Source organism: Nicotiana tabacum, chromosome 9 (genome assembly GCF_000715075.1).
Source record: "Nicotiana tabacum cultivar K326 chromosome 9, ASM71507v2, whole genome shotgun sequence".
In the NCBI taxonomy this organism is placed as follows: Eukaryota; Viridiplantae; Streptophyta; class Magnoliopsida; order Solanales; family Solanaceae; genus Nicotiana; species Nicotiana tabacum.
The window spans coordinates 7,188,174-7,260,262 of NC_134088.1; the positions used below are offsets into that span (position 1 = coordinate 7,188,174).

At 38.1% G+C, this 72,089-nt stretch overlaps 3 protein-coding genes across 5 annotated transcripts in view; all 3 read right to left on the reverse strand.

Moving 5' to 3' along the window:
• Positions 1 to 13,928: 13,928 nt before the first annotated feature.
• On the reverse strand, positions 13,929 to 24,137 carry LOC107762758 (putative cyclic nucleotide-gated ion channel 5). The gene is made up of 8 exons (XM_016581141.2): positions 23,973 to 24,137; positions 22,475 to 22,561; positions 21,435 to 22,011; positions 19,857 to 20,069; positions 18,971 to 19,275; positions 15,623 to 15,734; positions 15,068 to 15,304; positions 13,929 to 14,875 (listed from the first exon to the last, which is right to left on the reverse strand). The coding sequence occupies exons 2-8, from the start codon at positions 22,531 to 22,533 to the stop codon at positions 14,180 to 14,182; spliced, it is 2,199 nt and encodes a 732-aa protein (XP_016436627.1). The 5' UTR covers positions 22,534 to 22,561; positions 23,973 to 24,137; the 3' UTR covers positions 13,929 to 14,179.
• Positions 24,138 to 28,236: 4,099 nt separating this feature from the next.
• On the reverse strand, positions 28,237 to 36,402 carry LOC107762757 (1-acyl-sn-glycerol-3-phosphate acyltransferase BAT2, chloroplastic-like). 3 transcript variants are annotated; one of them, XM_075221420.1, is made up of 8 exons: positions 36,197 to 36,402; positions 36,047 to 36,090; positions 32,895 to 32,970; positions 30,881 to 31,078; positions 30,400 to 30,806; positions 30,147 to 30,248; positions 29,523 to 29,822; positions 28,237 to 28,255 (listed from the first exon to the last, which is right to left on the reverse strand). In XM_075221420.1, exons 1-7 carry the CDS (start codon positions 36,252 to 36,254, stop codon positions 29,607 to 29,609), a joined length of 1,101 nt encoding a protein of 366 aa, XP_075077521.1. In that variant the 5' UTR covers positions 36,255 to 36,402; the 3' UTR covers positions 28,237 to 28,255; positions 29,523 to 29,606. The 3 variants fall into 3 exon arrangements, with proteins under 3 accessions (XP_075077521.1, XP_075077519.1, XP_075077520.1); XM_075221418.1 differs by lacking the exon at positions 28,237 to 28,255 and adding an exon at positions 28,461 to 28,887; XM_075221419.1 differs by lacking the exon at positions 28,237 to 28,255 and adding an exon at positions 28,461 to 28,890.
• Positions 36,403 to 69,892: 33,490 nt separating this feature from the next.
• The window catches only part of LOC107778945 (uncharacterized protein At1g24485-like), a 4,723-nt gene continuing 2,526 nt past the window's right edge, over positions 69,893 to 72,089 (reverse strand). Inside the window, exons 4-9 of the mRNA XM_016599272.2 lie at positions 71,824 to 71,956; positions 71,663 to 71,731; positions 71,497 to 71,568; positions 71,228 to 71,299; positions 70,876 to 71,129; positions 69,893 to 70,269 (exon numbers count right to left, since the gene is read on the reverse strand). Coding sequence (XP_016454758.1) covers positions 70,136 to 70,269; positions 70,876 to 71,129; positions 71,228 to 71,299; positions 71,497 to 71,568; positions 71,663 to 71,731; positions 71,824 to 71,956 — 734 coding nt within the window. The 3' untranslated portion in view covers positions 69,893 to 70,135. The remainder of the gene's footprint in view (positions 70,270 to 70,875; positions 71,130 to 71,227; positions 71,300 to 71,496; positions 71,569 to 71,662; positions 71,732 to 71,823; positions 71,957 to 72,089) is intronic.

Sequence of the window (72,089 nt, forward strand, 5' to 3'; positions counted from 1 at the left end):
GGGCAATAACCACTATTTTTCATGACATGATACACAAAGAAATTGAAGTGTACGTAGACGATGTAATCATAAAGTCCAAGCATCGGGATGACCACGTAGCAGACCTAAGGAAGTTCTTTCAAAGACTTCGAAGGTATGATATTAAGCTCAACCCGACCAAATACGCATTTGGTGTTCCATCTGGGAAGCTTTTGGGATTCATTGTCAGTCGGTGAGGTATTGAACTGGATCCATCAAAAATCAAATCTATCCAAGAGATGCCACCGCCGAAGAACAAGACAGAAGTAATGAGTCTGTTGGGAAGGTTGAATTACATCAGCAGATTTATTGCTCAACTCACAGCAACCTGTGAACCCATTTTTCAGCTGTTGAAGAAGGATGCTGCAATAGGATGGACGGCGGAATGCCAGGTGGCATTCGACCAGATCAAAGAATATTTATCAAATCCACCTGTATTGGTTCCCCCTGAGCTGGGAAGACCGTTAATTCTTTATCTGACGATCTTGGAGAATTCTTTTGGTTGCGTGTTGGGGCAACACGATATTACGGGAAGAAAAGAGCAAGCCATCTATTATCTCAACAAGAAGTTTACAGTATATGAGGTTAAGTACACTCAACTCGAGAAAACATGTTGCACCCTAACCTGGGTGGCCCAGAAGTTGAAACATTATTTATCCTCATATACTACTTATCTCATTTCCCGTTTGGATCCGTTACAGTATATTTTCCAAGAACCTATGCCCACAGGAAGGTTAGCAAAATGGCAAATATTACTCACGGAGTTCGATATCGTCTATGTGACGAGGACAGCCATGAAGGCCCAAGCGTTGGCAGATCACTTGGCCGAGAATCCTGTTGACGAGGAATACGAGCCGTTGAGGACATATTTTCCCGACGAGCAAGTAATGCAGATAGATGAGTTGGAGTTACCTGAGGAACCCTGTTGGAAGATCTTCTTCGATGGAGCCGCAAATGCGAAGGAAGTTGGAATAGGAGCAGTACTTATTTCTGAAATAGGACATCATTACCCTGTTATAGCTCAACTACGTTTCTATTGTACCAACAACATGGCTGAGTATGAGGCATGCATTTTGGGCTTGCGATTAGCGGCAGACATGGATGTCCAGAACGTCTTGGTCTTGGGAGACTCGGACCTCCTGGTGCATCAAATTCAGGGTGAATGGGAAATACGGGATTTGAAGCTCATACCATATCGACAATGTTTGCACGATCTGAGCAAGCGATTTCGATCAGTAGAGTTCAGACACATCCCGAGAGTTCACAATGAGGTTGCCGATGCATTGGCCACTTTAGCATCAATGTTGCACCACCCAGACAAAATTCATGTTGACCCATTGCACATCCAGGTTCGCGATCAGCATGCCTACTGCAACATGATAGAGGAAGAAGTGGATGGCGAGCCATGGTTTTATGACGTCAAAGAGTATCTCAGGATAGGGATATACCCGGAGCGGGCCACCAGAGACCAAAAAAGAGCCATTCGGCGATTGTCTAGTGGTTTCTTCCTCAGTGGAGGAGTGTTATACAAGAGAACCCCAGATTTGGGATTGCTGAGATGTATAGACGCCAGTCAAGCCACGACGGTTATGACAAAGGTACATGCTGGAGTTTGTGGGCCCCATATGAGCGGGTATGTATTGGCGAAGAAGATCCTTCGAGTAGGGTATTATTGGCTCACCATGGAGCATGATTGTATCAAATTCGTGCAAAAATGCCATCAGTGTCAGATACACGACGATTTGATTCATTCTCCACCAACGGAATTGCACACAATGTCAGCACCATGGCCATTTGTGGCATGGGGGATGGATGTCATTGGGCCTATTGAGCCGGCAGCTTCGAACCGTCACAGGTTCATTCTGGTAACCATTGATTATTTTACTAAGTGGGTTGAAGCCGAAACTTTCAAGTCAGTAACCAAGAAGACAGTGGTGGATTTTGTCCATTCCCATATCATCTATAGATTTGGGATCCCGAAAGTGATAATCACGGACAATGGTGCTAATCTTAACAACAGTTTGATGAGAGAAGTATGCGAACAGTTTAAGATTACACACCGTAATTCCACACCATATCGTCCCAAGGAAAATGGAGCTGTTGAAGCAACCAACAAGAACATCAAGAAGATACTGAGGAAGATGGTAGAAGGATCCAGGCAATGGCATGAAAAATTACCATTCGCATTGTTGGGTTATCGCACTACCGTACAGACTTCAGTAGGTGCAACCCCTTATTTGTTGGTGTATGGAACTGAAGCAGTGATACCGGCGGAAGTGGAAATTTCATCCCTTCAGATTGTCGCCGAGGCTGAGATTGATGATGATGAGTGGGTCAAAACCCGTTTGGAACAGTTGAGCTTAATTAATGAAAAGAGATTGGCAGCTGTATGTCATGGCCAGTTATATCAAAGGAGAATGGCAAGAGTCTACAACAAGAGGGTGCGCCCCAGAAAATTTGAAGTGGGGCAACAAGTGTTGAAACGAATTCTGTCACACCAAGCGAAAGCAAAGGGCAAGTTCGCCCCGAATTGGCAAGGACCGTTCATTGTAACCAGAGTATTGTCCAATGGCGCTCTATGTTTAACAAATATTGAAGGAAAATGCATCGACATGGCTATCAATTCCGACGCAGTTAAGAGATATTATGTGTGATCCCTTTGGTTTGTAATCGACATTTGTTTGTGATTGGCATTTATCGAAGAATGAAATGACGGAGGCAATTCTTTCTTCTATCAAAACACTTTAACCTTTGCTTACCCTTTTGAGCCTCATTTATTCTTTCATATCCCTCTTTTGGAATCAGTAATTAAAATAATAGATAAAAAGAGAGAAAAATAATGATAAAGACAAAAGAAAAATCACAAGAAAAAAAACAACAAAGAACGTGAAAAATCACAAGGAGGAACAAAGAACGTTGGAAACTACGTTTGACCTGATTCCTCAAAGAAGGATACGTAGGTGCCTCGCGGCTCGGTCATAGTGTAACAAAAATAAAAGTCCCCAAGCAAGAACATTGGGGCAGAAGTTGTGTTTATAATTTTTGAGAAAGAAAGTTTGATTCCGAGAGTTGTAATGATTCACCTGTCAAAATTATTTTGAGCCTTTTGATAACCTTTTTCTTAGCCTTACACAAAAACCCATATCGATGTCCAAAAAGACCTCCCGATCAATATTCGAGAAGTGCCAAGTTCAGGCACGTAGAAGTCCGGAACAACGCTCTAATCCCCAGAAGGTAAGAGGATCATGAACTGGAAATGAATTGATATCCGGGAGAATCCCCGACGAAGAGCGTCGCACCGACACGCTCCAATCCCCAGTTGAAAAATAAAATAAAATGAGAGAGTCTTACTGGTGAAAACCTTCACAGACACCATGAGGCGACGGGAGTTGAGAGAAATGAGAGAGTCTTACTGGTGAAAACCTTCACATACACCATGAGGCGACGGGAGTTGAGAGAAATGAGAGAGTCTTATTAGTGAAAACCCCTCGAAGGGCACTGTGAGGCGACAAGGCAAGGTTGGCGGAAAGGGTCCGCCTTTGGCAAAAGTCGAATATCCATTTATCGCCAGCAAGATGAGGCCATCCGAAAGATTGATCGATACAAATAGACCGGGTTGATCGATCCGGAATGCACGACATGATCGTTGGGATTGGTTATATCATTCAGATAAGTTCTTTTCTTTTCTTTTTCCCAAGCGTTTGTTTAGAAAGACTTCTTTTCTATCTTTAAAATTATCACTCCTTCATTTTGGATTTTTTTCCCCCCAGCAGTTTATTTTTTGAAAAAGATTTTCAGAGTGTACTATCAATAGCCAAAGAATAAGGCGACAAAACGAAAAGAAGTTTGTCGCAGGATCAAATATTGAAGGGATCTAGATTCTAAGAGGCCCAAAATTCCAAAGGAAGTTATGGATAAAATTCCGTGATGATCCACAGCAGAATTGCGAGATACAGGGACTGCTCCGGCAGATTCCCGATTAAGTTCCCTGATGATCGGACGACACAGAGTGGGGAAGGAAAAGAAACGGCAACCATCCCCCGCGGGAATATCAGCCCCAGCAATCAATATTCTCCCCCAGCAAGTTTGATAACAATGCAAGGGAAAGAAAGGGAAAAACCATCCTCAGCAGAAGTGGCACGACCACTCGCCCCATGTTAAACTAACAAATTTTTCTTTGATTTGAAACAGGGAAAAGAAATATCGTTGACCGCATGAAGACAGAGTCACGAAGCAGATTATCAAACTGGGGCAGAAAATTTTCTCTCAATACGAAAATTTTCTCTCAATAAGTTGTTGTTGAAGTCAGGAGCCCGCCTGGAGAATGGAGGTGTTAAAATTTAAGTTGTTGTTGAAGTCAGGAGCCCGCCTGGAGAATGGAGGTGTTAAAATTTAAGTTGTTGTTGAAGTCAGGAGCTCGCCTGGAGAATGGAGGCTGAATTATTTTTAAAATTGAAGAAGTCAGGAGCCTGCTTGAAGAATGGAGGTGTTAAAATTTAAATTGTTGTTGAAGTCAGGAGCCCGCCTGGAGAATGAAGGCTGAATTATTTTTAAAATTGAAGAAGTCAGGAGCCCGCCTGGAGAATGGAGGTGTTAAAATTTAAGTTGTTGTTGAAGTCAGGAGTCCGCCTGGAGAATGGAGGTATTAAAATTTAAGTTGTTGTTGTTGAAGTCAGGAGCCCGCCTGGAGAATGGAGGTGTTAAAATTTAAGAAGTTGTTGAAGTCAGGAGCCCGCCTGGAGAATGGAGGTGTTAAAATTTAAGAAGTTGAAGAAGTCAGGAGCCCGCCTGGAGAATGGAGGTGTTAAAATCTAAGTTGAAAAAGTCAGGAGCCCGCCTGGAGAATGGAGGTGTTAAAAGTTTAAGAAGTTGTTGAAGTCAGGAGCCCGCCTGGAGAATGGAGGTGTTAAAATTTAAGAAGTTGTTGAAGTCAGGAGCCCGCTTGGAGAATGGAGGTGTTAAAATCTAAGTTGAAGAAGTCAGAAGCCCGCATGGAGAATGGAGGTGTTAAAATTTAAGAAGTTGTTGAAGTCAGGAGCCCGCCTAGAGAATGGAGGTGTTAAAATTTAAGTTGAAGAAGTCAGGAGCCCGCCTGGAGAATGGAGGTGTTAAAATTTAAGTTGAAGAAGTCAGGAGCCCGCCTGGAGAATGAAGGCTGAATTATTTTTAAAATTGAAGAAGTCAGGAGCCCGCCAGGAGAATGGAGGTGTTAAAATTTAAGTTGTTGTTGAGGTCAGGAGTCCGCCTGGAGAATGGAGGTATTAAAATTTAAGTTGTTGTTGTTGAAGTCAGGAGCCCGCCTGAAGAATGGAGGCTGAATTATTTTTAAAATTGTTGAAGTCTGGAGCCCGCCTGGAGAATGGAGGTGTTAAAATTTAAGAAGTTGAAGAAGTCAGGAGCCCGCCTGGAGAATGGAGGTGTTAAAATCTAAGTTGAAAAAGTCAGGAGCCCGCCTGGAGAATGGAGGTGTTAAAATTTAAGAAGTTGTTGAAGTCAGGAGCCCGCCTGGAGAATGGAGGTGTTAAAATTTAAGAAGTTGTTGAAGTCAGGAGCCCGCCTGGAAAATGGAGGTGTTAAAATCTAAGTTGAAGAAGTCAGAAGCCCGCATGGAGAATGGAGGTGTTAAAATTTAAGAAGTTGTTGAAGTCAGGAGCCCGCCTGGAGAATGGATGTGTTAAAATTTAAGTTGAATAAGTCAGGAGCCCGCCTGGAGAATGGAGGTGTTAAAATTTAAGTTGAAGAAGTCAGGAGCCCGCCTGGAGAATGGAGGCTGAATTATTTTTAAAATTGTTGAAGTTAGGAGCCCGCCTGGAGAATGGAGGTGTTAAAATTTAAGAAGTTGAAGAAGTCAGGAGCCCGCCTGGAGAATGGAGGTGTTAAAATTTAAGAAGTTGTTGAAGTCAGGAGACCACCTGGAGAATGGAGGTGTTAAAATTTAAGTTGAAGAAGTCAGGAGCCCGCCTGGAGAATGGAGGTGTTAAAATTTAAGTTGAAGAAGTCAGGAGCCCGTCTGGAGAATGGAGGTGTTAAAATTTAAGTTGAAGAAGTCAGGAGCCCGCCTAGAGAAGGGAGGCTGATTTATTTTAAGAAATTGAAGAAGTCAGGAGCCCGCCTGGAGAATGGAGGTGTTAAAAGTTAAGTTGAAGAAGTCAGGAGCCCGCCTGTAGAACAGACGAATCCCTTTCGAGATCAAGCAGTAACCTACCGGAAGGCAGAAGGTTACAACAAAAATCCCCAGCAGAATGAAGAAAGCCGCACCTTTAGCGGACATAACAAAATGATGAATACTGGTATTCGGAAAAGCAAAAGGTCAGTGTCATCACCAATAATTGCCAGAAAAGAGAAGCACCGGAAGAAACACCAGCCAATAAGAAAGCAAGACAGCAAGAACAAGTTTGAAGATAGATAAGATCTTGTGATCCATAGCCTAGTCTAGCATCTTGTTTTCTTTTAGCACGTTGAAATAAGGAGACCGGTAGAGCAGTAGTAGCAGCATACAACAGCATTAACAGCAAACATTACGGTCACATGGCAGTCTCAGCTACCCAAAACTTCCTGAACTACGTTAGCCTGATTCCCCTTTGGCCAGGGATATGTAGGAAACCTTCGAAGCAAAGGTTCGGGTAAATGCTTTCAAAGAACGCTTCCCACGGAGTACCCGAATAAGCAAAAAATCGCTCGTACCCGCTCACTTTATCTTTGCACGAAAATCCTTCGTGTTTTCGGACAAAGAGGGGCAGCTGCGAGCACGTGATTTTGCTCCACGGGAATTACTCCAAAAGAAATCAAAAAATAAAACAAAATCCGTCTGTGTACGATTTTGAGAATTCGCGTGACATTTTGATAATTGTTCTGTCCGTAAATGCTCACCTTGTTATAGTTGAAAATACAAAAATACGCGTGGCAGGCACTTTGGAATTAATGGTACATCTAGGAATTAATTAACCATAATTTGGTTAAAAGAAATTCACGAAAAATGCATGTGTGTTTCTGTGTATTTTGTGATTTTAGTTTTAATTATAGGTATTAAGTAATATATGTGTAATTTTGATTGTATAAATTATTTAGGGTTTTTGTTTAAGTGTTGATAATTAAAAGAAAAGAAAGAAGATGTTTGAAACAAAGGAAAATAGGGATTGGGCCACCCCAGGTGGACCCAAATTCAGGCCCAAAACAGCCCCATGCCTGGTCCAATTTGGTCAAGCCCCCTGACGCCTCAAACGGCGTCGTTTCGCTCCTTTTTATTAGAGTCGTTGGATTAGATCAATCCAACGGCCAGGATCACACCCCCAGATCCGTTAACCTGACCCGGTCCATTCCCCTATCCGGTCTCACCCACCATCACACCCAAACGACGTCGTCCCTCTTTAGTGAATAGATCCTGGCCATCGATCTCACTTGATCCAACGGCCAGGATCTAAACCCCTAAGTCATATATAAACCTAACCATGTCACCCCGCCCCCTATCCAAACAACCTCCCCGGTTTCATCATCTCCCAGAGACAATCCCAAACACCCCAAACCCTAGCAGCCGTCGTAGCTCCCCTTTCATGTAAACCCGGCGGCAACAACACCGATGACCACCAGACTAACACCCTTAAGACACAAGACCACCCTCAACCCCGATATGGTGATGGTTTGGCTCGAATATTCCTAGAACGTCTCGAATAATCATTCGAAGGTTTGAGCCAAACACAAATCTGACCCAACTGACTCCAAACTTACACCACAACACCCCCTGGTCTCCCTCATACCCCAGATGCCTTTGGTTCCGGTCGAATCTAGGTAGAACTCTTCGAACCCCCAATCTGAGTTCAAGAACCCTAAAAATCGAATCCATGAGGGTCCGTCCAAATCAACAACATATTGGGGTCTAATAGACCTTAATCGAGGTGTTCTCAGTCAGGGAACACTTCGATTAAAGTTCATTCGACCTCAAAGAAGTCAAGTCCGGTTCAGGCCTGGTTCGTTTTTGCTGTAAGCTTCCGGGGTAATTTTCTTTTCTTTCCTTCTGTTTGTGTGTTATTCGTATGTACGTAGATTTGTTTTGGATTTTTGATTATTTTTCTGTCAATCCTCCCCATCTTCAAAGACCCTTTTATTTGGTCGATTTCTTTCCTATTTTCAGTGTTAAGTGTATGTTATGAGATATCTATTCGCTTCGACTAATGTCGTCGAATAGTTAAGTTTCGTGAACTCCCTGTTAAATGTCCCGAGTATTGAAATAATTTGGTGGCTTGTTTAGTCTATGTTGTTTGTCGATTGATTGTTCATATAATAGTTTGTATAGTCGACCTGAGTAACATCGTCGAATAATTAAGTTTCGTAAGTTCCATTTTTTTTTTCTTTTTCTCTTCGAAAATGCCTGAATCACTCAGGTGTCCTGTTTTGATTCTAGTTGATTAGCGACTAATTAGTATACGTTATAACTCGCAAAGTCGACTCGACACGTATTGTCGTTTGTTTTGCAGTATTAAATGGCAACAACTTAACTCTTACTGTCTGACTTTTGTTGAATGGTTGTGGTGAACTAATTATAGGTTATTGTTTGTTAGTTGTGGGGGTTCGAACTAGGTTTCACATGGTTATAACTGGCAGATTCAACAGAATGAAAAGGCGGGGCAAGGCAGTAATGATCAGGGGTTTGTTGGGTAATTTTTGTTTGACAAAGACTGATTAAATGTTTAGGATTAATGGGCTGTCAAATGGTTAGTCAAAAATACTATTAATCTAGTATTAGTGGGGACAAAACATAAGAGCATGGGAGTTTAAAATGAATACTTTAATGAATCCATGACTCTTGATTAGAGCAATAGGCCAAGCATGGGGAACCAAATGACTTGTATCAAGAAGATGCTTAGGCATGGGAAGTTGAAGGGTATGGAGAGGAAGTCTGGATACGAGGCTGTCCTGTGAAGGTCCTTTGGGCCTATAAATGAGCTCATTTTTTTTACTAGAGGGGGGGGGGCATTTTTTTGAGAGAAAAATCTGATAATCCTAAAAAAAACAAGAAAGGTTGGAATATCATTAAGGGTCGAGAAAGAAATTGAAAGAAGAAAAAATCTGCTTTGCTTTTATTATTGAAATTAGTGTTCACCTCCGTTACTATTGCATTGAGAGTTGCCAGAAATTTTCTGAAAGTTTGTTTGGTCCATCTTTTGTTGCCAATTCAAAATTTGGTCATCTTGTGCTGTTGGGCGTTTGGGTTCCAGTCTGGGATTTTTCTGTTGCATTTGGTGTAGCTGCGTGGTATAATCTGAGCTGATGTTGGGTTTAAATCTGTTTGTTGCTGCTGTGTTACTGCTGTCCGTTTGCTTGTTGCTGCTGTGCTACTGCTGTATTACTACTGTCTGTTTGATTGTTGCTGATATCATTCTTCTTCTTCTCGTTCTTATTGTCCAACATCCAGGTACACATTCTAATTTCACTGGTGTAATGGTGAACTTGGAGTATGAATAAGAGTATAAGAAGAATTGCAGTCTGAACTTAGTGTAGTGATTTTTTTTTGCTGTTTGCAGTTTAGAACATTTTGTATACCCGACATGTAAAGTTTGACCTCCAAACTGTGTAATGGAACAGGTTTCAGTCTATAAGAGTTTGGTCCAGTAATTTGTCGGTGTATGTTAATCAAGAAGAAACTAGTGGTGTAGTAGTGATGTTCGGCCAACAATGGTTTCACATAGGGTCGGTTTAGAATGACAATGCAGTAATCGCGTTTGTTTCACCTTGGTTCATCAGTAGATAATGTATATTTCAAAGGCATGCTAGGCAGTTTGGATTATCGCAAAAAGATAAAAATCGCGTAGGTCATGTTATTGGATAAATGTCGCCTGAAACATGTAGTGGTATCACCTAAGTTAGATAGGGTCAGTTTCAGTCTTTTCGCCTTTAAGTGTTAAGCGTGTATGGAATAATTAACTGAACCTCATACATTTGCCCATCGATGAACAAGGTTGCCATATGCATGTCTACTTTTCCGATCCAATCAGCTGGTTATCACATTTTGCGAGCAGGTAATTGAAAAGTACTTCCCGATTGTTTTATTCCAGAGACGGATTTAATAGAGAAAATGTAGTCATTTTAGGATATCCTTTTAAAATAAAAATGAGACGAGCCTCGCCAAATAAAACGCGTAGATTGCGGGGCCCTCACAAAATGTATTGCTTTAATTCTTTAGCCTTCGGGACGGGCCGTTTAGCAAATTTCACGGTTTTTCCCAAAATACCAATACGTTAGTCTCTTTAGGACGCGCTTTAATAAATCTCACCTTCTTAAACTCGGGTGCACATTTATGTGACCCAAATCCAAATCTCAATAGAATCGAAATGCGTCTCTAATCACGGGTACATTTATTGTGACGTGGTTCGAGATGCGTGTCCATGACGTTGCAAATTCCTTTTAAAGGAAAATAAGAATGAGATGAGCCTCGCCGAATGAAAAATACAAAATTGCGGGGCCCTCAGTAAATATTTGATTTTAAAATTTCTTAGACTTCGGGATGGACCGTTTAGCAAAATTCCATGGCCCTACCCAAAGTAAATGATACGCTAGTCACTTCAGGCGCGCCTTTAATAATTTAATTTTCTTAAACTCGGGTGCACATTTATGTGACCCAAATCCAAATCTCAACAGAGTCGAGATGTGTCAATAATCACGGGTACATTGATTGTGAAGTGGTTCGAGATATGTTTCCACGATGTTGCAATTCGTGATAAAAATAACAGTAAATGATAAAAGCGATTAAAAGTTAAATTTTGCACATAAGTTCATACTTGTATAAAATCAGATAATCAAGCCGAATATGACAGTTGAGCGACCGTGCTAGAACCACGGAACTCGGGAATGCCTAACACCTTCTCCCGGGTTAACAGAATTCCTTATCCGGATTTCTGGTACGCAGACTATAATATGGAGTCATTCTTTTCCTCGATTCTGGATTAAATTGGTGACTTGGGACACCCTAAAATCTCCCAAGTGGCGACTCTGAAATAAACAAACAAATCCCGTTTCGATTGTCCTTTAACTGGAAAAAAACCCTACGCCCCCGCGGGGGCGGAAAAAGGAGGTGTGACAATAACAAGAAGAGAAGTATGAACGGAAGTTTAAAGGAAAGTTTTGAATGGATTTTCATAAAATCCTAACGCCTTTAAATAAGGTAAGTCCTAGCTTGGGGTGCAGAATTTTTTTATGTAAAACACAGTATAATACCACGCTTTATGTATTTGAATTATTGTTATGTCAGTTACCCGCAGAACACTTATTGGCGGGCCCAAAAATTAATGTGAAATGCAGTATAATACCACGTTTTAGTATTTTACATTAAAAAAATGATTATTGTCAGTTATCCTAAGAATAGGGAATATTGGTGGGCCCAAATTGAAGTAAAACACAGTATTATAATGCGTGTTAGTAAAAACGTAGTATTATACTTCGTTTTACTTTAACGACTAACTTTCCGTTAAACTAAAACACAGTATTATACTGCGTTTTACTTAGAAATGTAATTCTTTTAACTGTGTAATGGTATTTTGAGTCCAAAATACTATTATTTAAGTTTCGGACTCCTCTCAAGGGGGGCTAGTAAAGCCTTTGCTTTAGGACCCCTAAATTTTGGGGCCTAAAAAAAATTTTAGTTGTGGATTTACAATCTTATTTTCGCTTAGGAAGTTTATAGAAAAAAGAAAAAAAATACAAAATCCTTATAAAAAAAAAAGAAAAGAAACACTATCTATTTTTTAACAAGGCGAAATGACTTCCTGCCCACTTAACCTTATAAAGCTTTTGAAAGCCGATACATGAACTTTGAATTTTCTTATTTGAACACCTCTACTTGAGAAAATGTCTACTAATAAATTTGACCGTTGACTATGCTTATATGACAATATGATAGCTGATGTGGTCAATTACGTGTTAATCATAGGTTTTAAGCGCGTGAATATGATAAATAATTAAAAAAAGATAAATAATTAATTTAAAAAAATAGAAAAGTTCATTGGATCAGATTTAAAGAAAAGCCACCCCCTCAATTTATATTCGCCCCTATCTCCCCACCCCCTCCATTTATCTTCTTCCTTCCGCCTTTTGCCTTTTATTCTTAATTAAAGTCATAACCAAAATTTTGATAAATCAAATTCAAAAGCTCTATATCCAACCCACATATCTGACTGTTCTTCAATTTTTAACCATCAGTCACACTCAAAAACTCCATATTAGAGAAAAGTCAACATCCATTATCATAAAATAAATTCATCGAATCAAGGAAGATGGAAGGGATCGGGACAAATTTTTGGAGTAAGAATGAGTAATAAGAAATTGAAAAGCAACATTGTTCGTTGCTTTTGATTTGTTGAAATTTTTTGCTGATTTGCTAGAAAAAATTGTGTTAGATTTCAATTCGGGAATATTTTTCTGGCGGGTTCTGAGGGGGTGGAAGTCCTAAGCAACTGCAATATTTCACAAAGGCAAGTACGTGTACAATGGTGGAAGCTTGGGAGGTGGTTTTATGGCTTTCGCTTGCGCGATGAACTACAAACACGTACTGTATCTTTAGAAGATCTTGCAACAGGGAAGGAGGAAGCAGTTCTTGGGGTACAAGGGTTTTATGCAGAAAAAATTAATTTGACAAAAAAATAAAAAAATAAAAAGAAGTGAGACCTTGAACATACATGTGGCCACAAATGTAAATGAATGGAAAATGTGGCTATAAAATATTAAATTAAATCCATGTCAGCAGCGATTGAACAACACGCACTATGACAAGTGTTTATTAGTAGACATTTTCTCAAGTAGAGGTGTTCAAATGGGAAAATCCAAAGTTGATGTCTCGGCTTATTAGTAGACATTTTCTCAAGTAGAGGTGTTCAAATGGGAAAATCTAAAGTTTATGTATCGGCTTTCAAAAGCCCTACAAGTTTAAGTGGCCAGGAAGCCATTACGCTTTTAACAATAAAAATATTTTAGAACTTTGAATTAAGATACTCACATCTTCATATTGATAAATAACGTTTATTACAATAAGATCCAATGTAACAAATTGTAAATACATGGCTAACATCTTATTAACTTGAATTTTCTTACCAATGTGAATATTAATATTATATTTTATAAGATAACTCCATAACAGACAAAAAAAAAAAGAAATCAACGTAATATTAATACTATATTTTGCAAGATAACTATACTATAGGCAAAAAATAAAAAATTAAGGTCACTTATTAAAATTTGACTTTAGGTCACGAGTTTTATTGAGACCCTTTGGATTTCAGATAAAGAGCAACAAGGTATGTGGTGGTTAAATTGGGCAGTTGAGTATTCTTGAGGGGGGAGGAAGGGCCAGATGCAACAGAGCAACAACAAAGAGCAGGTTCCTCCTTTGTGGAGACCGCCATCTCAAGGCGCATCACGGCCGACATGCTAAAGCCAAACCAATTGACCCTATATAGCCCAATCCCCCTCTAGGATTGCCAACTCAAGGCGCATCACGGCCGACAATAGGTCAACTCATCATGTTCTCGTGATCTGATGATTGCAGGTTCGAATTTTGTCCCACCAAATCAGTGAAGCATTGTTCACCGGAATAGAAAGTTGCCCCTAAATGTCTACAAAATAGGGTTAGTGTTCAGTGTTAGTTGGTTCCACCTCTTTTGCAGAATGACAACCCAAATGGCTCTATAGCCCTACAAGCAATCCAATTGGCTATATACCCCAATCTAACTTACTCTTAGCCCTGGGTCTGTCTATTCCTTTATATGCTCACCATGAGAGCATGGGTAAAGTTCAACCAGGATATTATATATTATTAAAGGGGGAGAGGTGGGAAGGTCAAAAGTTCATATCAACACATTATGTAAATTTTCATAAATAACCATTTGCAGATTCATAGGAGGTCCAAGTAGGTTTACACCTCCATGTAAAAATAGTCAAATTTTAATAAATTTTCACAACTATATGTTTCCAAATAGTTAACACCCTAAGTTTTATCCACAGTTGAGTTGTAATACCTAAAGAGTCAAAATAAGGACATACTAAACATATTTAATTACAGAAATATTGTTGCAGTAACGCTCTAAACATAAATTATACATCGAAGCCTCTTAAAAACCTCACAAGACCAGTAAACAAGTCAAAACAAAAATCAAAATCAGCAGATATTCAAACAAAATCAATCTGCATCTGCACTAAAATCTGGCTCTGGAGGCTTCTGCAGCTTCACCAACTCCCTAGCACTCTTGAGATTTCGATTCCTATGAACACCTCGGAGAGCATTTGCTGCAAATCTCGATGCCAAGAACGTTGCTCGGATACTGTAAGTGGCGCCACCAGAATTGCCGCTAGCTGCAGCCAATGCCTCGGCTTCTTCTTCTTCCTTTCGTTGGAGTTCCATAAGTTTCCTCTTGGTGTACCGCCTCCATGCTGCTTGGATGAAAATAGCAGCCCAAGTCCTCCATTGCTGTGAGTAGAATCGGAACGTGTGTTGAACCTGTCTACTGTGAAGCCTTCTGAACTGACTGGCAACGAATTTCAACTCGTCTGCTGTTAGAGCGAAAGCCTCCACTTCCGTTAGAGCTTTCACCGTACGAGTTGAAGACGGGAGGTTAGAACCGGATTTTGGGTCTAGTGCCCATGTTAGAAGTTCCTCTCCACAAAAGTCGCCTTCTTTTAACAAACTGCGGTTGAAGAAGCCACTTCTCCCACCATCAGTTGTCACACTCTCAAGCCGACCTCGTATGATGAAGAGCATCTCATCCACTGGATCTCCTTCTCGAACGATGTAAGTATTCTCGATATACAAACAGGGTTTTAGACGCTCACAAATAGCATCGAGCAATCTTTCATCCATATTCTCAAATAGAGGTACCTGAAATCAGTCACATAGATTATCAGTAAAATGCAAATTTAACTTCACAATATATTTATAGGGATCTTGAGCATGATAAGCCATCAACATTATCAAAGAATCATACTTCGATCTACACTCCGAGACAAATTGATAAAATGTGTGTAAAACAAATGTAACAGAAGCTTGAAAGTATATAAGCCGGTTGGTTACCCTCTTCACTAGAGCAAGACAAAGATGACGCTTGATATCCCTCCTAAGATCCTTGGGCAAACTCTGGACTATATTCTCTTCATCCACTCCTCGTGTTTCCTGCCACTTGTACTGATCATAGCGCCTAACCCGTTCTCGAAGATCTTGTGGGAGCAAGCGATGATGCATCCACTGTTCTGAATCACGCCTTTTAACTCTCATCTCCTCGAGTCGAATGGTAAGAGATTGTAGATATGTCTGTCGCAGCAAAGCACCAAAGTCTCAGCACAAATTTCTCATAGATATAAAAATGCCATTATCAAAAGCACTGCTAGAAATGTGAATGCCATAGTATCAATATCTAGCAAATACAGTAATAACCATGAAATTCTACATCACTTTTTAGCTTTTCATATAATTCTGAGTTTGATAAACAGAGTCATCATATTTAATTGTTTCTCTTCGTTTGTCAAGTGATTGTATAAAATTTTGTTAATAAAGGACTTATGCATAAACTTATACAAGTAAATGAAACCGGCAGTCAGGAAGCCAAATTTTTTCTCGGTCCATCATTACCTGCATGTTACCGATCAATAATGCAAAGAGAATGAGCCCAAGTATAGCCAATCCTATAGAGAATATTGATTCCCCGGGGTATGTGCTAGTCTGAAGTCCCTGTCCAAGGGTACTGCATGAGCAGACAAGAATAAAAAGAGAAAAAAAAAAAGATTATAGCATTAATACAAGTTTACTGGAAATCAATTGTCAGTCAATTTATACAGCATCAAGCAACATCTAATATTTTGCATACAATATTTTGCAAGTATTTGTGCAGTTGATTATGCAATGTCGGCAGCAGGGCTATAAAGCAAAAATAGTGCATTTCAGCAGTGCACTAAAGGATCATCAATTTATCACTTAATATATTCTATGTACTTAAATCCAACTTTTCAATCTACTACTCCCTCCATTTTAGTTTACGTGAACCTTCTCGGAGTACGAGGGCCAAACAAACTAATTTGCGGTGTGAATTCAGACATAGAATTTTTGAACTTTTTGAAAACAAAATTTACATATTTAGAAAGTACATAAAAAGCACTATAAGTCACAATAGTTAACAATTCAAAATATTTAAAAGTATTTGCAAAAAACTTGGTCAAAGAAAATCTCATTTGACTCCCGAAATAGTAATAGGTTCACATAAATTGAAAAAGATAGAGTACTTAACAATGCATACCTATAACAACACGGGATTCAAGGTAGTTCTTATAGGATGCTACTAGAAAAGCAAAATTAACTCGTTCCCTTACAAGCTATGATTAGTAACATTTTCTCATTGACAAGAGATTAAAAGAATTGACACAGTCCCACGCGACCTTATCACATCACCTGGTGTCCAGCAGAAAGTTTGTTTAAGCTCTATATGTAAGGAACAATGAATAGAAGGAGACTACTATATTAATGGTCAAACATGAACTAGTAAACAGATCATCTGAACCAAATGAAGCACAATACCGGAAAAACTCAAATTTAGATGCTTGTGCTATGCGTCTATAACTTCCAGATAATGATATATGTTTTTCACAGATTTAACTTTAGACTTGCCAGGCCACCAAGGAACAAGGAAACACCAGACTCCAGCCAAGGGAAGGCCCGCAAGTTATTGTTATTAAGAAGGAAATGGAGAAGTGCTATGGGGTCCTATGCGATAGAAAAACATCTAAGAAAGTAGACGCAAATTCTATCGAACAGTCGTTAGACATTATATTATATGAACGTAGGTAACAATCATCTAATACCCACCGAATATACCGACAAGATGAGTGTCAGAGAAATGAAGTGCTAAGAGACCGTGCCTTCAGAAAGAGTTGGACAAGATTAGAAATGATCAGATTATACAGAGCCACGCAAATAGCAAACATAGAGATAAGATAAGAAAAAGGAGATTGTATGATTGCCTTAGGTGGTTTAATCATACCCTATACAAACCTCCAAATGCGACGAGCCCGTAGGTATTATGAAGGTGCTAAAAGAGGAGAGCTAGACTTGAAATCACACGGAGGAAATTTGTCCCAAGGGACCTTGAATCTTCCGAAATGAATATGGACTTAGCTTAGACCATAACAATAACAACAACAACAACAACAACAACAACCACCCAGTGTAATCCCACAAGTGGGGGCTTAGACCATAACACAATGAAAAACAAAGGATACACATAGGCGATGCCAACCAAATGAGATTATGCTTATTTGTTGTTACACGTACATGTCCAGTCTTTGCCAAGAGTCCTTTTAGACTCGTTAGAGACATGTATATTTGAGATGATAAGAGTGAAATAAGAAACTCAGAGAATTCCTAATTTGTTTTAAAAAACAATATTTAGCTAATAGAGCATAATGAATATGCTGAGGATTCATATAGCCAATCTCAACTAATCTGGGATTGAGGAACAATCGCTTTTTGTTAATTGATTTTGTGCAATAGTCAACTTTATGATATTTTTGAAAAAGTTAAAGGCATCAATGCTTGGCACATACATACGCGTTTGAACAAAAAGGTCCTAGTCCCTCTGTTTTATTTTATGTGTCTTAATTTGACTAGACACGAGGTTTAAGAATATAAAGAAGACTTTTGAATCATATGGTCTTAAACAAAAGGTGTCTTGTAATTTTAAACATGTCGTATCATTTCTATAAGAGAGTATCGTTAAGGGTAATATGAAAATCTTGGAATTAAAAAGTTACCAAATATAGAAAGGTGGCATTCTTCAAGGTCTACTGCTTTTCTCCATCGGTCACTTTCAACATGTTCCCCAAAAACGTTTCCAAGGATTGCAGTCCAAAGCGATAGGTAAGTTCCCCACCTAGCTTTTTTTTCACTCTCCCCGCTCCTAGTGGCGGAGGCAGGATTAACATTAAGGGGGTTCAAAATAAAAGAAATTGTGGCCTGTGGGAATTGAACCAATGACCTTACAAAGGTTTTGAACCCCCTTGACCACTAAGCTATGCTTTTGGGTTGTGTCAAGGGGATTCAAAATATAATATATAGAGATACAAAATAAATTTTACCTTATATGCACAGTGTAATTTTCCGGCGAAGGGGGTTCGGGTGAACCCCCTTCCGCCCCTCTAAGTCTGCCCCTGCCCGCTCCACTGGGGTCAATAAGTAGACCTCTACCGTTTCTTTTCTTAATCAGAAATTTTTGACGTGTTCCCTTGATAAATATTTTGAAGAATGGAGTCTTCACGAGAGAAATGCTTCGAGTTTTCTTGAAGAAATTCATGGCTTTGGATTGATGTTAAAATGTTAATGCACATTCTGCTACAAAAGTCGAGACAAACCAAGTTCTCGATTCACAAATTCTAGTTCTGCTTCACGGAATTCTCTTCTCCCATTTTACAAATAACTACAGATTGTTAAGAAAATGGACCTTAGGCCTAACTCCACCTCAAAAAGCTAGCTCATTAGGTGAGATTGTCCAAAACCGTATACGAAAACATTCTTACCACCCCTCTCCCCTGCCCCCGCACGTGCGGAGCTGGAAATCTAGACTGTGCACAATATAACATAGGAGCCCAACATTAGCAAAATCAATAAACAGGGATCGGTCTGAAGATACCATGTTAAGAAAATAGATTTTGGGCCTAACGCAAACCTAAAGCTAGTTCATGAGGTAAGAATTGCCGAAAACCATAACCAATACGAGACATTCTAACACAGATGATAAACATTAAAGCTGGTAAGTCAAAAGGCAACAGTTTGTCAGGGAACATGAATCAAACTTCATATACCAGTCATTCTCACAAGTGAATTTATACTCTCAACCAAAAATAGAAAAGTTAACCACGGAAATAAGAAACTGAAATACATATAGCAATCAAGAGGAACACAATTATCAGCTAAGCATTAAAGTAAACTCACCTCAAGTTCTGCAGCCCCCACCATAGACAATAACAATACTTAGACACAAATTTCATGGAGTAAATAATGCCAGATGACAAAGCCTGATCAAAGATCCCAAAATCAAATGGTGAGTCGTCACTATTTGCAGGGCAAGCATCGTTTAAAACCTTGTCACTTATGCTGCTCCAACTATTATAACCCGTCATGTACTGATTGCCACAATACAAGAAATCAGTGTTGCATGTTGCATTGTGTGTACAAGCTTGCTGCCAGCATGTATCGTAGCGTTCCACAGATAGCAAGTACCAAAATGACCCAACTATCTGCAATGAAATACATGCATACAAAAGAGAAGTAAAAGATATGCCTACTGAAGCAGAAATAAGATCATGATCATACATTTGGACCTAAAATTCCAGCCTTTATCATCTTCACGGAGTAATAAAAATAAGTTGTGAGAGTCAACAAAAATGAGATAATTGAACGATATTCACATGATCCATGCAATTAGCACATGTGCATTCATTAGGCCCATAGATCTAAAGAAGCCATTAGGATATGACTATAACACATTCTAAACTTTCAACGTACAATAATTAGACCTACACACACTGTGCAAAGGTATTTAATCAGCGAACCATCCCAAAATTCCGACTCAAGAATCACCTTAAAATGCAGATATATGTTTCAAGTGAACCATCGATCTTTTAGAAAATGCAACAGTGAACTGTCACCAGTAATTGAACTGGAAATTCAGAGGAAATATAATGCAAGAAGTGGCACAAAAACCAATAAACAAATAAAACTTACAGAAAGATTTTTGCAAGCAAATGATAGTAGAGAGTAAGAAAATTGCTTGCAAGCCATGATATCTAACATTTCAACATTTTGATGAATAGCTTACATGACTAGCAAGCATGTACAACAGCAAATAGGACGCAGCACCAGCCCATGCGGTTTCAGCAAAGACACCAGTAGTTCTTTTCAATTCCGAAGTTAAGGGTATAACTCTGACGAATCTGGGGATGTACTGAAGCAAAATGATGTAAAGCAAAGCTTGCTTCGTAGCTAGGACATCAGAACCTGTTGAGCTCTGCAGGAATCTCCACACCACAATCTGCATAGATGCATAAGAAGAAAGTAAAGACTAAAGAGAATGAGAATATATCCATTCAGCGAAGCAACTCTATGCTTTGATTCATAAAAGAATGTTTAAGCATTAGAAATAAAAGGGATAATTACATTTTTGGGCTGCCCAAAAAATAATAGCCAGTAAATATATATGTGTTGTATATCAACTATAAATATAAATATACATATAATACAAATAACGGAAAAGGCCCAAAAATATCCTTGAACTATTCGAAATAGCTCAAAAATATCCTCCGTTTGTTTTTTGTGCCAAAAATATCCCTGCCGTCTATGTTTTGGCCCAAAAATGCCCCTAAACCGTTAGTTTTGCCATTGAAGCTGACATGACAGTCCAACTGGGTTAGAATTGCTTACATGGTAGTCAACCTAAGCAATCCATATGTGAAAATTATTTTTTCGGAAATTTTTTTTTTCCCGAATTTTTTAACAAAATATAAAATCAACATTTATTCTGAAAAAAGTAAAAAAAATCGAAAAAAATATTTATTTCGGAATTTTTTAATTAAAATACAAAATCAACACTTATTCCGAAAAAAGTAAAAAATTTACGAAAAAATTATTCTTGATTCGGGTTTATGAGTTTTTTAATCAAATCATAAACCCGATTCAAAAATAATTTTTTCGTAAATTTTTTACTTATTTTCCGGAATAAGTGTTGATTTTGTATTTTAATTAAAAAATTCTGAAATAAATATTTTTTTCGAAATTTTTTACTTTTTTCAGAATAAATGTTGATTTTATATTTTATTAAAAAATTCTGGAAAAATAAAATTTCCGAAAAAATAATTTTCGCATATGGATTGCTTAGGTGGACGACCATGTAAGCAATTCTAACCCAGTTGGACTGCCATGTCAGCTTCAATGGCAAAACTAACAGTTTAGGGGCATTTTTGGGCCAAAACATAGACGGCAGGGATATTTTTGGCACCAAAAACAAACGGAGGATATTTTTGAGCTATTTCGAATAGTTCAAGGATATTTTTGGACCTTTTCCGGAAAATAAATTGGTAGAACTAAGGTGATTATATAATCAGTGTATATGTTTTCTATATTTGGGCTACCGCCTGTAACTATTTTGGGCTGCAGGGGCCAAAATGATAAAAGCCCAAGAATAAACCCATATAAAACATTCTATGGCTGCCCCAACATATACACTTGTTCAGAATCAGGAAACACATAAGAATAAGATCAAGAATTACATAATAAGAAGGAAACCGTAGTCCAGTATCTTTAAGATCTGTGGCCATCAGAGGCATGGTAAAGATTACTAAAGTGAATAAGATTTCCATATGGATAGAAGTAAAAGAAATATAAAAGCACTTCTTTTAACCTGAGGCAAGGGGATCACAGCAAGAAAATCGATGATAAAATAGAACCGCAAGTATCTTTTAGCAATCTGTGCAGGATCTATCACAAGTTCACCCCGTCCAAAAACTCGAGATGACGGTGCAATATAAGCCGTGCGAAACTGAAGAGCCATGTGAATAAGATAGAAAGCATCAATCACTGTACGTAGGGTAGTGGCTATGACAGCGAGCTTCCTGTCAATCTGAAGGCAATTTGACTTATTATCAAAAACTGGAAGGTAGAAAAACAGTGGATCCACCGACACGGCTAGAATACATGATACAACAAACAGCTTATTCCATAAGAGAAGGAATTTATCTTGAGGGTCAAAAATCTTTTTCTCTGAAACTTTCAAATCTTCAGGAAATACAGCCCGAGAGACACCAAAGCCGAGTATTGATTTAAGTCCTTCAGATCCTTTTTTCATTCCTCGCTTAAAAGACCTTGACGGGCTGTTAGTCGCATGGCCTGAACGTTTTCTACCGTCGATGTTGAAGCCGCATTTATTTGTTGCTAGTGATGCGGAAGGAGAGGATAGTCTGGAATCCAAGTCATCCAACCTAAAATAAAATGTGAAGAGCAATATTAGATGCCAAAAAGAAGCTAAGATAATCAGGGAAGAAAAATCAACAGTGAAGAAACTGTAATAATCGTGCTGTTAATGTTAATTCTCCTCGTTCTCGGACTTAAATTACCCAACTTCAAAAATATCATATCTGCTTCATTGTCTTTAACTATTAGGCCTGAGAATCCTTCAAATGTCAAATATACAGTAAAAGCCTAGAAACAATCACGTAAGCCAATGAAGGTATCAAAGAAACTACTTTTTAAAGTATAATACATAACAAAAATAAAATTAAAAAAACTAATTTGTATAGTACTATGCCTAACTTAACCTCAGAATACTAGGTAAAAGATAATCAAGTAAACGAAAAGATACTTAACTTCAGAAGATGAGATAAAGGAAAATAAATTGAAAGGAAAAGCAAATTAACAACCTTCAGGAGAATTAAATTCCAGTACCTTACAAACTTCTCCCGCTGTCCCCCCAGATATTGGGACTTGGAACCGCAGTCGAACATTTTGTACAATCAAACACATATAAAGTCACTGCAGCAGAATAAAATTTCAAGTTAATCATAGTCTTGAACAGTTTAGCCTCAGTTTCACAAAAGTTGCCATATATGAACAGAGCTTTTTTGCAGTCAAGGAAATGGTCTTGAATCCAATGAGTTCTAAATAGTCATAACAACATCAGCCAAGAGGATAAGTTTTTCTCAAACACATTAATATACATTTGGAGCGATGCGGTAATTAAAATAATTGAATTGACCAATTATATTATTCTCCTTCTTTCATCAAAATTTAGATGGTGCCTGGCCCCATTGTTTTCGACTCTCAATTCCCTCTTCAGCATTTGATCCGCTGTCACAATAGAGTATTTATCTTTCTGTGGTTTAGCAATTAAGCCATTTCATCTAGGCATACATAAAGATTTCAGAGCTTAACCTACTGAAGCTGAAGCAACAGCCTTAAACGAAGATTTATTTGTACCTTACACTTTTTGTCTCACCACTTGTGGAATTACACTGGATTTGTTGTTGTTGTTTTACACTTTTCCACCAAGTTATTACTTCAGAGCGCAGTAAAGCTCCTAAAATTTAGACTATTTGGCAATTAAACCAACGTAGCTATCGCGAAAAATTTACAAACTTCAAACCAAAGAAAAAGAAGGTTTGCATTTTACAAACATCAATAGAAACTTCAAAATGCAAATTTCCAGAAACTAACTCAAATACCCTAAACTTGAACTTTTAATTTCCTACATTTTGGTACTACCGCAGTAAGCCTAATCAACCTTCCCCTTTCCTCTACCCTTTATATAATTTTTCTTATGACGGTGGTGTCCGAGCCAGCTCGTGCGTACCTCGACTATTCCACCAGGTACTTTCTATCTCCCACCAACACAGGTACCGGGTAACTCTATCCAAGGCCTAGACATAGGGGAAAAATCATGTAGTGTTTTTACCCTATATAATTATTTTATCTTGAGATGATCCAAATTTGGACAAATTCTAAATCTCAATTTCATTTCAACAAATAACAAAATAATTTCAGTATACTCATGTTGACTGAATTTCAGATGAAGTCCATATTTCTACAACTAAGTTCCAATCCCATCAACATTGAGTTTTTAATCTTACCCTTTTCATCTATACACAAAATGACATAACCCCTTTTGATTTAACTCATCAAGATTGGGTTTTTAATCTGACCCTTTTGATTTAATCCATCAAGATTGACTTTTTAATAAAACCCTTTTGATTTAATCCATCAAGATTGAATTTTTAGTCTTTATTGACCATTTTCAGATGCAAATTTTGCATTTAAATCAGATAAAACAGTTCAATAAACTGAACAATTTATAGCATAAAGAGCAAAGTAGTTTAAAAAAGAGAAACTGAAATATACAAGGTAATTACTAAAATATATGAGTATAGATCAGAGAAAGGGGACTTACCGTTGAAGTCTTGAGAAATTAATTCATGGAGATAGGAAGAAGAAGAAGAAAAAGGAAATGGTGGGGTGGTTGTGTGGGGGTGGTGGGGTTAAGAAGGAGCAGAAGATGAAGTCAAAATAGACATATCTAAAGAATGTACCAAAAGTGAGTAACAGAAAACGGTGTAATTTACAGACAGAAATAAGTTGGTAAAATGACTGCTCCAACCCCCCCGCCCCCCCCCCCCCCCCAAACCCAAAAGAGTCCACGCCTAAATATCTTTTTAGAGCCCCGTTTGGACATAAGAATTTTTTTCACTTTTTTTCGAAATTTTTTTACTTTTTTCAAATTCAATATTTCGTCATAAAGTTTTCAATTTTCATTTGAAGATGAATTTTTAAATTTTTCAAAAATGTGAAAAACTCAAAAGGCTGTTTTCAAAATTTTCACTCACAACTTCAAAAACAACCCAAAATTATATTCATGTCCAAACACAACTCTAATTTTCAAATACCATTTTCACTTGAAAAAAAGAAATCCTTTTTTTTGAAATTTTACAATTCTTATATCCAAACGCTCACTTAATTTTTTTCCTTTAATTTCTCAACCAATATTCAATTTCTATTTTGAGGTCCGACTAATTTATATTTGCGTCAAAAAATCTTACTTGTGAATAATGCACTCTCTATCAAACGCGACTTTATACTAGGGATAGAGGAATACTTCACTCAAACTATTGATACTGTTACTCCTTTTTATTGAATGAAAAACTCTCTTCTTGGGGGAAAAAAATTTGTTCTTCCTTTTTCTAATGACTTAAATTAATTTGCATCACATTTCCATAGTTCCTCTGTTTCGTTACATGTGGTACTTCCCTTATTGATTTGTTTAAATAAAAATGTCACCTTTTATGGTATTTAAAAATAGGGAAATTTGTACTTATAATCCTTCAAATGGTGACAAAATATGATTTTGATTCTTTTTCTAGTGAACATTCGCAAACTTAATGAATTACTAACCTGTCACTTGTGACTCGTGTTATTGTCGAATTTGTAATGTACTCCAAATTTGAGGTTCATATAATTCTGAATTAATGTGTAAATTAATTAACGAGGACCAAAAATACATATTTTACTTAATTCAAGGTTAAACAAGCATGTTTCACAAAGAATCATAAACAAAAATCAGAATATATTAACAATTGAGGGATCAAAAGTTCAAATATCCATTGAAAATAATTTGATTTTATACTTCTCATTTTACTTTAATGACATAATTTTATAACCTCAAAAATGTCATGATATATTTAAGACTGCAAATTTCAAAACTCTTAGCTTTAAATTTTGCATTTTACCTTTAATGACATGATTTTATAATCCCTAAACTGTCATGATATATTTAAGACTATAAGTTTCAAAACTCTTATTTTCTTTCTTTTTTTGAATTTCACGTTCAGTCAAACACCTTCATATAAAATGAAAAGATTAAAGAATTTGGAATAAAAATCATTTGACTTGGATAAATCACCTAAGCGGGAAAAAATAATTAAAATATTATAATTTAAAAAATTACTATATGTGATTAATAATTTAAAGGAAGAAATAAGCATTACATGAAATAAGAGGAGAAAATTGTTGAGAGTTTATCGTAGGATGAGGCATTTGATTTTTAAGGTAATCTGAGTCGAAACATGATTTTCACCCTATACGATTACAACATCTAGTTTTGAGAATTAAACAAAATAAGTTTTCTTAAATTATTACTATTACAAACTGTTAGTACTGTATTTGTAAAATAATTCTGGAAATATAAATGAACATAAACAGAAATGAACATAAACAGGAATGAACTACGAAATAACAGAAAACCAATTCGAGCCCACTGAATTCACAATGTTTCCTTAAGGAATTTATCCCCTCCTAGTACCCAAGGTTATGGATTATTTCCTCTCAGGATAGAACGAATTACACACTGGTGTAGTGTACTTCAAACTCCAGTGTTTCAGCGAACACAAAGTTCGGTAGCAAATCACACTTATTGTTGCTTTGTTTGATGTTTAAACTATGCAGAAGGAGGAGAAACTCAGAAAATAGTATGGAAATTCTGAGCAGAATAGCCTTATATCTATAGCCAAAGTTGGGCTGAAATCTAAAGAGGTGCAACTCTTCAGAATGGCTGTTTCTGCAAAACGGTCACTGCATAAATGGCTATTTACTCAACAATAAAGAGGGAAAATAAAGAGGGAAAATAAAGAGGGTAATTAATTTTCTGTTACCAAAATAGGAAAAAAGGATTGGAAGATTTAATATTAATATTTATTTTAATATTAATATTCTGTTATTAAAACAAATATTTAATAACATTTCTGTTAATATTTTACTATTAATAAATAAATTTGGTCCAAAAAGTTAATCAATCAATTAACCGAAGCCGAATCCTAGCGAGCGACGACGACGGCGCGACGCTTGCCTTCTTCTCAACTCTTTAAGAGCTAGAAGAAGAGCAATTGCTTATTTACCCATAAAACCTCTTCCTTTTCATATGGGACAATGTCCATTTGCCAAGTGGGGAAACTTAAAATTTCACTCAAAAATTTCATTTCCCTTCATTTCTCATTCACCCTCTTTTAAGTATTTAATATATTAATTAAATACAAAAAAAAAAACCAACACAAACAAATTTAAATCAGTTATATGAATCCTAATCATATTTTTCCATTTAAATTTATCTCAAAAGTCAACAATATACTAAGTAGAAATAAGTTAAAATACAAACATTTTATTTAGCAAGAAAAAATAATAATTAAGAACTGCTTCCCCAATGCACTCAACAGAGGGTCATAAATGTCTTACATTCTTACTTTTTTTCGAATAAATAAAGATTTATCATTTGATTTCCACCAAAGATAAATGCATCATGCCATAAATATTTTTTTAAAAAAACTAAGCAGTCGCGTGCTTTTCATATATTGATACTTGATCATTTTTACTAGAGTTGAATCAAATCCCAATTAACGAATCAAATATATATTTTTTTTATTACAAGAGTTATTGATTACGCTTAAGTTGCAGTTATTCCATTTCTGTTACCAGAACAAGTGATAGAAGACAAATGAAGATAACATTTTCGCGGGCAATTTGTCGAGCAACACTTGATTAATGTAATAAATAAATAATTGAGGTACTTCTGGACTGCAGAGACAAGAAGTCTATCTCACACCATGATTGGAACATCGTTACCCAATATTTTATAATGTATTGTATTGTACTATTTTATGGATAAAACGTTGAATAAATTATATCGTTTGCAGTTGTTAAATAACATTTTTGTTGTTTGGTTTGACTGTATCGTACTATACTGCAACTAATATGTTCTCTAAACTACCCCAATTGTTTTAAATAAAATTTATCAAGAACTACACATAAAAATAATTTAAGAAAACCTCTTTCTACTAATTTATCATTAATTACGTAATTGGAAACAAGAGCAAAAACCCGAGAAAAAAAAGTTAATTAATATTAGCTAAAAAAATATTAAAACGATAGAAAGAGACAGAATCAAACAGAGACTTGGATAAAAAATAAGGGACAAACCAACTATAAAAAAGATGAAAGAAGACAAAGTAGGCCAATAGGTTAAAGATTTAAAGTTAAAATTAAAAAAAAATTAAATGATAAAATAAAATTATAGAATAACAAGTAAGAACATAATTAGAAAAGAAAATAGGAAACAATCCCACCACACCAAATCGGTTGTTTCATAAAATGGGGCTTTTGATTGTTCCGGGACAATGAATTTACAATACGATACAATCAATTTTCTAGGTTTTTTTTCTGAGTGTTAAAACGATAGATTTTGCTTTTGCCAATGAATTGGATCCGCCCCGATTCGATCAATAATGAGATTCTTGGCTAGAGAAAGGTTCTGTGACATGGACGCCCAACCCAACTCGGTCGGTCGGCCCACCTAACAGATGATGAGATTCTCGATCGATTTGATCGAATTTCAAAAAGTCTTTCTCACTATTCAGAACAGTGGAGCTTTCGATCAAGATCTTCTCGCCTCACCCTTTTGGGCTCTCGCTTGAATCAATTTTAAATAAACAATCAAACCAAACATTATTTTGGGATAACAATACAATACGATACAATGGATAACAACCATCCAAACAAGCTCCCAAAATAGATTGCACCCAAAATAGATTGCACCATTCGTATTTAGTACAATTTTATTTAAATACACAAGTATTCACTCTCCGCCTTTTTCTCTTTCCCCTGCCCTCTTAATCCTGTAATGGGTAAGATCTTACCCGATATTTACATGAGATCAATATATTTTGCTATGGTTAAGTAATAAATGAGGTGAAAATGCACAATAATTTACCATGGTTAGATGAGTAAAAGAGTATTCAGAAAACACATGTATGTTACCATTGATTTGATATCAATATCGGATGCGAATAAATTATAACTTGCTTGGAGTCTAACTTCAATTTCTGTGCACTGATAGTGTAAAAATTTTACACCATTACTGCAATTTAACCAGTTATAACAAGTTACTACTCTGTTTTCTAGGTTACCATCTCAGGCTTGACATAGCATTCCACAATTTTTGTTGATCAACTTACCCAATATTGCAAAAATTCTTACATTGTCAGTGCACAGAACATAAAACTCAAAAGCAAATTATTAGCTGCCCTGCACAATTGAGTATTGGCGCCGCAAAAGGCAATGTTGTGACGTAGTGGCAATTGAGAGGAGCAGGGCAAGCAAAGGAGACTACTGCCAATTTCAACAAAAAGAAGACACAGCCAATGTTCACTTTCAACTCCGAATAGATCTCTCAGTTGATGGATAAAAAATATCATCCAAGTATATGAGTACACAACCAGGTTTATATCCTTCAGCCCAACTGAAACTGCTCACAATGTAAACTTCTGCTAAAGAGGGCATAGCAGCATTTCAGGTGAAAATGACTCGGGAAATAAAAGTGTCAATTCCTATTACACGTTATTAACACAGTATAAACAAACAGAAATAAGGGCATAGTTAAAGGTTGTGCAATCCATATGGCATCACATGAATCACTGCATAAAATCTGGTCGCTTGGCTGCATGGTGACATCACTAAGTGATTGAATGAGATGCACCCGTCACATATTGAATGAACCCCCCCCCCCCCCAACCAAAAAAAAAAAACCAGTACACGGCTCTCAGAATATCGGGGGGGGGGGGGGGTTAAAGCAGATTAAGTTTCTTTTCTCTCTTTTTTTACAGTTCAAATTTTGACGTTGTAGATGCTTAATGGGGATTAGAATCAAAATGATAACATTACAAACATATTGCTGTAAATGGAGGCTTGAAACAGGGAGAGCAATCATTTGCAAAAATTGAACTTAACTTAAACCTCATTCCTTCTTTTTTTTTTCCCAGATAACATATTAGTAAAAACTATACATAGAAACTTGATGCTGTTAAGAAAAGTAATAGATCAGACAAACCATTTTCATATTGCAAATTATTAAAGTAACAGAAGCTCAAGTATAGGATGACAATCTGCTAGGAAAGCATACCTTTCTGCACCTGTTCCCAAATCCTTATAACTTTCTGATGCTTAAGTCGAAAAAAGAAACGAAATCACAGGTTGAATATATCCCTCAGCCTCGATGAATGAGCACCTCCTTTATCACATTCCTGGCTTCGCTACACAACACATCTGAATCATTTCCTTTTAAAGGCTGGTGGACGACAACTTTAACTAATCCTGGATATACTCTACCCTCCAGCCCTGCTGGCATTATGCTGCCTGTTCCGGTAATAGTAATTGGAACCACAGGCACTCCGGTTTTGGCAGCAACACTAAAGGCACCTTTCTGCATCACCAGCAAGGAAAAAAAATAGATAAGAGCTAAACAGAAGGCCAGCGCGCCTTCACTAGTTTTATTTACTATAAATTCTTGTAATCAATGACCCATAAAAAAGAATACCAGACTATGGTTCCATGAGTTGACTAAGGCCTTGTGCTTAATAGCCAAGGCATCAAGGCCTTCAAAATTACTTTGACATTAATTACTTTCTCCATTTGTGCAAGCTACATAGTGAGTTTTCCCCCATTTTTTGGGTGTGTGGAGGTGACTGGGATGAGGCTGGGGTGGGGTGGGTTGGGGGGGGGGGGAGTTTTTGGTCATAGACCTTACCTTGAAAGGGCCTAATTTTCCATCTTTACTCCGAGTACCCTCTGGGAAGAAAAAGACAGATGCCCCCTTCTTGACTAGATCTATGCATCGCTTGAGACATTCCTAAATTCATAAAAGCTAATAAGCAGGTCGAAATTCAAACTTCCAATAGGATTCAAAAATGTCAAAACTGTTGACATATGATTGAATAACTTAAAAAGAATCAGCATAGGCATGAGGATATGTGTTAGTAATCACATCAAAGAAAAAGTACCAATTGACTTCTGCTGTCCATGCGCCTCAACGGAATCAGACCCATCAGATACATGGCCCATCCAATAATAGGAAAGAGGAAAATCGCAGTCTTGCTGATAAACTTGAAGTTTCTTCCAAGAGTAAGTAATGTATATATGTCCAGAAAGCTCTGATGGTTGGACACATACACAGCAGGAGTATCTGGAGAAGGAAGATTCTCCAAGCCCTCAAACTCAACGTTATAAAATGGAGTAATGGTCAAGGTTGCCCATGTCCGGGCAACAAGATGGTGAGCATTTCTACGGCATCGATCAAACAAGAGTACAAAAGGATGCTGCACAAGCATGATCATGAACAAAAAGATGGAAGAGAAAGCAGTGACTGAGTAAAAGCAAATCGCTCTCACTTTTGACCTCAACTCCAGTCCTGTAAAAGAGATGTATCTTTGTAAAAGATGAAACCTCCAAGCAAATAAGTGGGTAAAGCAATTTTGAATGCACCTGACAGTGGATAAGCAGCACCAGCTGAGCTGGTATTAGCAAGTTCGGACCTAGCAATAATGTGCCTCAATGATCTTTGTTGTCTATAAAAGCTATTATTTCCATAACTGTTATTACGCTTCTTTCCTTGGGGGAAAGAGTGAAGGGAGACACATGCTTGTCTACTTGTGCCAAAAACTGTACTGCCTGGGAGGGCATCTGCAAAAAATAAGCTAAGTTAATTAGCAGATGAAATCCGGGATAACTATTCAACATCAAATACACAAAATAGAACACAAAGAGCATGTGGGGAAAGCCCAATTGAATAATCCATCAGAGAAAATCAGACACTTTAGAAAGCAATCAAGTCGAAAAAAGCAGAGTCACTTTTCTTCTAATGTCTGAAGAGAGAATCGACCAAGCAAAGAAAATTGATATCTACGGAGTATGTTAGCCGAAGACTACAACTTCCTTTTATTAATTAATAACCTTCCTTTTCTTCTGAAACCAAACAAGACAAAATTTTAAGGTGGCGTTTGCTTCAGTTTTGCAAAAGCTAAGTTTCGAATTGTTTCAGTTTTTGCAAAAACTGTTTGTTTGATGGACTTTTTGCAAAACAGGCAACCTTTTTTTGGAAGTTTACACGCTCAGTTGTTTTAATCTTGCAAAAAGTCAATACTCATTTTTGCAGAATTGGGAACACTGAGTTTGGAAACTTCCAAAAAAGGTATCTATTTTTGCAAACACTCCATCAAACCAACATTTCCTACAAAAACTGAAAGAAAACATTCCAAACTCAATAGATCTTATCTTTCCTAGCTTATATGGAAAAGGTCGTCTTTCCTATCCGAACAACTTGTTCTACCTTATTCACCATTCACTTTTTTTTTTTCATCAGTATTTTAAATATCAGCATATATGGTAGATATATAGGCAGAGCAGTCCAATCATGTGAAGGCAAGTCTAAATCAGCAAAGTCACTTCAAAATGCAGAATATTAATGAATCTGGTTGTTCATCCTTTTGGCTTGGTTGGTCTCATTTCCTTGAGATCCCTAAGAGATTTCGAACTATTTCTGATTGTCTGTTTTAATTAGCAAGCCATAAGCTTAACCGGAGCAGTGTTTAAAAAGGCGCCCGCTTCCTCGCTTTAAGCGAGAAGCGATGCGAAGCGAGAAGGTGCACGCTTCATATGGGTGAAGCGACTCAGGTATAAAAAAGCGACCGCTTCCCACTAAAAAGCGAGAAGCGATCAAGCGATGTGATGCGAAGGAAGCGACCGCTTCTGTGCCCTATTTTATTAAAAACGAAATCAGTTGTGTCTTCCATTAAACGAAGAGCAACAGCAGCGACTAGGGTTTTAAAGCAGAGCATCTGATAGCATCGACTAGGTTTCTTCTTCTTCTTTCTTTTTTTCTTTCACTGTTTAAACGTCCAAATAGCAGCGAAATGCTGGCGAATTTTTTTTACCTTCGATGCTTTCTCAGAATTGATGCCAATCCTTGGGTTCTTCTTTCGCTGCCCAGTTTTTAACAGAGAATTACTGCCCTTCCTCTAATTTTTATATCCTTTATTCTTAGTTCTTATTTTATTTTAATTTAATTACTGCCCAGTATTTATTTTAATTTTTTTTTTTAAATTCCGCTTCACTTCAAAAAGCGAAATGGGGGTTGTCGCTTTTCCTCGCTTCACGCTCTTCACAACACTGAACTGGAGCCACTCTCAATGAACTACAGTATAACAGAAGTTATCTGCTTCTAAGCACAGGTCCACATAAATACCAAAGGAAGGAGGAAACAATCTGATTAGGACCCAATTTCGGGTATATTAGCTCAAGCAATTCCTTGGGGATGCTTTGCCTCAAATCACCCAGAATGATTCAGCCACCAATTAGATCATGGTTTTTTTTTTCAAAAAAAAAAAATATACGTTACTTTATCGATTGCATATTTTGCTTGAGTGATTTATTTGCTAATGATGTAAAGCTACTCATGAGATTCATTCCACAGGAACACAGTATTTGCTAAACAACTTACAAAATGTTGAATTCCTCCCGATTGATTGCCTTAAAGAAGAGCACCAGGAGTGGTTTCCATCGCTAGCAGTCAATTGCTGAAATGAATTGTCGAACAAAGTCAATTAGAGCAGTCGAAAGAAATTCTTTTGTTCATTTTTACACTGTATCTTGTACTGACACACATAAAAAAGAGGAGACTGAAGCTAGGCACCGAAAAGATTTACCTAGCTTTTGAATGTAGAAAAAATTGTCAATGGCATTGTCAACAATTGCAGTCATAGCAAATTTGGTCTATGATTTATTGTATTCCCTTTTACAGATTCAAGTATAGCTCTTAGACAGCTTTATCATTATATCAAAAACCTTCATATCAAGATGTTCTCAACCATGGTAAAAAGGACTGACAATAGTTGTTGCTAGCAGGGATATAGCACTCCCACTTGTTTCTCAGAAATGATAAATACCATTTGCAAAAGTTATTTGGATTCAGCATGAAAAAAGTAACATTATGGACATGGACAGCCACAGCGTTTGTGTTTACTTTGGACATGAACAGAGAGAAATAACCTTCTCCTGAAACCAAAATATTACGCCCATTGGTGACATGCATTTGAACATATTTTTCCCTCTATTAGAAATTAGCTGTTCTAAACTCCCTTTTTGATTGCCAAGTATCGTCCACCCTACACCACCCCCCTTCTCCCGGGGTCACAATTAGATACATTTTAAGCTAACTTTATTACCCAAAAAAAGAAAAACTAGAAGGAGACACTTTTACATTTATATAAATAAATAAAGAGATAAACTCTTCAAGAAGCTAATTTTATCTCTAGTGACAAACTGCGCCCTCTTTTTATTATTTTAAATAAATAAGCAACAGCTTAATCAATAACAGAAGCCATGCACTGGGATAGTGCTGGACATCACAAAAGAGGAGTTCATCCATTTAAACCTTTTCACTATTGTATTGAGCTAATAAATTCTATCATACTATCTATATCATACACATGATGTAAATTACACCAGAGAACCAATAACTTTTAAGATTTATATTTTAAAACAAGTACAGTTGTACCCTGGCCCACGAAGCATCTCTAGTTCCTTCCCTTCCAAGTCATCTCACAACCACAAACTGGAACTGTTTCCCAATATTCCTCCTCAATCATTTTCTGCACTTTCAGCCCATCGCCCCATCCAGCACCAAAAAAAACTCCTTGACAGCATTGGTGTCACTTATTGCACCCCAAAAATGTTTAAAAATGTGGCTGTCCAGGACTATTCATCAAATAGATGTTTGTTGTCCTCGATATCATTTGCATCGTAACTATACAAATCATTTTTAAGACAAATACAGTAAAACAGATCTCTACTCTAGCAATCGTGAAAATTAGGCCAAAGGGAGCACCATTTACATGGAGCTATGTGCTTGAATTTTGCAGATGGATTTCTTCATTTCATAATATTTTCCATCTAAGCTCTCTCTCCTTATCTCTCCCCTCCTTTACAGCCATAAAAAATCTCTCATGCTTCTACATACAGAATTCCGCCATTTAATTAACAAGTTTTAGAAACATAACATTTGGATGCAACTCCTCAAAATTCTCCAACTATTCAACACTACTCATATTTAACTTGTCTGTACCCATGGATCCAATCAATTGGAAAGTCGAGCTCAACGTGGTCATAAATGTCTTCATCACATCTTGCCACAAGCGTAATGTTTGTTGTCTACAAAAGTGATATTCCAACCTTATAGCGTGTTGCTATCTCAAATTTTATAGTAGTCAAAACTAATAAATGAAGAAAATTACCTTTTCATAATATAGGGTTGTAGGTTATGCTCAACAAACTGATTGCTGATCAACAAAGGATTCAGCCATACAGAACAAACTCATAACTGCATCACTCTCCTTAGATTCTACACTACTATCAGGAAAGCTCCCTCAAAATATGAACTAATAAATGAGAAAAATTAGCTTTTCATAATATAGGGTTGTATGTTATGCTTAACATACTGATTGCTGATCAACAAAGGATTCAGCCATGCAGAACAAACACATAACTGCATCACTCTCCTTAGATTCTACAATACTATCAGGTAAGCTTCCTCAGAATATGATCAGGTACGATTCTCCCTAAGATTGTTTGTTATTGGAGAGACAAAGTTCAGATAAGTGAAACTTCATTCAGTTGGGAAAATGATTTCTAGCTTCCAACAGTTCTCACAAAGAACAAGAATTAGCAAAGACACAAACCTACATTATTTCCATTTTCAAGTTAGAGCAAACTTTAATGCATAGGCTTATAAAAGTAAAACGACTCTTTTTTTTACGTTCTACCAACTGAATTCCAAGTGTACTTCGTCAAGACGTCAACCACTACTCCATTCCCGCAGGTCCACAATTGACTGCTAGACATTCCCAATTTTCATCAATATAGTAGTAGCTATTATTATGCCATTTCCCAAACTATATTCTATATTCGTTTTTTTTGTGTGTGTGTGGGTGTGGGGGGGGGGGGAGGGGGGTAAAGACTTCCTAAGGAAGAGGAGCACTGGCGGCTGGCGCAACGGTAAAGTTGCTGTCATGTGACCAGGAGGTCTCAAATTCAAGCTGCAGAAATAACCTTTTGTACAAATGCAAGGTAAGATTGCATACATAAAACCCAATGCAGTCCAGCCCGGCCCTTCCTCGCACCCGCCATATGCGGGGAGCTTAGTACACTGGGTTGCCCCTTTCTAAAGACTTCCTAAGCTAATACTCATTTTACTTCTTCCTTTGTAAACACTATTCTTCCATCATAACAATTCCCATCAATATCATGTATATCAATAACCCTTTACATTTATCCAATGTGGTTAACATGAGCGGCAACACTAAGCCTAATGGTCATTGAGACATTCGATTTAATTCTTCATAGAAGCAGGATAGCTTCACTATTTCAATATTTGTACTTAAATAACAATTCAACTTTATTTTTTTTCCACATGATGATTTCTAGCCACACAAATTTTTATTATTTATTTTAGACTATATATTTCAAAAATCTTTCTTTATTTCTTAAAATTTTGTGGCTAGTCAAACACGTTCACATAAATGGGCTACAAATATAACGAGCTCAAAAGAAAATAAAGAAATAAAAAAGAAGAATCAGAAGGAATTAGAAAATTACTGAATGCAGAGACGGCGATAACGGCAAGTTCACTTCCTTCTTCCCTTTAAGAAAAAAATGAAAACCGAATCAAAATGCACGGATTATATGAGTATGAAAATGGAGATAAATAAATTTGAAAACTGAAAAAAGAGAGAGAGAGTGAATTACAGAAACGGAATGGAGGTGAAGGAAGGAAGTGAAAAGTGTTGAATTTTGAGACTTCCATTAGTCTTCACATGAATAGCATGAGAGAGAGCTGCTGGATTTGAGAATGGGAAAATGGGAAATGGCGGTGGCTGTTGTTAGAGACGCTTATGGGATTAGATTAGAAGAACACAACCTTGGGAAAAGTGATTACTAGACATGGCATTGGTAATGATGCAAATTGGATTAGCATAAATAAAAAAATAATACTACTCCGTGCGTATCATAATAGCAATCTCGGGCCGGTTCCACATTCCATGACCGCTAAGCCCGTGATCGTTTGGCCCAGCCCACCAGAGCCCGAGCTAAATATCGCTTAAAAAAATAATTGTCTCAAATTATTTGAAGATAAAATTAATAATTTTTTTTCTTTTTCATTTTTAATAATAATAATAATAATAAGTCTTGAAGATATAAATAACACATAAATAAAATAAATATTCAAAAATTATATTTTATGACATAAATAGGGATATAATAGTTCAATCTCTTTCCTAATTAATATTTTTTAAGGGCGTGTAAAAAAAAAAAGCACGACACATAATATGAGACAGATCGAGTAAATGGGATGGAATATTCATATTTTCAAACAAACACAATCTTGAACTTATTTATATATACGGACCATATTAATAGAATGGTTGAGAATTGAGATACTATACTCTTCAATCTTTTGGTTTTAAATATGTAACGAGGAAAGTTGGAGTTAGTATATTCTATATAGAATAGGAGAAGCAAAACAATGTGATAATGCCAAGTGTCATAACAAAAATTCAACAAATATCAAATTTTAGGACAAAATTAATTAGGTTAATTAATAATTAGTTACTCTTTTTGAATTTGAATTAAAATAATTAAATATTTATATAATTTTAAGAAAACTATTACAAAAAAAAAGAAATATATATAAATAAATAACTTCAATATAGAGATATATAAAATGATAAACTAACTTGTTCTTTTATATGAGAAAGTTTTTGAATAATAATTCATATGGTCATGCTATATGGATTGTGAGCACGTGATTTTTGCCCCACATGAATTACTCCTACAGAATTCCAAAGAATTAGATTTTTCTTTTAATTATTTGTCATTTTAGGAATTATTGTAGAATTTTCTTAATTATTTGCATTTTTTGTGTGCATGTTTAATTTCATTTAATTTGTAAAAATACAAAAATACTCTGCATTTGCATTTAGGATTTATTTTTACATTTTTAGGTTAATTAGTAAATTAGTTGTTTTATAAAAAATCACAGAAATAACTCATTTCGCATTTTAACTCTTTAGTTTCGAATTCTATAGTTCTTCTTTAAATTCAAGATTTAATTAATTTTTGTAAATACTATAGCGAGTAATTAGCTTAATTTGGTAAGATTAATTGTGTTTAAAAGTTAATTTAGGATTTAATTTAATTTGAAAAGAAAAAAAAGAAGAAGAAGAAGAAAGAAAAATTGATTGAAAATTGAAAGGAAAAAGAAATAACAAAGGGGCTGCTTTGATTTTGGGCCATTTTGCCAGCCCAATTGAACTTCCCCCAAAAATTGTCTCAGACCCGTTCAATCTAGCCCAAACTCACGCCCTTTACCCGGTCCGGTCTTTAGCTTAACCAAACGACTCCGTTTGGAGTTCGAAGATTTTGAGTTAATCTTGGTCGTCCATTTCCTTTCATCCAATGGCCCTAAGTACTTCCCCCATATTTGGTTATAACTATCCGAATCCCTTCAGAACCCTTCGTGCTTCTTCACTTCATCTCCTCCATCAGAGACTTAGGAACCCTAGCGCCGCCCTCAAATCCTTGGCATCTCCGGTGGCGGCGCCACCTCAAAACCCTACCAAATTTACACCACAAAGTCCTCATGACCTCCCCTTTCCCAATCCCTGACCAGTTTCCCTCAAATCCTCACCGAATCAGGCCAAATTCAGATCTAAAAAGGCAGAAAAGGAAGAAAAATCTCCCAAAACTTCTTCAAGCTTCGATTATTGGTTAGGGTCGATATTGTTGTTTTCCGTCTGTTCTCAACAAGAACACACGATGAATGCCAATTTCAGCTCGAAATCGAAAGTGTCGGAGGTCCGTTCAAGCCATTTTCCGCCTGTGTGTTCTAGGCATTTCAGTTCCTTCTTCGTCTTCGTTTTTGTTATTTCCAGTCCTCATCTTTTTCTGATCCTCTCTTTCTTTTTTTCTGTCTTTGAATTTTTCTGTTGCATCACATTTAGTTTATAAGATTTAGATTATTTTCTTTGGTAAAATGACTGTTAATTTTCTTTTTCTTTCTATTTCTTTCTTTTATTTTTGCTTCGTTAAAAAGAGTTCATGTTGTTAGAAGTTAAGAGTTAGATGATTTTTGCTTAGGAATTCATTTGCTTAAGTTTTGAATTTGGGTTGGTTGAGTGCTGAAGCCCAAATAGGGGGAGGGGTCAGTCCGGGTTTTTGCAAGCCCAGGTTTTGGATCGTTTGTTGGGTCAACTTGACCCATATCTGGTTCTGAGGGTAAATAAGGAAGGGTTAAAGGGTAGTTTAGGGATTTCGATTGGGGAAATCTTGTTAAAAACTGCCTGAAAAATTTCAGGAAGGTAGGGATTGGGTTGTTTCAATAAACATGCTAAAAATTCATGGATTTAACTTGAAAATATGAAAATTGGGGAGGGGCAATTGGAAAATAATAGAATCATTTCTGCTGCCCTAGAGGTCTCTATAAAAGGCTTGTTTCTTTCTTCTCAAGTCAGATTTTAGAGAATACAAGATTGAAAAAACTCTAGAAACGGCTGAGCCTCTTTTAGACTCTAAAAATACTGAAATTTGTTTAAAATTTGCTTAATTTTTGTTCTTTGAGTTCCCTTGTTTGTCAGAACTTTCAAAAAACTCCAAAGCATTGTGCTCATTTGGGTCCAACATGGTTTAAAAAGACTGAGTATTGCTGGTTTGCTGAGCTGATTCTGCTGCTAACTCTCCATTTCTCTTTGTTTTTTCTCTTGCATTCCAGGTATCTTTCGAACCATGGTTAACATATGAAGTGTAATATGCAATGTGAATGAAGACACATGATGACAACAATTTGTGCTACTGAATTCTTGTTTCCCTGTTTCTCCATTTTCCTTATGTTTGTAACAATTTAATTTTATGTGTACTCTATTAGCCTTTCTTGTGTTATGGGTGTTGTGTCTTGTTGTTAAATTGAAATTTAAGTTCTCTGAGTCTCTTGTTTAGTGTTTGGCTTGATGTAAACTTACTATGGGTGAGGGAAAATGCTCTAGGTTGTTTGCAGTAAGGGTTAAGCCCTATGTTGAATCATTATTGGTTTGTGTTCGAGTATGTTAAATTTGACTTGATGTTTAAATTCAGAGATTGTCATATGACAATTTCATGGGGTTCTGTTGCTATTATATGTGTCAAAAAGGGTTTGATTGAGGTTTGAAGTTCATGTAATAGGCTAACTTGAGACTGATTTAAAAATGAATATTGTATGGCTTAGTTTCTCATTTCACTAATGTAATTCAATTCAAATAATGTTCCTCTTGGGCATGTAGTATGTTGTGATAACATTGAAAGTTTTCTTTTTCTCTCTTGTGTCAAGTTTGCTGTATATTGATGAAAGTCATATGGGTTTAGTTCAGTGTCATTGAGCTTCAAATACTTTCCTGCGTTTTGTGTGGACTCGATCTCGAGTCTCACACTCTTCAGCCCTCGCTTTTCATGAGGCTTGAGTTCCCTTTGGGCCTGGAATTTAAGGCTGCTCTGAAAAAAGGCGATTGGCAGCCTCACGGTCCCTTTGGGCTTGTGCTCGAGCCCAGTTACCCTTTTGCTTTGATATGAAAGCTTGCCAAAGGACATTTGGGCCTGCTACCAATTTAGGCTTTTCAAATAACCAAATACTCGACCTCTTTCAATACTAGCCATTTCTAATTACTAAGTCTAGTTTGAACATTAGCCTAAAAAATAATTTCGAATCCCTTTAAGCCTTCTTTAATTAACTAGCCCTTTTAAAATTAGATTTGAGGCGTGTCATATTAAGCAAGCTATAATTTATGGCCCTCAAAAGATTAGTTCAAACATCCCTTAAAATTAGACTCGAGGTGTGCCATAAGCAAAAGTTAGCTAACACATGGCCTTCGGATAATTAATACTAACTCTTTAGAAATCGAGGTGTGCCATCAGTTGAATTTTCCATGGCCATCGCAAACCTTGTTATTAATTTGAAATTTCGTAGTTGCTTTAGGCGCGCTACTTAAATTGATTTTATTTTATTTATTAAATTTGGGTGTGCATTTCTTGTGATCCAACTTCAATTCTTAACAACGTTAAATAAAACGTGTTGCGAATCACGGGTGCATTTCATGTGGCATGGTTCAAGGTGCATTTTAAATAACGTTGAATCTTCCTAAAAGCGTTCTAAAATAATTAAAAGTGGTTATAAAAGTTAAAAACGCACAATAGGTTAAAACATGTAATAAATCGAATAATAGGTCAATTATAATAGTTTAAGCGACCGTGCTAGAACCACGGAACCCGAAAATGCCTAACACCTTCCCTCGGGTTAACAAAATTCCTTACTTAGAATTTCTGGTTCGCAGACTTCAAAAGGAAAGTCGAATTTCCTCGATTTGGGATTTAAAAATAAACCGGTGACTTGGGACACCAATTAAAATATTCCAAGTGGCGACTCTAAATAAATTAAATAAATAATCTCATTTCGAATAATGTCACTTAAAGTGAAAAAACTCTCATATCCCTCGGGGTGTAAAAAGGAGGTGTGACAGCTCTAGCGACTCTGCTGGGGATCCAAACCCAGAACTTCGGTTCAAGGTTCAAGAATTCGAGCTTAGAATAATTGTTATAGTTGGCTTGTTTTATCTGATTTTTACATGTTGAGCCTAATGTGCTACATGCCGTTTTTACCGCTTTGATATTGTTTGGACTGTATATAAATTGCTACGAAACACTCCTCTCTCTGAGTCTTCTAAATCATCTGGGAAGTGTGCACTTCATGTGACTTCTTTTCTGTTAGAGTCTTATCTCAATTTTAGAACGAGGTTCGGACAAGTTGCAAAACCGGTGAAGCTTCTGTATTCCCGGTACGCTCCCCCCCAGCTTGAGCTATTCGCTCGGGTAAGCCAGTTCTAGAACAATACACCCAGGTTTTAAGCCTAGTATAATAAAGCCCCATGTCGTATCCCTAGTAGGAACGTTTGTTTGCATCACGTGGATTTGACTTTGGAGACTCAACACAGGGGTTGGGTCTGTCTAGGACAGGTGTACCCAAAATGAAAAGACCATCCTGATGCATTCTACTTGCTACTTGTGCATTTATTTTCTTCGGATTCGCATGTTGACCGGCTATGAATAATAGGAGAAAAGTTGGGAAAAAGAAAAATCCATTTGAGGGCTAGAGAGATAATTACCGATTTTTGAAAAAAAACCAATGTCCAAAAATACCAACACTCTGCCGAAAATTTGAGAAAATTTGTTTTTAAAACATTTGGTATTGTTTTGTTTTTTGCTATGTCAAATTTGTCTGAACTACGCCAGTTTGATTCTCACCGGATGTGGGATACGTAGGCAACCCCCATCCGATCCAACTTCATTTTTTGCAAAAATAACCCAAAAAAGAACAAAAATTTTAGTGTTTTGTCAGGTGATGCCATTCTTGCCTAAAATAGCCAAATGTCCCCCAAAGGACGCCGAAAGGTTGTTTTTGCAAGAACAGCCACCTATGTTCTCTTTTTCAAATGTTTGGCCATTTAGCATACACAACCCTAAAATCTTCTTTTCTGAAGTGCCGAAGGGCCATATTTGCAAGGCTGGGCTTTTGTTTTGAAATGAAAAATTTTGAAAAAATTGATAAGTTTTTCTTGAGTTAAAATGAATCATGATCTTTTTTACTAAATCACCCTAATAAATATGCAGGATGAGCACAAATGAAAATGAACCCTTTGTAGTTCTTGAGGAAATCCCTTTACAGCTCTATATGTGGTGGAACGACTTAGGAAAGCCAACAGAGGTACTGTGGTAAAAGTTTTGGGTGGTCTCGTGGGACATCTGAAAATCAAGCCGAGGTTGGATGTGATTGAGGCCTTGATACCTTTCTAGGACCCGACTCACAATGTGTTCACTTTTCTGATTTTGAGTTCACCCCCACACTGGAGGAAATTGTGGGCTATGCCGGTCTTAGTGGGAACCTTAGAAGTCGGTACCCGGTGTTGCCAAGAATAGTGTCTCCTCACAAGTTTCTAGATATGTTGAGTATTAGTCGGGAGGTTCAGGATGGGAATTTATCCGAAGGGTTTTGCACTTTCCACTTCTTGTACCAGCGCTATGGCAATCCCCACTATTTTGAAGCATCGGATACTGGTCTGACTCATGCAGGAAACAAAGATAAATGGGAGGCACAACTGGGTTTGGCCTTTATAGTAGCATTCTTGGGTGTCATAATCTGCCCAAGAAAATATGGCAACATAGAATTGGGTCTTGTGGGAATTGTCGACATCATTATTAAGAAAGCTAACAACACTCTTGTTCCAATAATCTTAGCTGAGATTTACCGAGCCTTAACCATCTGCCGAGAAGGAGGAAGTTCTTCCAGGGTTGTAACCTGCTACTACAACTTTGGATACAAGAACATCTTTGTCACCGTGTGGGGTATATGAACTACGGCATGACTGGTCTGAATTGCATCGAAGAGTACGAAAATCAAGTGGCGGGTATTAAATTTTCCGAAGGTACATCGTCTTGGTTTGCGCACTTGAGTTCTTTAACTTTGGACAAAATTGAGTGGACTTTCGGATGGCTCCCTGTCACTGAAGTCATCTACATGTCAGCCGAGTGTGCTATCTTCTCCTAATGGGTCTCCGGAGCGTTCAACCATATGCTTCTCACAGGGTGTTGCGCCAATTGGGCAGGTTTCAAACTATTCCCCATGACGAAGATCCGATCCGACAAGTCATAGAGTTGGGTCCAAAAACTGTATTCCCAGAAGGAAGAATTCGTCATATTTGGAATGAGTGCAGATTTCTAGAACCAAAGACTCTGGTGCGGGATCTATCTAAAGGCGAGTTAGACCCTAATTACATGAATTGGTTTAGTAAGAGGTTTAAAATCCCTCGAGAGCCTGAAAGGCCTGCTAAAAGACCCCACGTCCAACAATTCACTGATGATTCGCAAGGGCAATAGGGCTGGCTGGCGAAAGAGGCAAGCTATAGGGCCAAGATAAGTAAATTGGAGGGACAAATCAGGGACCTCAAATTTGACAATAGTATACAAACTGCTACCGACGAAGGGGAAAAGAACAAGCTGGCTCAAGAAAACAAAGCCCTTAGAGATCAGATCCAGAAAATAAGAATAGCTACTAAGAACCAAGAAAGAAGCCGAGTAGATGAAAGGCTTATAAGTGGTCTTAGAAAGAAAGTAATCGAGTGTCAAGATGACTTGGAAAAATCTAAGGCTAGTCTAGCAAGAGCCCGAGCACAGCTGACAAAGAATGTAGAAGGATGGGCGGAGTTTGTACGGTAGTTGAAAAGAAAATATGAGAGAACAGTCACATATATGAAGAGGAAGCTCACTACCCTTGAAAATGAGATAGCCAAACAAGCTAAGAACTTTAAAGCAGAAAGGGAACATTGTTGCGCATTGATGTCCTAGCTGGAGGAAGATATGCAACAGTTGCAGAGTCAAAACCTCATGACACCCAAGTGCTAGAAGCTAGGACTCAGCAAATCCGGAGTTTGCTCCAAGAAAAAGGTATCATCCGGGAGAGGGTTAGAGCAATTGCTGACTACATCGTCATGAAGTGCCATGAGTGTGAAGACATGACCAGAACCACTTTCTTTACTGCAGTAATGACATTTTTTCGCAAAATAATGAGTGATCTGGAGTGTCTTCAAGGGGATCTTGCACATAGGCCCGTGGCAAGACCGAATGATATCCCACGGGCACCAGGAGTAGAAGCACTTATGTACTCTTGATTTTTATTTATCGAGTCTGTATTTTAGTTTTTAGTTTAAAATATTGTTTTGAGTCTATTTGTAGTTTTTAAAATTCCAAGAAATGAGTATGTTGGAGTCTTTTGTAATAGAAAAGTTTAGGAGTTTTATTAATGAAAATTGAAAATTTCCAAAAAAAAATTTCCTTATTTTTCGTACTTATTTCTTGAACTACGTAATGATCTGATTCACGCGGCGTCATAATACGTAGGCAATCCTCATCAGATTTAGTCACGATTTTGTAAATAACTCAAATAAAAAGGGAATGTGGGAAGGAAGAACCTAAAGTAAAACCAAAAAAAAAAAAAGAAAGCCAAAGAAAAACCAAAGGAAAAACGAGAAGAGAGGAAAGAAAAGAGAGAAAAACAGGAATAAGAGGAGAAGCATCAAAGAGCCAAAGAGGAAAGAAAGAAAATTAAGTAAATAAGCAAGATCCAGGATGAAATACGTAACCGTTGCAAAACATGTAGAAACATATTTAACTGTATAGGTGCATCACACCCCAATGTGCGACTACCTATGTGTTAATCGCTTCAAACTGACCGGTTTGTTGTCTACTTTTGAGTCCAGGTTCTATATTAAGGTGGTTGATTTTGTGGTAATCTGGTGTCACATCCATACTTCACAAGATCAAAAGGAAGTGTTGAAATGTCTTCAGAAAGTCATCTGCCAACAATTCCTATCTTGGAGGATAGTCTGATCTCGGCCATCCCAACTTCCGAGTCAGCAACTGCTGAGGAAAACAGAATTCTGCATCTCTGCATGATGGAAATGTGGGACACCTGGTCCAATGGCAGAGAACCACCAAGTGCGATACCTGGATTCCCTAAGCTACTTCCTAGGGCAAGTGGGACTTATAATGTCCCAATCAGTTATCCGAACACCCTACTTGGATATCCTACTATCTCAACCCACTTTGCTAGAACACCTTCTGAGGCTTGCCCCTAGGTGTTAATTTCAGGTGCAGCCTCCAACATATTCACTGCGCCACCTTGTTCGGCTACGGCACAACCCACTCTGCCCAGGACTAGCTTTGATCCATCATCTTTCACCTTTCAAGTACCATCTTTTCCACTGAAACCTACCCAGTTTACTACTAATTCCTACCCTCAGCAACCCCGTTACGAGTTTACCGTGGGATAGGAGAATACGGGTCGTGACAAGTTAGTATCAGAGCTCTAAGTTACATAGGTCTCACAATTCATGGAAAAGCTTAATAGAGTCTAAGGGATCAGTACAGAGACGTCTATATTTATCTCCCAGAGGGTACAGAGTTAGGAAAAACTTCACATTTGTTCTTTTTTGTCGTGCAGTTTGGTTTCTCAATGCTAATTAAATTTCTACTCTATTCTTTCATAGATGGCGAGAACACGCGCTTTCTCATCCACCGATCAGCAGCCCGAGCCCCTAGTAGCAGCTCTTACGAGGGGTAGAGGGCGAGGTCGTGCTAGAGGCCGAGATAGGGCAGAGCTCAGCCCAGGGCAACAACACCCATAACGGAGCCTCAGGTTGACTTTGATGATTAGGTTCCGGCCCCAGCAGTTCCGGTGGGCCCAGCTTAGGTCCCAGAGGGGATTATTGCTATCCTAGTCCTCCAAAATGCTCTGGTCCGTCTAGTGGGCCTTATGGAGAGTGTAACCCGGGCAGGTTTGCTTCCTGTAGCACCAACCATTTCTCAGGCTGGAGAAGGATCCCAGACTCCTACTACTCATACTCTGGAGCAAGTAGCTCTATAGATTCAGACTCCAACAGTTCAGCTAGTTAGAGCAGTTCAGCCGGGTGTGGTAGCTCAGATCGGTGATGGAGCTTCTATGTCTACCAAGCTCTTTACTTCTACTTTCAATGGTGCATTTAGTGAGGATCCCCAAGATTATCTAGATAGCTGTTATGAGGTTCTTAGGAACATGAGGATAGTTGAGACCAATGAGGTCAATTTTGCCATTTTTCGCTTGTCTGGATCCGCCAAGATTTGATGGAGGGGTTTCTGTTTGGCTAGACCAGTCGAATCGCCAGCTTTGACTTGGGAGCAGTTTACTCAGGTATTTCTAGAGCAGTTTTTCCCTATCACTCAGAGAGAGGCCTATCGGAGGCAGTTTGAGCGTCTCCGGCAGGGTTCCATGACTGTTACTCAATATGAGACCAGATTCATCGACTAGGCTCGTCATGCTCTTGTCATACTTTCCACCGAGAGAGATAGGGTGAGGAGGTTCATTAATGGACTTATTCAACCGATTCATCTTCAGATGGCTAGGGAGACTAAGAGTGAGATTACTTTCCAGGAGGCGACCAATGTGTCCAGGAGAGTGGAGATGGTTCTGTCGCATGGAGGTGGTCATGGGCCAGACAAGAGGCCCCGTTATTCAGGAAGATTCAGTGGTGCCTCGTCTGGAGGCAGGGATTCGTATGTTAGAGGCCATCCTCTTAGGCTCTTTCAGTCAGCACTTCAGGTTTCTCATGGTGCTTCAGGTGGCCGTGGTTCTCATATGCAGTATTATGATTAGCAGCCCTACAGTGCACCACCAGTCCCTATTAGTGCACCACCACTCCAGAGTTTTCGGGGTGGTCATTTAGGTCGCCAAGGTCAGTCTTAGTTTCCTCAGCCGCAACACTCAGGTGGATGTTATGAGTGTGGTGAGTATGGTCATATTAGGAGGGCTTGTCCGAGATTGGTGGGCACTCAGTCGTAGCATCAGGGTTCTCGTGCTATGGTACATACACCAGGTGTTCCACAACCCGCCTAGCCAGCTAGAGGAGGGGGTAAAGGTGCTAGAGGTGGAGGTATAGGTACTAGAGGTGGAGCTCCGACAACTAGAGGTGGAGGCCAGCCAGCTGTAGACCATCCCAGAGAGGTAGTCTAGGGTGGTAGGGCCCATCCCCGATGTTATGCTCTTCCAGCCAGGCTTGAGGCTGAGGCTTCCGATGCAGTTATCACAGGTATTGTTCTGATTTGTGGCAGAGATGCTTCCGTTTTATTTGATCTAGGGTCTATATAATCCTATGTATCATCTTATTTTGCACCGTATCTGGTTATGCCTAGTAATTCCTTGAGTGCCCATGTATATATTTCTACACCGTTGGGTGATTCTATTGTGGTAGATTGAGTCCATCGCTCTTGTATAGTCGTGATTGGGGGTTTTGAGACTCATGTAGATTAGTTTCTTTTGGACATGGTTGATTTCGATGTTATATTGGGGATGGACTGGTTATCACCTTACCACGCTATCTTGGATTGTCATGCCAAGACTGTGACATTGGTCTTGCTGGGTTTACCTCGTTTAGAGTGGAGAGGGACTCCTAGTCATTCTACCCGTAGTGTTATTTCTTATGTGAAGGCTCGGCGTTGCTCACGAATGGGTGTTTGGCCTATTTGGCATATGTTCGTAATTTTAGTGCTGAGGTTCCTTCTATTGATTTTGTGCCCATTGTTCGTGAGTTTTCTGAGGTTTTCCCTTCAGACATGTCGGGTATGCCACCCGATAGGGATATTGACTTTTGCATTAATTTGGCTCCGGGCACTCAGCCCATTTCTATTTCGCCGTATCGTATGGCCCCGCTTGAGTTGAAAGAGCAGTTGCAAGACTTGCTTGAGAAGGGTTTCATTAGACCTAGTGTTTCACCTTAGGATGCGCCAGTGTTGTTTGTTAAGAAGAAGGATGGGTCAATTAGAATGTGTATTGATTACCGGTAGTTAAACAATATGACAATCAAAAATAGGTATCCATTGCCGAGGATTGATGATTTGTTTGATCAACTTCATGGTGCCAAGGTATTTTTGAAGATTGATTTGAGATCTGGCTACCATCAGTTGAGGATTAGTGCATCCGATGTCCCTAAGACAACTTTTCGCACCTGGTACTGGCATTATGAGTTCTTGGTGATGTCATTCGGGTTGACAAATGCCCCAGCAGCTTTTATGGATTTGATAAAATGAGTGTTCAGACCTTATTTGGATTCGTTCATGATAGTCTTCATTGATTATATTTTGATATATTCTCGCAGCCGAGAGGAGCACGAGCAGCATCTTAGAGTGGTTCTTCCAACTCTGAGGGATAGTCAGTTATATGCTAAGTTCTTAAAGTGTGAGTTCTGGCTAAGTTCAGTTGCATTACTGGGTCATGTTGTATCGACAGAGGGTATTCAGGTTGATCCGAAGAAGATTGAGGCAGTCAAGAATTGGCCTAGACCAGCATCAACTACAGAAATTCGGAGTTTCTTGGGATTGGCAGGCTACTATCATCGGTTCGTGTAGGGGTTCTCATTTATCGCAGATCCGATGACCAGGTTGACCCAGAAGGGTGCCAAGTTTAGGTGGTCGGACGAGTGTGAGGCGAGCTTTCAGAAGCTCAAGACAGCTCTGACTACGGCACCGGTGTTGGTTTTGCCCATAAGTTCAGGGCCTTACACAGTTTATTGTGATGCATCTCGTATTGAACTTGGTACAGTGTTGATGCAGGATGACAAGGTTATTGCCTATGTTTCGCGGCAGTTGAAGATTCATGAGAAGAACTATCCGGTTCATGATTTGGAGTTGGCATCCATTGTTCACGCGTTGAAGATTTGGAGGCATTATCTCTATGGCGTGGCATGTGAGGTGTTCACGGATCGCAAGACTCTTCAGTATTTGTTCAAGCAAAAGGAGTTGAATTTGAGGCAGAAGAGGTGATTGGAGTTGTTGAAAGATTATGATATCACTATCTTATATCACCCGGAAAGGCCAATGTGGTGGTCGATGCTTTGAGCAGGAAGTCAGCCAGTATGGCCAGTCTTGCTTATATTCCAGTCGGTGAGAGACCACTTGCTTTGGATGTTCAGGCTTTGGTTAATCAGTTCATGAGGTTGGATGTTTCTGAGCCCATCCGTGTGTTAGCTTGCACCGTCGCTCGTTCTTCATTATTGGAGCGTATCTGAGATCGGCAGTATGATGATCCCCATTTGTGTGTCCTCAGAGACACGGTGCAGCACGGAGGTGCCAAGCAGGTTACCTTAGGTGATGATGGAGTTTTGAGATTGTAGGGTCGCATTTGTGTGCCTAATGTGGATGGACTCCGAGAGTTGATTTTAGAGGATGCCCATAGTTCCCGGTACTCTATTCATTCGGGCATCGCGAAGATGTATCAGGATTTGCGGCAGCATTATTGGTGGCGGAGAATGAAGAAGGATATCGTTGCATATGTGGCTCGATGTTTGAATTGTCAGCAGGTTAAGTACGAGCATCAGAGGCCCGGTGGTTCATTTCAAAAGATTGAGATTTCTGAGTGGAAATGGGAGCGTATCACTATGGACTTTGTTGTTGGTCTCCCACGGACTCAGAGGAAGTTCGATGCAGTGTGGGTTATTGTTAATAGACTGACCAAGTCAGTGCATTTCATTCCTGTGGCAGTCTCCTATTCTTCCGAGAGGTAAGCTGAGATCTATATCCGAAAGATTATTCTCCTTCATGGTGTGCTCGAGTCTATCATTTCGGATTGAGATACACAGTTTACCTCCCATTTCTGGATAGTAGTTCAGCGAGAATTGGGCACATGGGTTGAGTTAAGAACAACATTTCACCCTTAGACGGATGTGCAGTCCGAGCGAACTATTCAGATTTTGGAGGATATGCTCCGAGCTTGTGTCATTGACTTTGGAGGCTCGTGGGATCAGTTTTTTCCTTTAGCAGAGTTTGCCTACAACAACAGCTACCAGTCGAGTATCCAGATGGCTCCTTATGAGGCTTTATATGGTAGGCAGTGTCGGTCTCTAGTTGGATGGTTTGAGCCGGGAGAGGCTCAATTGTTGGGTACGGATCTGGTTCAGGATGCCTTGGACAAGGTCAGGATTATTCAGGATAGGCTTCATACAGCTCAGTCCAGGCAAAAGAATTATGCCGACCACAAGGTTCATGATTTGGCATTCATGGTCGGTGAGCGGGTATTGCTTCGAGTGTCGCCTATGAAGGGCGTGATGCGATTTGGGAAGAAGGGCAAGCTCAGCCCTAGGTTCATTGGCCCATTTGAGATTCTTGATCTAGTGGTAGAGGTGGCTTATAGACTTGCTTTGCCACCGAGCTTATCAGTCGTGCATCTAGTGTTTCATGTGTCCATGCTTCAGAAGTATCACGGCGATCCATCCCACGTGTTAGATTTCAGCACTGTCCAGTTGGACAAGGACTTGTCTTATGAGGAGGAGCAAGTAGCTATTCTAGACCGGTAGGTTCGTCAGTTGAGATCAAAGAGTTTTCCTTCTGTTCGTGTTCAGTGGAGAGGTCAGACTACTAAAGCATCGACCTAGGAGTCCGAGTCCGATATGCGGAGCCGTTATACCCATCTTTTCCCCGACTTAGGTACTTCCTTCTTCTGTCCGTTTGAGGACGAACTGTTGTTTTAGAGGTGGAGAATTAAATTGAATTATGCATTCCGAGTCCTTAAAAACCTTTTTTAGCATCACCTCGATTTGCGTGCGCGGTCCGGGCGCATAGTCGGAAAGCTTATATGTGAAAATCTATAAAAAATGATAAGTTTTGACTATAAAATGAATTAATTTGACTCCGGTCAACATTTTGGGTAAATGAACCCGGACCCGTGATTTGACGGTCCTGGAGGATCCGTAGGAAAATATGGGACTTGGGCGTATGCCCGGAATTGAATTTCGAGGCCCCAAGCCCGAGAAATGAATTTTTTTAAGAAAATTATTTTCTGAAATTGTTTAAAGGATTTGGAAGTAAATTTTGATTAGAACATGTTGGTATCAAGCCAGTATTTTGGTTCCGGCACCTGGTACAGGTTTTATATGTGATTTAAAATAATCCTGTGAAATTTGGTAAGAAATGGAATCCCTTTGACGTGATTCGGACCTTAAATGCAAAATTTGATGTTTTAAGAAGTTTTGAAATAATTCATTGATTTTGAGGTTTAATTCGATGTTAATGATGTTATTTTGGCGATTTGATCACACAAATAAGTTCATATGGTGTTTTTGAGTTAGTACGTATGTTTGGTTTTGACCCCGAGGGCTCGGGTGTGTTTCAGATGTGTTTCGGAAGGTTTTTGGAACTCAAAAAAGTTGCAGGTTTTTCTGTTCTGGTGTGCTGATATTTTCTTCTTCGCGTTCGCGGGAGGACCCTCGCGAATGCGATGAGCTATTCATGCTGAAGGAAAATTCCTTCTACGCGAACGCGAAGCATTGGGGGGTCTTCCCTTCGGGGGTCTTCCCTTCACGAACGCGGGCCTAGTATCGGGAACGCGAAGGCTTATAGCCTGCGCAGGGGGGGGTATTATACCTACGCGAACGCGACCACTTGGACGCGAACGCGAGTGCTCGAGGAGTTACTTCTCCACGAACGCGATCCCATTATCGCGAACGCGAAGATCTGTCAGGCCTAACTCATCACGAATGCGTTGAGCTTATCGCGAACGCGAAGACCAATTTAGCCCAGTTATTTGAAGTTTCAAAAACAGAATGCATTACGGGAATTCCTCCATTTTTCATAAACTTCATCTTCTACACACCTCTTGGGTGACTTTTGATGAGTAACCTCACCATAGCTTCATAGGTATGTAATCCTAAGCTCGTTTTCTTCCATTTTTATCAACACCCACTAGATTTCTAGGCCTAAAACATGAGATTAAGGGTAGAAAATTAGGGATTTGGGTAGAGTTAGAGCTTTTTGATTATTCGGGAATTTGACCTTGTTTTGGGGTCAGATATCAAAATAAATTATATATTCGGGCTCGTGGGTGAATGGGTGATCGAGTTTTGGTCGGAACCTCATGTTTTGACCAAGTGGGCTCGGGGTCAATTTTTGACTTTTTGGGAAGAATGATGGGAAAGGTATAATTAAGCATTGGAATTGGATTGTTTAGCGTTTATTGATGTTATTAAGTCGATTATATCTAGATACAATTGATTTGGAGCCGAATTCAAAAGGAAAGGCGGTGTTTGAGGTTTGAGTTGGTCGTGGAAGTTCGAGGTAAGTGTTTGGTCTAACCTTAGCTTGAGGGATTAAGAGTTGTGTCCTATTTGCTATTTCCTTCTTGTTGAGTACGACATATAGGCATGGTGACGAGTATCTATACGTTGGTGTTGAGAATAACCGTGAGTCTTAAATTGCAATTTATTTTGTGTTCTTAAATAGTACTACGAATGCTTTAATTGATGATTCTCGATATTGAGTAAGGATTAAGTTTGTTTTCGTGGAAATTACTTATGATTGAGTATTGGTGTTAGCTGAGATGAGTAGAAGTTAGGTTAAGATTGGTTATAGTCGTTTCTCCCTTGCCGGGACGTATTTACTTTTACTGTCGAATCCCTTGCCGGGATAGTGTAGCTTATTGTTGATCCCTTGCCGGGACTCTTGGTATGGTTGTTGCTAAAAGTATACAAATATATGGATCGGGTTGCACGCCGCAACAATACTATATATGGAACGGGTTGCACGCTGCAACAATATTATATTGGATCGTGTTGCACGCCGCAACAGTGATATAAATGGATCGAGTTGCATGTCGCAACAGTGATATAAAAGGATCGGGTTGCATGCCGAAACAGTGATATAAGTGGATCGGGTTGCACGTCACAACAGTGTTAAATGATAGGGATCGGGTTGCGCGCCGCAACAGTGTTATTATTGTTTTGTTGTAGATCTTGAATTGTTCCCTCATATTTCTCTTAAATTACTACTGGACTTGATATTTTCCCCATAGCATGTACCCCCTCCAACCTTTGTTTATTTCCTATATTATTTTTCCGCTGTATATTATATAACTGCACAGGTTTATCTGAAGTCTGGTCCTAGCTTCGTCACTACCTCGCGGGATTAGGCCAGGCACTTACCAGCATATGGGGTCGGTTGTGCTGATGCTACACTCTGCACTATGTGCAGATTCCGGAGCAGTTTTTGGATAGTAGCACTCAGGGAACCTGCGTTCAGTCCATCCAGAGATCCCGAGGTAGTCATGCAGGCGTCCGCAGGCCTGACGTTCTCTTCTACTTTATTATATACTCTGTTTTCATTATATTTCGAGACAGATTATATTTCTTTCAGACATTTGTATGTAGTACTCATAGATAGTCCGTGAATATTATGACACCAGATTCCGGATAGAGGAGTATATTGGCCTTGTATTCCTGGCTTGGTTATTTTTAGCTGTTTAAGTCTTCCGCTTATTCTGTTCATCGTTAATATTTAAAATATTGATTACCTGCTAATTCAAACTATTAAAAAGGATTAAAATGAAAGAGTTAGAATTTCTATATTTGGTGGCTTGCCTAACTTCTACGAGTAGGCGCCATCACGACTCCCGAGGGTAGAAAAATCTGGGTCGTGTCAAGCAACACCAGCCTGAGCCTCTTCAAGTGGAGGCTCTTCAATAAGTTGTTTTGTATTATATTATCTGGACCACCTTTAATTGTTTCCCTAGATGACTTATTTAGGGAATCACTACTATCTTGAGTAATTTCTGGCCCACATAAATAGCCAGCTGGGATAAATGTGTCAACAACCTCATCAATAACATGTAAAACATACACATTTAATTTTCCATCTGTACAGTGGCAACAAATATTATATAATTATTCATCATTTTCTACCAATATAAATTTTTTAGTATTAGGGTTAAATATATATATAAAAAATCATTAGTGTGGTGTTCCAGTCCCTTGTATAATAACCAAATTTAAAAAGGGAGAAGTGGTCCTGATCAATAGAAAACTCGTTTACCTCTATATCTATGACATATTTTGCATCTGGAGATTTGGTAAAGGCTACACCATGATGAAAGTGTACAAGAATAAAGGTGTACCCAAACATACTTTACCCTACATTGAAAAAGACTGAGCAAGAAAAAACACAGGCAAGTCATAAAAATTTGACAAAAAGAATAGAAAAAACTTGAACTTTGGGTATGAGATTCCAAAACCCACATTACTAACATGCAACGACAAAAAACAACAAATAACTGTGGATAAACAACAAATGTTGCTTACCAGTAACAAAACAAAGACAAGCGAATTCAAGCCGACGAATTTGGGAGCATGAAGAAGCGGTTCATAGTGAAATTCGTCAGGTTAGGATTTTTGTTCTTTTTACGGTCCGATGGAGGTAAACAATAGGTATGGGTAATTCCTTATTAGTGTATAATAAACCCTTGTGACGGGTCAACCTCGTATCCAAGTGAATTACGTGGATAATTGTCACTACCCAGATAACGACCCGAATTTTCCACCGCCGGGATCGTGATGGCGCCTACTTGTAAAAGCTAGGCAATCCAACTACTATAATTTTAACACATTAGCAACTAACCCAAACAGAAATAAGTAGTAATTAAAATTAAGCAGTTATAAAATGCGGAAGTGATATAACAGTTCAAAATACTCCAATACACGTCTACCCCAATGATTTGGTGTTACAATTTCACAAACATCTACGAATTTCTACAAATATTGGTTTAGAAAGAAAAATATAACTGTTCTCGGAATGAAAAGATACAGTATATCTAAAATATAAGGAAGGGGACTCTAGAGTCTGCGAACGCCAGCAGACCTACCTCGGGTTTCCTGTGGACTGAAGGCAGCAACCCACGATCTACTCACGAGGCCCAGCACCGAAATCTGTACAAAAAATGCAGAGTGTAGCATCAATACAATCGACCCCATGTATTGGTAAGTGTCGAATCTAACCTCGGCGAAGTAGTGACGAGGCTGGGACACGACAACCATATAAACCTGTGCAATTAAATCATATACAAACAGAACAATAATAACAAGAAATAACAGATAAAGATAGGAAGGGGGACATGATGCGGGGTCTATCAATTCTAACAGTATTCGATAGAGAAGCAATAATGAACACCATACTTGTAACAACATAAATAATGAAACAGTAACACATGCATGACATCACCCTTCGTGCTTTTACTCTCGTTCTCACCATAAGAAATAACAGAAACGACACGGCATCACCCTTCGTTCTTTAACTCTCATAATCATGGCAGGGCATCACCCTTCGTGCATTAGCTCTCAAATCATGGCACGACATCATCCTTCGTGCATTATCACTCACAATATCGGCATAGCATCACCCTTCGTGCATTAACACTCACTCACAATATCATGTACAACATCACCCTTCATGTTTTACACTCTTCCTTACCCAAACAATAGAAATAATAACATCCCGGTAAGGAAATCAATAATAGAAACAATTATGTCCCGGCAAGGGAATCAACAATGGAAACAATAATGTCCCGGTAAGGGAATCAACAATATAAACAATAACATCCCAGCAAGGGAATTAATAATGGAAACAATAACGTTCCGGCAAGGGATTCAGCTATAACCAATCTCGTTTCAACAGTTAACTTCACATAATAAGTCTCAACTTGAGTCAATACTCAACAATGGTCAATTACCAAGAAATATCATAAGTCTTGTTCAACATGAGTAATCATCAATTTAAGCATGGACAGTACATAGTAAGAGTCACAACAATAATGGTATAAAACTCACGGGCATGCTTGACACCAACATATAGATACTCGTCACCACACCTATACATCGTACTCAACACTAACACGTAGCAAATAAGATCACAACAGCTATTCCCTCAAACTAAGGTTAGGCCAAACACTTACCACGATTCTACAGACAAAATCAAGCCTCAATTACCGCTTTACCTCTCGGTTACACTTCTAATCCACTTGTATCTAGTCATAAATTACTTAATAACATCAATATATGCTAAATAAACCAATTCTAATGCATGAACATAGATTTTCCAATGTTTTCCCCAAAAAGTCAAAAATCGACCCCGGGTCCGCTGGGTCAAAACTCGAAGTTTGAACCAAAACTCGACTACCCATTCACCCATGAACTCAAATATGCAATTGGTTTTGAAATTCGACCTCTAATTGAGGTCCAAATCCCCAAAATTCGAAAATCCTAATTTCTACCCAAGAATATCCAATTTTCCATGAAAAACCCTAGATTTTGAGATGAAATTATGTAAAAAGATGAATTAGATTGAAGAAGATGAGTTAGAAATCACTTACCTATGATTTGGTGAAGTTTGGGTCTTTAAAAAATCGCCTAGGGATGTTTAGGATTTGAGAGAATTTGAAAAATGATGAAAATCCCATCTGAAACTTCAATTAACAGGTCGCAGATATCACAATTGCGATCAGGGGTTCGCAATTTTTGCTGCCTTCACATTTGCGATGAAAATGTCGCATTTGTGACATAAGGGGCCTTCGCAATTCCGGTCAAAACATCTCATTTGCGAGGATGGCCTGCCCAGGCCTGGTTCGCATTTGCGACATATTGGTCACATTTCCGAGGCCTGTTCACTTCACAATTGCGAAGCCTGATCTCGCAATTGCGAGATTAGAGGCATGTGCAAAAATACCAGATGCACAATTGAGTTTTCCTAAGTCCAAATCACCCCATGGCCTATCCAAAACTCACCCGAGCCCTCGGGGCTCCAAACCAAACATGCATGCAAGTCTAAAAATATCATACGGACTTTGCTCGTGCGACCAAATCATCAAAATAATATCAATGACTACGAATTTAACCTCAACTTCACGAAATTCTTTAAGAACATTGAAGTTTCCATTTTTCTCAACTAAAGGTCCGATTTATACCAAATCAACTCCGATTTTTACCAAATTTTAGAGATTCGACTTAATTATTATTTTAAACCTGTACCGAGCTCCGAAACCAAGATATGGGCCCGATACCATCAAGAACACATACCATTCGGGCTAGGGACCTCGGAATTTGAGTCCGGGCATACGCCCAGGTCTCATATTTTACTACGGACCCTACAGAACCGTCGAATCACAGGTCTAGGTCCGTTTACCAAAAATGTTGACCAAAGTTAACTTTAATAAATTTTAAAGGCCAAATTTATTATTTTTCTTAAATTTTACATAAAAGCTTTTCGGAAACGTGCCCGAACTGCGCATGCAAATCGAGGTGAAACAAAAAGAGGTTTTTAAGGTCGCGGAACACAGATTTGACTTCTAAAACAAGAGATGACCTTTTGGGTCATCACATTCTCCACCTCTATAACAACCGTTCGTCCTCGAACAGACATAGAAAAGTACCTGAGTCGATGAAAAGATGGAGATATCAGCTCCGTATATCGGACTCGGACTCCCAGGTCACTGCCTCAACAGGCTGTCCTCTCCAATGCACACGAACTGAAGGGAAATTCTTCGATCTCAACTGACAAACCTGCCGGTCTAGAATAGCTACCAGCTTCTCCTCTTAGGTCAAGTCCTTGTCCAACTGGACAGTGCTGAAGTCTAACACATGGTATGGATCCCTTGATACTTCTAAAGCATGGACACATGAAACACTGGATGTACTGCCGATAAACCGGGTGGCAACGCAAGCTCGTAAGCCACCTCACCCACTCTCCGAAGGATCTCAAAAGGCCCAATGAACCTAGGGCTTAACTTGACCTTCTTCCCAAATCTCATCACGCGCTTCATGGGCGACACCTGAAGCAACATTCGCTCTCCGACCATGAATGCCACATCGCGAACCTTACGGTCGGCATAACTCTTTTGCCTGGATTGAGCTGTACGAAGTCTATCCTGAATGATCTTAACCTTATCCAAGGCATCCTGCACTAAATCTGTACCCAACAACCGAGCCTTTTCCCGCTCAAACCATCCAACCGGCGACCAACACCATCTACCATATAATGCCTCATAAGGGGCCATCTGGATGCTCGACTGATAATTGTTTGTCACGACCCAAAATCCTTCCTAAGGAGTCGTGATGACACCTAGTCTCTAAACTAGGTAAGCCTAACATTTACAGAAATAACATTAATATTTACTGACTTCAAATTAAATTACTCTAAATAAATCACAATTCCCAAAACCGATGGTACAAGTCATAAGCCTTTCTAAGAGTAATTATATAATATAAATACAACACTGTTCCAGAACAAGAAGGAATCAATGGAATGTAAATACAAGCGAAGGTGACTCCGATGCCTGCGAACGCAGAAACAGGTTACAACGAGTCTCCACCGCGACGACCCGCTCAACTACTATAGATCAATACCTGGATCTATACACAAAAATGTACAGAAGTGTAGTATGAGCACACAACGACGATGCCCAGTAAGTATCAAGACTAACCTCGGTAGGGGTAGTGACGAGGAACTGTCAAGACACCTACTGGTCATATGAAATGAACAGGATATGATAATAAAATATCATGATAAAGATAACGAGGTAATATCAACAACGAAAAGAAACCAAAATACAAACAGTAAGAACAATAAAAGAGAATGCGGATGGTAACGAACGACAACCAAGTAAATCAGATAACCAAGTAAATCAACACTGACATAACAGGAACAAAAACAAGTAAGGATGTATTCAATTAAAGAAGGAGATGCCCACTCAATCAATCACATCATGTCTAATACACAATCCCCACCATCTCAATCCTCGATTTCTCGTATCATAATCTTAACTTCCGAACCTTCCACATGCATAGCACCTTGTGCCCCTATATTTTCCATCTCACTTTTAACAACAGAATCCACATGTTATACCATACATAATGTCCGTACTACGCACTCAATATGTCCAAGAAGTCCCATTTACCTAATATAAGTAAAATTACAAATTTCTAGACTAATTGGGAAAAATCAGCGATGAATAGATGAAATTGTTTCTTTTGAAATCATTTGAGTAAAGAAAGTACCCCTTTTAATTTAAAAATACAATATTGAATGAATTATTACTTTTAACAGGGGAGTTAATAACTTAAAACTTAGTAGAAATTCCGTTTTAAGAAAAATACAACCTCAGACGGTTTAAGGAGATATTTAATTGAGTAACTAAATGAATTGAAGATGGAACAATTATTGAAGTTTGAAGTATTGAAAAATATGATGGGGTTCCTTCACAAAGGATCACGACGGTAAAGGAATCTGAGCAGTTAGAACACTTGAATTGGTAATCACAACTAAACATAGCAAATTGAAAGTACACGACACCAAAATCCAATTACTAACAAGGATAAGGAAAACAAACACAAAATTTCAATTTCATTTCATATCTTGTTGCAGGCATGCAACCCGATCCCATTTCACATGTCTCGTTGCAGGCGTGCAAGCCGATCCTATTTCAGATATCTCGTTGCAGGCGTGCAACCCGATCCCATTTCATATATCTCATTACAGGCGTGCAACCCGATCCCATTTCATATATCTCGTTGCAGGCGTGCAACCCGATCCCATTTCATATATCTCGTTGCAGGCGTGCAACCCGATCCCATTTCATATATCTCGTTGATCCCATTAATATTATTGCGGCGTGCAACCTGATCCCAAAATATACAATTCAATACCAATCACTAAAGAATCCCGGCAAGTAAATAATAAGGAAACAACAATATTCCGGCATGGGAGTCAACAACAAGAATAAACACGTCCCGGTAAGGGAACCAACAATAAGAATTAAATATGTCCCGGCAAGGGAATTAGCTATAACCAAACTTGTACCAACAATTAACTTCACAATGACATCTCAACTACACAACAAGACATAATAAGCACGTGATAACTACACCGGCAACCATAACTATTGGACATGTAACCTATTTGCACGAAGTCATAAAGGAACTCACAACCAAGAAGTATCAAAATAATAAGGAAGGCAATCACTTCAATTAAGGCAATTTAGGGTCAATGTAATACGTGCCCATAATAGACACCCAACTCAAGCCATAGTCAAACCATCAAGAACCCTCTAAGGTCCGCCCGCACGCAACCAAACCATCAGGATTGCACCTTTTCAACTCAACCGAGTCACACAAACCACCCAATCCAAAAGTGTTGCCACAAATGTCAGTAGTGAATTCCCATTCAAAAGGATCATTACTTCCATGGCTATGCCGACCCAACACTACTAAACTGACTCATTTCTTTGGATAATCGATATACAATAACTCCCATCAAAGACCTATATGTAGATGACTCTAGCATGAACCACGTAGCAAGAAACTCATAAACCACCGCATTACCTCTGATGCACCCAGTTCTGCCGCAACCACGATACCCACGCTGAATAGACCTCCTATGAATTTGAAGTTATTCCTCTGACTCCCCTTGATGCTTATATGCAGATCTATTATTGACATAGAAATACTATAAGCCCCAACATCATCCAGTGCGAGATCTCAGACCCTGGTCATACCCCAAATCCGAGAATCTACCAATACCATATGTACATATACCTCAGGCTAAGATTGATACAATTCTGACTCTACAATCTGAATGTCGCTATTGGACTCCTCCACTTGGCGCAAAGCCATAGAAAACAAAGTCTGATGATCCGCAAAACTAACATTCAAAGCTCATACAACACAAATCACAAGGTACTCCAATACCACCAACTATTGTCAATCAACACCCACTTCGTGGCCTTGCCACAATTGCGACGACTAGTCGATCAATTAAACCTTCCCAGCTTGTACTCATCAATCAGGTGCCGGAAACTGCTGCGCCTCCATACGAACAACTGAATAGTCTCTCAATGCCTCTGTATCTTCAGTCTGGACAACACATCGAGGCAATGCCTGAGCATCCCTGACTCCTTTGTAGCCTGTCTGTAGCATCACGAACCACTGACGCATAGCGAACGTTGAGAGCGTAATATTATACACGAGTGGATGTAGAGGGACATAAGTCATATACTTCGAGCTGAATCAATATCGCACGATAGGGAATGAAAGAAGTGGAATTTCCTAACAGTTCTATAGCCTCTCGAAGATAAGTACAGACGTCTCCGTACCGATTCGCAAGACTCTACTAAACTTGCTTATGACTCGTAGCACCCATAAACCTAGAGCTCTGATACCAACTTGTCAAGACCCAAAATCCCTCCGAAGGAGTCGTGATGACACCTAGTCTCTAAACTAGGTAAGCCTAACATTTATAAAAATAACATTAACATTTACTGACTTCAAATTAAATAACTCTCAATAAATCACAATTCCCAAAATTGGTGGTACAAGTCATAAGCCTTTCTAAGAGTAATTATATAACATAAATACAACACTGTTCCAGAACGAGAAGGAATCAATGGAATGTAAATACAAGCGAAGGTGACTCCGATGCCTGCGAACGCAGAAACAGGTTACCGTGAGTCTCCACCGCGACGACCCGCTCAACTACTATAGATCAATACCTGGATCTATACACAAAAATGTACAGAAGTGTAGTATGAGCACACAACGACGATGCCCAGTAAGTATCAAGACTAACCTCGGTAGGGGTAGTGACGAGGAACTGTCAAGACACCTACTGGTCATATGAAATGAACAGGATATGATAATAAAATATCATGATAAAGATAACGAGGTAATATCAACAACGAAAAGAAACCAAAATACAAACAGTAAGAACAATAAAAGAGAATGCGGGTGGTAACGAACGACAACCAAGTAAATCAGATAACCAAGTAAATCAACACTGACATAACAGGAACAAAAACAATTAAGGATGTATTCAATTAAAGAAGGAGATGCCCACTCAATCAATCACATCATGTCTAATACACAATCCCCACCATCTCAATCCTCGATTTCTCGTATCATAATCTTAACTTCCGAACCTTCCACATGCATAGCACCTTGTGCCCCTATATTTTCCATCTCACTTTTAACAACAGAATCCACATGTTATACCATACATAATGTCCGTACTATGCACTCAATATGTCCAAGAAGTCCCATTTACCTAATATAAGTAAAATTACAAATTTCTAGACTAATTGGGAAAAACCAGTGAGGAAAAGATGAAATTGTTTCTTTTGAATTCATTTGAGTAAAGAAAGTACCCCTTTTAATTTAAAAATACAATATTGAATGAATTATTACTTTTAACAGGGGAGTTAATAACTTAAAACTTAGTAGAAATTCCGTTTTAAGAAAAATACAACCTCAGACGGTTTAAGGAGATATTTAATTGAGTAACTAAATGAATTGAAGATGGAACAATTATTGAAGTTTGAAGTATTGAAAAATATGATGGGGTTCCTTCACAAAGGATCACGACGGTAAAGGAATCTGAGCAGTTAGAACACTTGAATTGGTAATCACAACTAAACATAGCAAATTGAAAGTGCACGACACTAAAATCCAATTACTAACAAGGATAAGGAAAACAAACACAAAATTTCAATTTCATTTCATATCTTGTTGCAGGCATGCAACCCGATCCCATTTCACATGTCTCATTGCAGGCGTGCAACCCGATCCCATTTCAGATATCTCGTTGTAGGCATGCAACCCGATCCCATTTCATATATCTCATTACAGGCGTGCAACCCGATCCCATTTCATATATCTCGTTGCAGGCGTGCAACCCGATCCCATTTCATATATCGCGTCGTAGGCGTGCAACCCGATCCCATTTCATATATCTCATTACAGGCGTGCAACCCAATTCCATTTCATATATCTCGTTGCAGGCGTGCAACCCGATCCCATTAATATTGTTGCAGCGTGCAACCCGATCCCAATATACAATTCAACACCAATCACAAAAGAATCCCGGCAAGGAAATAATAAGGAAATAACAATATCCCGACAAGGGAATCAACAACAAGAATAAACACGTCCCGGCACGGGAACCAATAGTAAGAAATAAATATGTCCTGGCAAGGGAATCAACTATAACCAAACTTGTACCAACAATTAACTTCACAATGACACCTCAACTACACAACAAGACATAATAAGCATGTGATAACTATACCGGCAACCACAACAATTGGACATGTAACCTATTTGCACGAAGTCATAGAGGAACTCACAACCAAGAAGTATCAAAACAATAAGGAGGGCAATCCCTTCAATTAAGGCAATTTAGGGTCAATGTAACACGTAAGAATTAGAGGAAAGCTAATAACGTCATATGGAGCATATAGAGGCAATTTAAGCAACTAGGAAACCCAATCATAACAAAATACTTTCCACATAAGGACCTAAGAACCCTAGGGGCAAATTTCCCACAAAGAAGTCCGAGCACACACTCGTCACCTCGCATGCATGGACTACAAATAACATAGAAGACTCAATTCCTAAGGGGAAGTCCCCCACACAAGGTTAGGCAAGATACTTACCTCAAAGACGACAACCCGATACTCTAAAATGCACTTCTTGGGTGGAAAGACCTTCGAACGGCTTAAATCTAATCAAATTAACTTCAAAGCACAAATAAAACACATAAGAAACTATTCCGGATCATAAAGTCTTAATCTTTAACAAAATCCAAAAATTGGTCCAAAAGTTGACCCCCGGACCCGTGCCTCGGAACTCGACAAATTTTACAAAATCCGAATACCCATTCTAATATGAGTTCAACCATACAAAATTTATTAAATTCCGATACCATTTGGCCCCTCAAATCATGATTTTTTATTTTAGGAATTTTCTTTAAAAACCAACATTTTACTCAACCCAAATCATAAATTAAATGATAAAAATAAAGACAAATTCATGGAATATAATCAATTCTAGGTGAAGAACACTTACACAATCGTTTTGCTTGAAAAACCCACAAAGAATCGCCCAAAACCGAGCTCTAGAACTCCAAAAATGTTAAAAATGGCCTAACCCTCGATTTGGAAAACTTATATTCTGCCCAGATATTAAAGCATCGCGAACGCGGAGGAAGTATCGCGTTCGCGAAGAAGAAAAATGAAGGCTGCCCAGATGTGCTTCGCGAACGCGAAGAAGGAAAATATTATGGCCCAGAGATTGCTCTGGGTGAACGCGTGAGCTAGTACGTGAACGCGAAGAGTGGAATTGCATAACTACGCAAACGTGTGAGGGGGACGCGAACGCGATGAGGGATAAGCAGTGCTTCGCGAATGCGAGGAGTGCTACATGAACGCAAAGAAGAATTTCCAGGTAGTCATCAACAAAGCTTCGCGAACGCGAAAGGCTATTCGCGATCGCGGAAGAGAATACCAGAAGCAGAAAACAGCAGTTTAAAAACAAGGGAAAATGACCCGTAGCGCACCTGGAACACACCCGAGGCCCCCGGGACCCCGTCCAAACACACAAATAAGTCATATAACCTAACACGGACTCGCTCGAGGTCTCAAATCACATCAAACAACGCCGAAACATTGAATCACACCAAGAATCGAACTTAGGAACTTTCAAACCTTCTAACTTCCAAAACTGGTGCCAAAACCTATCAATTCAACCCGGAATGACGCCAAATTTTATAGACAAGTCCAAAAAGATATAACGGAGCTGTTCCAACTTTCGGAATCACATTCTGACCCCGATATCACAAAAGTCAACTATAGGTCAAACTTCTCCATTTTCCAAACTTCAACTTTTCCAACTTTCGTTGAAATACCTCAAATTACCCTACGGACCTCCAAATCCGAATCCGGACGCGCGCCTAAGTCTAAAATCACCATACGAAGCTATTGAGATCACCCACAACCCATTCCGGGGTCGTTTACTCAAAAGTCCAATTTCGGTCAAATTTTCATTGTTTAAACTTCCAAAACTAGGTTCCTTCTTCCAGTTCAACTCTGTTCATCCGAAAACTGAATCCAACCATGCATACAAGTCGATATACATAATGTGAAGCTACTCGACACCTCAAACTACCAAATCGGGCGCAATTGCTCAAAACGACCAGTCGGGTCGTTACACTGTTGTTGTAGGCAAACTCTGCTAATGACAAGAACTGATGCCAAGAACCTCCAAAGTCAATAACACATGCTCGGAGCATATCCTCCAAAATCTTAATAGTACGCTTGGACTGTCCGTCCGTCTGAGGATGAACTGTTGTGCTCAACTCGACCCGTGTACCCAACTCAAGCTGTACTGCCCTCCAAAAATGCGAGGTAAACTATGTACCTAGGTCAGAAATGATAGACACCGGCACACCATGAAGACGAACAATCTCCCGGATATAGATCTCAGCCAACCGCTCCGAAGAATAGGAAACTGCCACAGGAATAAAATGCGTTGACTTGATCAGCTTATCCATAATAACCCATACTGCATCGAACTTCCTCTGAGTCTGTGAGAGTCCAACAACGAAATCCATGGTGATACGCTCCCACTTCCACTCAAGAATCTCAATCTTCTGAAGCAAACCACCAGGTCTCTGATGCTCGTACTTTACCTGCTGATAATTCAAACACCGAGCTACATATGCCACAATATCCTTCTTCATTCTCCTCCACCAATAATGTTGCCGCAAGTCCTGATACATCTTGGCGGCGCCCAGATGAATATAGTACCGGGAACTATGGGCCTCCTCTAGAATCAAGTCACGAAGTCCATCCATATTAGGCACACAAATACGACCCTGCATCCTCAAAACTCCATCATCTCCAACTGTAACCTGCTTGGCACCTCCGTGTCGCACTATGTCTCTAAGGACAAGTAAATGAGGATCATCATACTGCCGATCTCTGATATGCTCAAATAATAAAGAACGAACGACTATACAAGCTAGAACACGGCGGGGCTCAGAAACATCCAACCTCACTAACTGATTGGCTAAAGCCTGAACATCCAAAGCAAGCGGTCTCTCACCGATTGGAATATACGCAAGGCTGCCCATACTGGCTGACGTCCTACTCAAAGCATCGACCACTACATTGTCCTTCCCCGGATGATACAAGATGGTGATATCATAATCTTTCAATAGCTCCAACCACCTTCTCTGCCTCAAATTGAGCTTCTTTTGCTTGAACAAATACTGCAAACTCTTGTGATTTGTGAACACCTCACATGACACGCCATATAAATAATGCCTCCAAATCTTCAGCGCATGAACAATGGCTGCTAGCTCCAAATCATGAACTGGATAATTCTTTTTGTGGATCTTCAACTGTCGCGAAGCATATGCAATAACCTTGCCATTCTGCATCAATACCACACCAAGTCCAATACGAGATGCATCACAATATACTGTATATAGCCCTGAACCTGTGGGCAATACCAACACAGGCACCGTAGTCAAAGCTGTCTTGAGCCTCTGAAAGCTCGCCTCACACTCGTCTGACCACCTGAACTGGGCACCCTTCTGGGTCAACCTGATCATTGGGGCTGCTATAGATGAAAACCCCTCCACAAACTGACGGTAATAACCCCCCAAACCCAAGAAACTCCGGATCTCTGTAGCTGATGTGGGTCTAGGCTAGTCCTTGATTGCCTCAATCTTCTTAGGATCCACTTGAATACCCTCTGCTGATACAATGTGACCCAAGAATGCAACTGAACTCAACCAAAACTCACATTTCAAAAACTTAACATATAACTGACTGTCTCTCAGAGTCTGGAGAACGACTCGAAGATGCTGCTCATGCTCCTCTCGGCTGCGGGAGTAGATCAAGATATCATCAATGAAAACAATCAAAAAGGAATCCAGGTATGGCTTGAACACTCAGTTCATCAAATCTATAAATGCTGCTGGAACATTTGTCAACCCAAATGACATTACTATAACATAGACGTTTGAGTGTACAACAAGAAGGTTTTCTAACTGTTAGTCCAACTACCTCAATAAACATAGCCAATATAGGTAGAATTTTAAATAAGTTCGAAGCTGACAATAATAGAGAGGTCATAACTATATTTTTAAACTTTGAAAATTTTGGATTCCTATAGTAACTCAAGCTAATATACAATTATTATTGATTTTACTGATTTGTAAATATTTTTTGAATTTCTTAATATATATATAGAGTGTAAACAAAAACGCCTACATTCACATGTAGCTTATATGCTAGACCTGCCCCTCTAGTGAGCAAACAAAAGAGAAAATCAAAAACATGTTTCACATAGAGTAATCACTCACACAAATTACAAATACATTGAATACATTTCACAAATAGTATACTTTATATTCATTGCACAAACAACAATATTCAAGCATAAACAATGCAAAAAGACCTTTCCAACGTATCCCCAAAAAAGCATCACAATATAGCTATAACTGACAGCTTAATATTTTATGCATAAATGTCAAATACAACTTTACTCAAGCCAACAAATAAAAACCTAACCGTAGACAATAAAATTTGCATCGAGAAAATGAAATCAAGATCGAAAAATATTACAACAATTATAGTATTTTATTTCAAATAATATAAGTGTACAATCTCTATGAATACTCTAATTCTTCTTTCCAACAGTAAATAAAAGAGCCTTCAAGTTTAATCTTGAATTTATTTTACTTTAATCCAAGTGCTTGAGGTCTGATCTTGATCTTGGCGTATTTTTAATCCAAGGGCTTGCAACTTATTCTTGAATCTTCGTCTTGATCTTTTATTTCTTAGAACACTTGAATGCTTGTAGCTTTTAGAGAAATCTGCAGCGTTTAATCTACGAGCTCTCTCTTGCTTCTTGTTATAACTTTTAGGGTTTTCTCTAAGTTATGAAGGCCCCTATTTATAGTTGTGGGAGGGAAGAGTTGTGATGAGAACAAACTCTTTCCGACCAATCAGATTAAAGAGTGACAATGCCGCATTTGATTGACCAGAACATGTCACTTGCACATGTAGCGTGATTTCATTGGCATGTTAATTTGACTTGGCTTGCCTTGGCATTTTGACACGTGACACGATCCTATTGGCTCTTCCATTTGGCTAGGCGTGCCACATCATTTAACATGTGGTACCAAACTGGGCCTCTAGGAGTATGACATATTGGGCCTGATGGAGTGAGCTCATTTTTTACAGCCCAACTAAATGTGCTAGCCCGGTCAATATTTATTGGACTTAAGTAATTTGTAAAGCGGATCAAGCTAAATCCTAAATTCAAGATACTACAAGACTCTTGAAATCCTAGGAATCTATCAGAGTTTCTTAGAGGTTACTCTACCCTAAACCCTAACACACACCTATATAAAGGAATACATATTCTTTTGAAGAGACATCTCAATAATTCCATAAACTCTCGGAATATGCACAACGAGATCAAATATGAGTTCTCCGAAATTCCATTAAACTCTTGGAATATTCATTAAGGGATCAAAGATATGTCAAATATGTCTTGAGGGAAGAATCAAGGGATAAACGGAGTTGTAACCTACATTGTTTATCAATAAAATCCTTTTTTCTTTATAGTTGTTTGTGATTGCAGTTTTATTTTTTTTTCTGCATAAATTTGTTGCAAACATAATTAATCCAATTATATTGGCCCATAATATTTACTCGAACTAATGTATTTAATACATAGTACAAATTATTTTATTGGATTTAAGTCCATTAAAATTTAAATGCTTACACTAACCTTCGTGAAAATGCCACAAATTCCATTAAACTACAAGAATAGAAGTGCTCGGTGTTCTACTTTTTTCACCCAGTTTTCACCATTTTTTACAATCGTGTAAATCTACTTACTAACATATCATGAATTACTCTTTGGTAACGGAGGATGCCAATAATCAAATAACAATGCAGCGTGCGCCAATAAAACACACATCTATAAGTAAAGACAAGTATCTAAGGGCCCGTTTGGCTATTAAAAAAAGATTCCTTGTGTCCAAAAATGAATTCACTTTTTTTCGAAATTAATGTTAGGTCATGAAAATTTTAAATTTCACTTGAAGTTGAATTTCGGAATTTTCGAAATTTGAAAAACTCCAAAAAACCTAATTATTCTTCAAAATTTTCACTTCAAAGCACTCACAAAAATTCAAAACAACTCCAAATTGTATTCATGTCCAAACATAACTCTAATTTTCAAATACCATTTTAAACTTGATTTCTTTTTTTTTTTTTTTACTTTTTCCGAAATTTCACAATTCTTATGCCCAAACGCCCACTAAGTATTTTCAAGCGAGTGCATTTGAATATAAAGACTATATAATTTTTCATAAAACATCATGCACTTATGAGAGATAGATTTTCATGAAAGACACAAAACGCAAATAGGTAATTACTTTGACTTATTCAAACCATAGTCCAAGATGGAGTAGCATTTTGATCATATATTTGAAGTTGAAGCTGGAAAATTTTATTTAAAATTGAAGTTGACAAAAAGTTTATGAAAGTCAACCGTGTTTGATATTTGTTTTTTTTGGAAATAAAATTATGAAAGTCATTGAAGATTTATGAGAGTTAGAAAATTTAAAATTTAAATAAATTTACTTGAAATACACCTCCAAACTATGAGAACAACAGTGTTGAATCTAAGTTGAACGTAGATTATTAACATCGAGAACACCAGTATTGAATCACTAGAAGAACCTTGCAACAAATTAAACCTTAAACATTACATGTAGGGGTGTTCAAACCGAATCGGAAAACTGCATCAAACCGAAAAATCAAACCAAACCGATTAAAAAACCCGACTAGATTTGGTTTAACTTGGTTTGATATTGAGTAAAAGAATCCGAACCAAACCGACATATAAATATATAAATTTTATTTATATTTTTAAGACTTTATAGTGAATTTTCTTTAGAAAATGTAGAAATATTTGGGATCCTCTCATGTATTAACCTTGAAAGCGTAAATTAACGAAAAATTATTGTTAGACGACTAAGAAAATAACTGTCATGTGTTACTAAAAAATTCTCCTATTAGAATATTTTAATAGATCACATGTTTGTCAATTTTTTTCCATATTTACTAAACATTTATTCACTTATCAAAGCTTTATCTATAATTTTAACAAAGTAAGATTGAAATAATATTCATGTAACAAAAAAACCCGAAAACCCGACAAACCCGACAAAACCGAACCAATCCAAACCGATATAGTTGGTTTGGTTTGATTTTGATAAAACCGAACCAACCGGTCCATATACACCCCTAATTACATGCATTATTTTCTTACAATTACCAAAGCAATAAATTTAATATTTCTAACATATAGTTAATTCCTTTTAAATTTTTCTCCTTGTAAAATAAAGACACAAGTAAAGCTACACATTTGTTGAGTTCTCGTCTTGGCCGCCAGCAACCTCGGGATCCTTATCAAATTTGTCAGCCATTTGAACATTATCTGCATTATTTCCTTGTGCTTCTCTATAAGGGCTGTTGCCTCCACTAGTTTGCCCTGGAAATTGCAACTTTCTTAGTACACAAACAATTGCATACTTGTACATATTTAATTAAGTTGAACTTCTATACATAAATAATGTAAAAGAAATTTTACACTATTATGTTACACCAAAGAGAATTACATGTAATTATACTCACAAAAAGTGGAATAATTTAAGTTGTGTACACACACAATATAAAGAATTTTTCACTATCAATAAATTTTAATATGTAATAGCAGCTTAGTATCAATTTATGAAGCTAATAATTAATGCTTATAATCATAAAAATCTACGTGTAATTACTTTAAGTATGACCTAATTGTATAAATATTATTTAAATATACTATAAGTGAAATTATTATACAGAAAAATATAAAAGGCATACAACACTAATATAGTCACATCTCTCTGTAACAACATTCCTATATAACAGTCATTCATTGTAAACGCTAATTTTTTTCCGGAACCAATTTTTATGTTATGTTATAATATCGGAACAAACAAGATTGTTATAAAATGAGTTTACTCTAAAAGGTCTTTGCACAAATAGTGTATATAAGTTAGTAAATCTTATTTAATTTGTTAATTATGCTTTTTATTATGGCAGCCTAAAAACTCACCTGGGGTGATAGCTGCAGATGCAGTAGCCTTCTTACTGTTGTAGTGTAAAATAGCAAAAACACCCACAATAGCCCAAATGAGGAAGAAGGCTGGAATTGTAGTGCCAAGAATTATAGGCAAATTGTTTTTCTTCTTCTTCTTCTTCTTTGGCGATTTAGCGGATCGAGTTGTTGGCTGATTTCCTCCTGATGATGAATCAGTGGTCTGGCAAGACTCATCAGATTGACTGCACAAATCTGAATTGCCTGAAATACTAAATATATAGTAGAAAAGTTGAATCAAATTAGTATTTAGCACATTACAAGTCCAAGAAATAGAACATGTAAAATTTTTGCTAGTTACTTTTCTTACTCTATGTTTAGTCCATTTTTGTTTGACAATGAGGCAGGTATTGATCCACTGAACTGGTTATTTGACAAATTCCTGGAACAAATCAAAATTAATTGTCACTATTTGTCATATTAAGATGAAAAAATTTAGCATATTTATCATAATAATAAAGTTTAAGTTTTACGCAAAAAGTATACACATAATGAGATCACGTTTACGTATCATGTTATTTTTAGTGTGAGTGTATATAACTTAAATCAATCATCAGAATATAACGTATTTATACTAACAGTTCTTTGAGATTCGGTAAGGTGCCAAGGAAATCAGGAATAGGTCCATCCAAATTGTTGTCACTCAAATCACTGCAATCCAAGGAGAACAAAAGTGTAAGAAACATCCCTATTTAGATGGAATTTGTGTATTTAAATTAAATGAGGAAAAAAGAATAAGAAATACATTGTGTGAAGAGCATCCATGGAACTAAGATCTGGAAGTGATCCTGATAGGTTGAAGCCACTCAAGTACCTGTAAATTAATTATTTCAACAAAACTTTAGAATTAATTTAAGAGCATGTTTTATCTTATTAATTAATTATATTAATTAAGATGGTGCTTACAATGCTGTTATGCGAGGTGGATCATCGCTGCTACAATTAACCCAATCCCAAGTAAAGGGTGTTGGAAGACAAGGATCACCGTTCCAGTCTTGTAATACTTCAAATTCGTCTTGTAGTGATACTAAGCTCTCCACTATATAAAAATATAATATACTTAATTAAGTATTATATTCCATTATAATTCAAGAACACTAAAAGCATCAATAAATAAAATATCCAAGTTATATAATTAAAGGGAAGTGCGGTACACTAAGCTCCCGCTATGC

What these genes read in the sequence shown, in the direction of transcription:
- LOC107762757 (XM_075221420.1), bottom strand. Translation starts at nt 36,254, where the DNA reads ATGGAAGTCTCAAAATTCAACACTTTTCACTTCCTTCCTTCACCTCCA. An exon ending in TGCTGCTTATCCACTGTCAG is followed by an intron (nt 30,807 to 30,880) that starts GTGCATTCAAAA and finishes TCTCTTTTACAG; the next exon opens with GACTGGAGTTGAGGTCAAAA. An exon ending in TGGACAGCAGAAGTCAATTG is followed by an intron (nt 30,249 to 30,399) that starts GTACTTTTTCTT and finishes TTATGAATTTAG; the next exon opens with GAATGTCTCAAGCGATGCAT.
- LOC107762758 (XM_016581141.2), bottom strand. Translation starts at nt 22,533, where the DNA reads ATGTTCGACTGCGGTTCCAAGTCCCAATATCTGGGGGGACAGCGGGAG. An exon ending in CAGCGGGAGAAGTTTGTAAG is followed by an intron (nt 22,012 to 22,474) that starts GTACTGGAATTT and finishes ATTTTATTTTAG; the next exon opens with GTTGGATGACTTGGATTCCA. An exon ending in GTCTTGCTCTAGTGAAGAGG is followed by an intron (nt 14,876 to 15,067) that starts GTAACCAACCGG and finishes GACTGATTTCAG; the next exon opens with GTACCTCTATTTGAGAATAT.